The 72,089-nt window shown below is 45.9% G+C and overlaps 3 protein-coding genes across 5 annotated transcripts in view; 2 read left to right on the forward strand and 1 right to left on the reverse strand.

Moving 5' to 3' along the window:
* Positions 1 to 8,953: 8,953 nt before the first annotated feature.
* LOC133926595 (TORTIFOLIA1-like protein 3) lies at positions 8,954 to 13,289 on the forward strand. Its single transcript, XM_062372607.1, has 5 exons — positions 8,954 to 9,985; positions 10,088 to 10,211; positions 10,667 to 11,214; positions 12,112 to 12,500; positions 12,854 to 13,289. The coding sequence occupies exons 1-4, from the start codon at positions 9,206 to 9,208 to the stop codon at positions 12,496 to 12,498; spliced, it is 1,839 nt and encodes a 612-aa protein (XP_062228591.1). The 5' UTR covers positions 8,954 to 9,205; the 3' UTR covers positions 12,499 to 12,500; positions 12,854 to 13,289.
* Positions 13,290 to 17,149: 3,860 nt separating this feature from the next.
* Positions 17,150 to 24,110, reverse strand: LOC133926596 (alpha-mannosidase 2-like). The gene is made up of 4 exons (XM_062372609.1): positions 23,407 to 24,110; positions 23,171 to 23,320; positions 22,218 to 22,250; positions 17,150 to 20,504 (listed from the first exon to the last, which is right to left on the reverse strand). The coding sequence occupies exons 1-4, from the start codon at positions 24,013 to 24,015 to the stop codon at positions 17,751 to 17,753; spliced, it is 3,546 nt and encodes a 1,181-aa protein (XP_062228593.1). The 5' UTR covers positions 24,016 to 24,110; the 3' UTR covers positions 17,150 to 17,750.
* Positions 24,111 to 67,453: 43,343 nt separating this feature from the next.
* LOC133926597 (alanine--tRNA ligase, chloroplastic/mitochondrial-like) overlaps positions 67,454 to 72,089 on the forward strand; it is a 6,345-nt gene continuing 1,709 nt past the window's right edge. Inside the window, exons 1-10 of one of the 3 annotated variants that reach the window (XM_062372610.1) lie at positions 67,454 to 67,671; positions 67,790 to 67,888; positions 67,977 to 68,182; positions 68,838 to 69,016; positions 69,358 to 69,436; positions 69,866 to 70,000; positions 70,116 to 70,265; positions 70,360 to 70,470; positions 70,549 to 71,469; positions 71,803 to 72,075. In XM_062372610.1, coding sequence (XP_062228594.1) covers positions 67,548 to 67,671; positions 67,790 to 67,888; positions 67,977 to 68,182; positions 68,838 to 69,016; positions 69,358 to 69,436; positions 69,866 to 70,000; positions 70,116 to 70,265; positions 70,360 to 70,470; positions 70,549 to 71,469; positions 71,803 to 72,075 — 2,277 coding nt within the window. In that variant the 5' untranslated portion in view covers positions 67,454 to 67,547. The remainder of the gene's footprint in view (positions 67,672 to 67,789; positions 67,889 to 67,976; positions 68,183 to 68,837; positions 69,017 to 69,357; positions 69,437 to 69,865; positions 70,001 to 70,115; positions 70,266 to 70,359; positions 70,471 to 70,548; positions 71,470 to 71,802; positions 72,076 to 72,089) is intronic. The other 2 variants (XM_062372612.1, XM_062372611.1) reach the window with 2 other exon arrangements.

Here is a 72,089-nt window from a genome sequence, read left to right on the forward strand (position 1 = left end):
TTCGTCATCACCAAAAGTTGAAAGATCATCATCTACAAAGATGTCGCTCATCTCCTGATCACTTGCATACTCAAAGGCAGAACTAACACAGGGGGTTGATTCATCAAAAGTCACATCACAGGATTCCATGATGGTGTTAGTGTCAAGATTATAAACCCTGTAAGAATGACCATAAAGAGAATATCCCAAGAAAATACCATCGGAAGAATGCAACTCGAACTTGTCAAGATTGCCACGCTTTAGGATGAAGCAACGACAACCGAAAACTCTCAAATGTGAAGCCTTTGGCTTCCTCCCAAAGCGCAACACATAAGAAGTCGAATTTAAGATCGAGCGCAAGAAAATCCGATTAGAGATGTAGCATGTTGTGCCAATGGCCTCAGTCCAAAACTTTCTAGCAGTCCTATGCTCATCGAGCATCGTCCTAGCCATCTCCACCAAAGTCCTGTTCTTTCTCTCAACCACGCTATTCTGCTGAGGAACACGTAGGGCAGAAAATTGATGTTCAATGCCATATTCAAGGCAAAAAGCATCAAATACATAGTTCTTGAACTCGGTGCCATTATCACTGCGAATTGCTTTCAATGCACCAGGAAGTTCTGTGAACAATCTCAAAGCTAAGCTCTGAAAGTGTGAAAACACTTCATCCTTGCTCACAAGAAAGAAGACCTAAGAGTAGCGAGAGAAATCATCAACAATGACAAGAACATACCACTTCCCACCTGCCGAACAAACCCGAGAAGGACCAACAGTGTCCATATGGAGAAGTTCTCCCGATCGATCAGTCATCACAAGATTGACTGGTGGGTGAGGAGCGGTAACCATCTTGCCATGCCGACAAAGAGCACACATAAGGTTTTTCTCAAACTTGAGCTTGGGCAATCATCGGATCAAGCCTAGGGCACTCAAACAAGTAAGCAAATCAAAGCTCATATGCCCTAGTCTCCTATGCCACATCTAAAACTCAGAAGAAGGTTGAGCAAGTAAACACCGAGAAGAACTAGAAGACTCAGAAAAATTAGCTCCAAAAACTCTCCCAACTCGAGAAATCTTGCAAATCAAAGCGCCAGAAGAATAGTGTACCGCTGCTAACCTAACACGCCTTATGGAATAAAAATAGATCGAATTATAATAGATGCTCTCTACTAAGTGCACCTAGGATATTTGTCCTTTCACAGGGTATCAGTGCTTTCTACCTTAGTGCAACGGGTCCTCTCTCGCTTCCTTTCCCTCTCTACTTCGTGTGCTTCAGCCGCGGCATGCTCTTTCGCTGCCTTCCTCATACGCTCCTCCTCCTGACGCTTCAGCCGTAGTTACTCCTGATGTTTCTCGTACTCCCAGCATTCGTAAGCTTCCCTCCACTGTATCTCCATATCAACTCACTGCTTCTAGTGCTCATTTTTCTCCATATCCAACCATTTCATTAAGTCATAGATAGGTAGAGTAGACTGGACAAATAAAATAAGACAGGAGATTAGTAAGATACTGCATGAAATCATATGGAAAGTATCATATGAGTGATCTATGTCGCTGTACCTGTGGGTACTCATATGGTCCATGTCGAGACGGGTCGTACTGGTAGTTAGTACACATGAAGAAGTGTCTACCATCTATGATACCATTACTAAATCTATAATTAATTTCCCAACTCGTACCACAAATTAAATTGCACATCTATGATAACATTATTAAATCTATAATTATTTTCCTGACTCGTATATCATAAAGTAAATATTACATACGTATAATAATTACAACCTAATTTTTATTATTTCTACGGACATCTACAACTACCAAATACCTCAAATTAAATTGTACCCCTATGATAACATTACAAATCTATATTTTATTTCCTGACTCATTTATCCTATAGTAAATATTGCATTCGTCTAATAATTATAACATAATATTAATAATTTTACGAAAATCTACAACTACTATATACTTTAAATTAAATTCTACATCTACAAAAATATTATTAAATCTATAATTTATTTCCATACTCATTAATTATTTCTACCAATATCTACAACAACCAAATATCTAATTATAAAAAAAAACAATACTAACAAAAATATATAATTTTTTACCTTATTCCTCCTCTTCTTCCTCCTCCTCCTCCTTCCATTTCTTCCTCCTCTTGCTCTTCTCCTGCTTCCTCCTCCTCCCTCTCCCTCCCTCCTCCTCCCTCCTTATTTTTCCTCTCCTTTCTCCTTCCTCCTCTCCTTCTTCTTCCTTGCTTTTTTCTCTCACTCACACATGCATAGATTGTGGGGGGAGTTTACTATATACATATTGATTTTTACTAACATCAAAACATTTGTGGTGTTTAATGCGAGTAAAACTAGTTTTGTAACCTCAAATATCTTTGTATATATTCATCTTCGGATTAGATGTATACTTAGAACTTTAAATTTTTCAAATATGATCATCTAGTTAGATTGTCATTGATTACCCAAATGGGGGGATTGAAAGTGCATCTAGACTCTAAGTTTGGTTTTGGTAATTAATGATAATACCTATAGACTAACAATATTGTTGAGAATTGCTAGTAGGTTGTTCCATAGATAATGCATGAAGAAGCAATATGCATCAAGATGAATGAGCTCTAAGTGATGCTCGGGTGATGCATGGAGGAGAGACATGCATCAAGATAAATAAGCTCTAAGTGATGCTCATGAGAAAAAGAAGAAACTCAAGAAGATTGACAATAAGTGTGAAGGCCATGTCACTTGTGAAGATCAAGTAACTTAAGGTATAAGATTAATAATTACATTTTATGCACTAACCCATGTGTTTTGTGCTTGAGAGTGAGTTGGGGTTAGGTTCCTTAAGAAGACATGAGTTGAATTGAGATATTCAATATGCTAAGTTGGAATAGCAAAGATTGGAATTTATAAATGATAAAGTAAATTCATTGAAGATACTGAATACAAAGTGGCTTTCTATGATAAGACAGTGAAGGGCAAGAAATACTCAACTACGATGGACCATCCAGTGGTGAAGGATAAGCAAAGAGGCTGATGTCGAAGGACCAATGCGATGGTGAAGGGCAAGTGAAGGTTTTGCGCTAATGGATCGTGCGAGACCATGGGAAGCTATGCGTGATTCACATCAATCACATGAAGAATCAAGAAGAGATGGAGTGAAGATTATATGAAGGTAGGCAACCCTCAGGTTTGAAAGAAAGAAGTGATACTAGAAGGTATTCAAAGGCTAAAATTGGTTCAAACTAGTTTTATATTTAAATTTGAGTATAGATATGCTACACTATTAAGAGGGATACAACGTATAATATTTTGACATGTCTCAGTGCTCAAGAGTATCTAACCAACCCAAAAGTGAGGGACACAAAACACCCACGAACACCGAGAACATGTTTTCAACTTGAGTTTGTGTTGAGAGTTCACTTTAGGAGTCTGGTGCCAAAAGTGAAGTGTCTGAATCAGATTTCGGAGTGTTCCTAATTTTGATCCAATGTGTTTGATCTGGTGGGATAAGTAGCCCTCTGAATAAGATTTTCGTAATGTCCAAAATCATCAAATGGGATATCAGGATCAAAAGTTATTGTCGTGTTTCAGAGGGTCAGTTATGCTGATTTTGGAAGTTCCAGATTGGCCAAAAGTTCCGAATGACATCCGATTTGAGGTTCTCTGTCGTGGTTTGAAGTTTCAACCCGAAAGTTCCAGATTAAACCCGGAAGTTCCAGATTCTATGTTCATTTTGGAGGTTCCGAACTTGATCCGGACAGGAGTCCTCGGGTGGGTCTAATTCGTGTAATCCGGAAGTTTTGGATTGTACTATATGTTGGCTTTAAAGGCTAGTTTTTGAGGGTTGGGTATAAATATCCCCTCACACCCTCTTTGTTGTTCTACTGGTGCCTCCACAAAAATACTCAAAGCCAAAGCCATTAGAGCTCTCCCCTCTCCGATTTAGTGTAAAATTTGAGAAGAAAAGTGAGTTGGGTTAAGAGATTGAAAGATTGAGTGTAAGTGAGCTAAACTCCATTCTTGAGCACTCGAGTTCATTGTCAAGAAGTTTCTCGAAGTATTTGTTACTCTTGGGGATCTAATCCCCTAGGCGGCTAGGCATTGCCGGTGAGCACCTAAGGTTATGGTGTGCCACAGAAAGTTTGTAAAGGCTTTGATTTTGTCTCTGCAAGAAAAGAAATCAAGAGTGAAAGCCCAAACTTAAGTGTGACCGAGCTTGGTGAGAAAAATGGTTGAAAGAAACCCGGCTCAGGTGTGATCGAGGCTCTCAATGAAGACGTAGAAACCTCAAATGGAGGTGTCTAAACTTTGGGAAACAAATCGTATGTCTCGTTTCTTGGTTTGATTGTTCTTGAGTTCTTGCTTTCTATTTATGTATATTTGCTTGATCTATTTGCTCGTGTGAAATTGATTGTATGTGCTCCATGGATCTGCTTGAAATCATCATTTGGAACACACGACTTCTTTTCATTTGAGCTAAAACTCATTAGGCGTAGCTAGATCTTCTTTTTGCTTTGTATAGCCGAAAGTTCTATGCTGAATCAAGAAGTTCTAGATTGAAGTTCCAGAATGAACCCGGAAGTTCCAGATTCTGTATAATCTGCTGCAAAGCTCTGAACCCGAAAATTCCGGATTCTGTATAATCCGCTGCGTAGTTTTAATTTTTTAGGAACGCCTATTCACCCCCTTTAGACGATATCATTGTCCTTTTAGTGATGGAACTAAATGGGGCATCTCTAAGAGCTTCGATCACCATCCTTTACAAGCTGCGGCGTGCCAGGAATGATGCTAGGGATGCATCGTGACCAGATGACCCTAGTAAGGTGGCACACCGTGTGGTCTATCTATTGCAGGAATGGGTTGATCTGAGTGAGGTGAAACAAATAGCACCTAGTCCTACTGATCGATGGTGTGCACCATCAGCGGGCTGGGTGAAAATTAATGTTGATAGAGCTTTTATGGCTGTGGAGATGCATGGTGCTTGCGGGGTGATTTATAGAGGTTAAGATGAAGGCACGTGATTCTGACAAGTTTCGTGTACCGTGGGTACGGCGTTCGGCTAATGAGGTGGCACACTTATTAGCAAACACACGGCTGCTTAAATAAGTACTCTAATTCGTGGTTTAGTTATCCACCGTCATTCTTATTTTCGGTTCTGAACTCTGATTGTTTTGTTGTGGATGAGTAATATATGATGCAGCTGCTCTAAAGAAAAATACATAACGCACATGGAGCAAAGGAACACACGGTCGTTCAGATCGATTGCACATGACGACCACACGTCCAGTTCACGGCTCCACGCTCAGTGGCCACCCGCGCGCTGTCCCCGTCCGTCCGCACGCGCTGTCCCCGTCCTAATTTGAGCCGACCTATACGAGACACCCTGACTCATTTCAAAGAAGAACTTGTAGCGACCGCGGTGGAGTTGCCGGGCAAACGAGATCGAGACGTGCCCCGGCCTCCGCCAAACCGGCCGCGGATGCAGCAGGAGTGTTGTGGTTTTCACTTTTCACGCCTGGCATTGGGCACGTCTGGCCAGCAGGCTCGCGAGGCAGCAAATAGAGATACGAGTAAATACTTAAAGAGTATTTTTTAAGTTATCATTTAGTTTATTTTTCCTTAACTTAATTAAGTAGAATCGATCCAGTAACCAAAAAAAGTATAAAGCTTGCATCCTAGCGGCGAGAGAGAGAGGCTGCCCGGAGGGTACAAAAATGGTGGCCTTTTTTGTACGCTTCTGGCCGTCTGCATGCTCACGGCCAGCCGAGCGCGGCGTCGTGCGCACATGCCCTTGACGGCGGTTGGCCGGGGAGGCGGCGTGATGGTTGGTGAGCAACATTGCGCAAGCTCGTGATTGCGTAGCTATGATGTGTTTTTCCATGGATGCAGCTTTGGCCGAATCCTGCAAGCTCCTGATCCGGCAAAATTAGCTTACCTGGCTTGGCAACAGACTTCAGCCATGCAAGCGATTGCACACAGAAAACGGTCCTCTGTTGAAAATGGTGGTAGCTGTAGCTGCAAACCAAGCGTATCTTTTTTTCCCCACTTGCAGTGGAATGACAGGGGAATTGCTCTATGTCATCGAAGAAGATAGATTATAAAAATACACCTTTGCTAATTGTTATCTGATTTTTTTACATAATTATCAGCCATATAAATGTGAGTTGTTGGATGATGATGTAATGGTCAAAATAATATGGCTGAAAGGTGCTAAATCGTTCTCGATGAAGTCCCATCTTTCCGGTTTACTTCACGCATCTTCATTCACAGTCCGACAGCCCCTACCCAACAAATTGATAAGCCATCTAGAAAATAGAAATGTTTTCAGGACGATTTATGCTCGACCAGTCCCATTTTTCAAAACCGGCTGAAACTTGATAGCAGCATATATCCAGATATGGACGAACATGCCCTTTTATCTCTTGGTAGCAAGCTGACTATCATCACCTGCAATGTGTGATTGGTACTAATGAACCCTAGCATTAGCCAGTGATAATTACAGGACTCGATCACAGAATATTTCGATAAACGCGTCTTAACTACTCGTGTTGCGATGTCTAGATCAATCATTATCGGTAGGGATGCTCTAGCTACAGAGTGGTTGGCATTTTTTTTTCCGTAATATTCTTTTCATTTTAATTTGTTTTCTCCAACTGGATTTTGGTAATGGTGTATGCGTCATAAGTCTCCGGCTCGAGCTCACAAGAATATCATTAGTGTATGCCATAGCTTAATCATCAGTCGCTAGTCTGATCTGTCCTGTGCTCTGGACTGCTTATTGCTAGTTAGTCGTAGTAGTAATAATTAATATAGATTGAAGAATCATGTGGCCTACTGACTGGGCCATGCATCACAAAATTCGATGGATATAAGTTTAAAGCGGATTGGGATCCTCTGCATTAATGGATTAATGCATTAATGGATTAGTGCAGAGGAATATTGTTTGCACAGTAAAATGAGTATGATGATACAGGACTTTATGTTAATTAATCACTATTAACTGTAGAAACAGTTTTCTGCATTAGCTCCTTCCATAGGATACTTTCCGTTGAAAGCTGGTGCTCCACTGTTTTTAGTGGCAAGCACAAACTGCTTCCTTCTGTTCAAAAAGCTCTGTTTTGGATACTCTGAAAATAAATTTGACAGCGAGAGCTTATCATAATAGATTTGTATAACATAACAAAATTACAACATAAGTAAACTGTACTTTTGGACCAGATAAAATGTTTATTTTTTACACTTTACATCGGGGATTATGTCGTGTTTCAATTAACACCAGGGATCATGGTTAATGCTGCATCTTCAGCTATTTTACAAAGGGGAGAGCTATTGGGTATGTTTGGATCCCATGCCACTGCTTGTCTTGCCTGACCGGACAAGAAATTAAACGTTTGGTTGTCTCGTTGTCTCAATACTTACGCTTTCTAAGATTTACTTTGTGAGGCCTAGCAAGCCAAAACCGCTCTTTGATGCTGGCAACCAGCGAGGTGAGCGAGCTCGACGGGTAAGCCAACCAAACACACCGTTGCCTTCTTCCGGTTCTTCAATAATCAAGATTGCTGTGACACATGTACATTAACCGTATCAAATGAAATACACTGAAAGCTCGTACTGCACTGTGCCTGAGCACTGACAGCACACCACACAGCATCTCCAAACATATTAAAATTCTTCCATCTTTTTCTGTACAGAAATTCCGTTTTTTTAAACTTCCATCTACAGAACCGAGAGAGCTTGATGATGCAATGCAGTGTCAGCCACGTAGTTTTCCCGGGCTCCGTTGGAGCAGTTCGTTTTTTCTGGTGGAAACAACAATCAGCCGGTAATAAACAAACAAGTCACGACACTGGAGGAATCACGCAAAAACAAAGCTTGTCACATGGCATTCCATGTGCACTCAAAAACGCATGTAAAACCATGCATCTCCATCTCATGTTTCACCGGCTGGATTTGACACCTGGGAGAGCAATGGAAAAAAAGAGCGATGAGATTTGGAGGCATGTGTAGGTCCACGGAATTACAAGCTCTCCCATTGGTCATGTCAGATCACTGTGTGCATGCATAATTGTTTTTAAGAGAAATATGGTGTATGGGTAAAAATTAATAGTTGTTTGTCAGGATTATCTTAGAAAACAACTGATTTTCCAGGTTGGTTGATCAGAGTTGTGGATAAAGTTTCGAATTTCTAGCCACATGCTCTTCGATCTCGATGCACCATTACATCAGCAACGGGGTGCAGTGATCTTTTTATACGCTGGTGGACGGTGGTACTTTTTTATTATTATTTCCTCGTTTTTCTCAGTGATGTTTAATAGGTTTCTAATTTAAAAATGTTATGGTTTACAATTTGTTGAGAAGTCATTAGATGGAACGGCAGACACTGCTGAGTCATGAGTAGACAAATATCACGCTGAAAAGTATGCCATTTTCTTGTTAGGAAAGATTTATCAAATTTTTGTCATCGTACAAACTTTACTAGCTGGTTGTGCAGTTACCACAAATTCTGGCCTAATAGCTCTCCCCTTCTTCCTTTTACCATTATTTCTCTAGAAATATAACATGACCTACCGATGCAATTTGGCCTTTTTTGTTAGGAAAGTTTTATCTCATTGCTGTCATTACTTTATTTTTCTAGAATGTATCCTAAAAACTTAATTAGCTGGCTGTGTAATTGCAACAAATTCTAGCATAAAAAACTCTTCCTTTTTCTTGTTGTCATTACTTCCAAAAAAAAATGGCATGACCTACAATTACTTCGTGTTGTTGGTGCAAGGTTGAAAGCTATATTTTCATTATTAAAAAAACAGTTGAGGTAAACAAGAGATACAACTACTTATGACCTAACAGAAACTTTTCCAAAGGAAATCACCAACCTAGAATGCTCTCATACTCTCATTCACCAACCGATCTTGCTATGCTACTGCTCCAACTAAAACCAATAAATTCACAAACAAATCTCCAAAAATGAGCGCCAATGATGGGTACAAAGACACCAAAAAAAACATCACCATTTCGGAAATGCCAACGAAATATGCCTAAAAAGATAATAATTAATAAATGAGCAGCGCAGTCCATCTCCCTCTCCCACCCGCCACCTCCTCACTATTAGTACCCGCGACGCCACCGGCCACCACCCACCTGCACCGATCTCACTACGGCTCGGGCGCCGCTGCCGACGCTGCTTTTCGCCGAGCTGTGAAGCTACAGTGGAAGCCATGGGCCCTGCGCCCAGGGAGCCCATGAAGCAGCAGGTGAACCGCTGCCTGCTGCGGCTGTCGGACAGGGACACGGAGGCGATGGCGGCCGCGGAGCTCAACGCGATCGCGCGCGGGCTGGAGGCCGACGAGCTGCCGGGGTTCGTGGCCGCAGTCTCCGACGCGCGGCCCACCGACAGGACGCCGCTGCGGCGGCACACGCTCCGGCTTCTCGCGCTCGTGGCTGGTGAGCACCCGCGGGACGCCGTCGCGCCGCTCGTGCCCAGGCTCGTGGCCGCTGCGCTGCGGCGGGTGCGGGACCCGGACTCCTCCGTGCGCGCCGCGCTCGTCGACGCCGCGCGCGCCGCGGCGGGCGCGGCGGCGTCCCCGCCCGCGGCGCTGGGGCCGCTAGCGGACGCGCTGCTCCACGAGCAGGACCAATGCGCGCAGCTTGCAGCTGCACTCGCCGCCGCGGCGGCCGTCCAGGCCTCGGCCCCCACCGACGACCTCGCCTCCTACCTCCGGGCCCTCCTCCCGCGCCTCCTCAAGCTCCTCCGCAGCGCCGCGTTCAAGGCCAAGCCCGCACTCATCTCCCTCGTTGGCGCAGCCTCGGCCGCCTCCGGCGGCGGAGCCGCCTCCACCGCGGTGCCATGCCTCCGCGACGCGCTCACCGGCGACGATTGGGCCGCGAGGAAGGCTGCCGCCGAGGCGCTCGCCTTGTTGGCCAACGAGCACGGGGACGACCTCATCTCCCACAAATCCTCATGCATTGCCGTCTTCGAAGCCAAGAGATTTGATAAGGTCCGCCTCTTTAGCATACTTGGGATCTTGGATCTTGGCCATGGTATCCTCGTGGATCTGGAGCATGTTGTGATTTTTTTACATTTTCTTGGCACAATGCAGGTGAAAATTGTGCGGGAGTCCATGAACCGGATGATCGAAGCGTGGAGAGAGATCCCTGACGTGAACGAGGAAGTCTGCTCCTCGGATGCACCGCCAGCGTCGCAGGCGAGATCTTCCCTCACAGGTGATGCGACTGTTCTTGAGGTTCTATACTTCTAGTCATGGTTCTCTTTTTTCTAAAAAAAAGGGGGTAAATTTTAGAGCTATGCTTGGTTAGGAGTTTAGACCACACACTGTAATTACATGTAAGTACACATAAAAATGAACATATATTTTTTAAAGGACTGAAATAGTCTGTGTTTAGTAAAACATGCTACCATGAATTGTTTGCTGAAGAAAATATGACAGTTTTTTCGCTTTTTTAATTGCGCACTTCATTTTTCTATGGTCATATCAGCATTACATTTGTTGGATTTAGTGGTCTGAATTAGATCGACCGGGACCCCCTGACTTCGCCTGTCGTCGACGCGTCAGTGACTACGTCACGGTGACTTGATGTTACAAGATCTCGGTCCGGATTAGAGGTGGCAAGACCATCAATGTGTTTTTTTAACACTGGACTTTTTTTGTATTTAACAGAGACTGCAAGCGATCGTCGATACCCAGCTGATTCCCTGGGCTCCAACTCTGTCCCGTCAGTTACAAGGAGGAACTCATGGCCGGCTAGCCGGTCGCCCCCACGCGATGCATCACAGAATGCCAGCAACAGAAAGACCAGCCCTTCTTCCACCTCGAACAGGAAGAATTCGCTTCCTTCAAACCCCAACGCAGACCAAACCAGGAACGATGACTACAAGGTTGATGTTACTGTCGCTCCAGATGCGACCCCGATCAAAATGGTGACCGAGGAGAAGCTCCTGAAGGAGGGCAACGTTAGAGAAAGGCTTGAAGCTCGGAGGATGCTGTTCCAAAAGACTGGTGAGAAGGGGTACAAGAAGTTGGCTGGTCTCAAGTCAGGATCTAGAGTTGTTCCACACAATGGGGATGGTGACTTGGAAGAGACTGCCAAGACTGAGGATGGACCTGAAGAGTTTCAATCAGCTCACAGAGATGAAGACCTGTCGAAGATCAGGATGCAGCTGGTTCAGATCCAGAATCAGCAGACCAGCTTACTTAATCTTCTCCAGGTCATTATCCCTTGTTACATTGCATATCATACTTAATTCATTGATACTCCTAATACTTCAGATTAAATTGATTTTTTTTTTTTTTTTTTGTGCTTAAGAATCTCCCGTGTGCATGAGTACATGAGATGTCCTCACTCCCCAGCGACTAATATGATATAGCATATAGAAGCTAGAACTTGACATTAGTAATGTAACAAAGAAAAATAAAAATTTGCTGCTTCGAAAAAATTTACACGAAGGGAACTTTGGTGGAAGATGACGCATTCCCTCAGACTGTTAAAAAAACAGTCTGAGGTCTTATCCTGCCAGTACCTAATGGACGTTATTTGTACATTGGGGACTGATTTGTGCATTGAAGGGAGGTTCTTATCCTGTTCGTGCATCATGATATTTAATAGTAGGGTATTATTTGGTCTCAGTGTGCAGCATTGACCGTTTGGTATGAATCATACATTCATTCAGTGTCCTGATAGCACTAGTCAAATCAGTCTGCATTTAGACACTAGCAGTGACATGGTGTGGGGAAAACCTGGACCGCAATATGGCATTTACGAGCAATATGGAAGTGTCTTAATCAGCTACTTTGTTGAAACACATCGAATGGATCAGGAATATTGATATTTTCCCCTGCATTTGTAAAGCATCAGCCAATCTTCCAATCACATATCATATAGGAAAATATGTTTTGCATGTGTAGTGTATCTTGTGCTGCCGATTAACAACCATTTTTGGTAATTGTACATGTAAACAATAACTCATGTAAGGGGAAAGTAAAAACTGCCCTCAAGGGCCCATGCCCTCATGTTGTTCTGAAACATTGCTTGGCATCGATTTATTCCCTGTTGTTTATCATAAACTGAAAACACATCTGACACTTCAATTACTTTTGCTCACCAGAAATTTATGGGGAGTTCCCAGAATGGAATACGTTCCTTGGAGACTAGGGTGAATGGGCTGGAGATGGCATTGGATGAAATCTCCCGTGACTTGGCTGCCTCTTCAGGAAGAATTCCAAACAGCGAACCTGACACGAACGCATGCTGCATTCTGAGCCCGAAGTTCTGGAGAAGACATGACGGTGGTAGATACACTTCCAGATACTCCGTCTCCGATATTCCAAACTACTCTGAGGAGAGCAAAACTTCCTACAAGTGGGAGAGGCAGAAGTTTGGAGTTCAAGGCGGGTTTGTCACAAACCCCTTGGCGGAGCCAAACACTTCATCTGTAAGGAGCACAGCGGTTACCCAGGAAGGGAGGAGACGAGACTCGGCTCAATACAAGTGAAGGTAAGGCAGTAGATGCCAAATCAATGAACTCTGTCGTCCATGTGATTAGATTTGGTAGGTAGGCCAATGAAATGTGTTCAGGACATCTTAGAAACTGACAGTAACATAGCAACATAAAAGTAGTTCCTTCCTTGTATAGCACATCAGAATGAAATAATTATGGCGCCAACCCTACGTTATGCAATGCATCTTTGGCACTTCGATGGCACTACCTTCCTATTATGATGGAGCTTCCTTCTCAGTTCGTGCCAACCTGCATTTACAGTCGAATTTGCATGAGCTTGGTATAGCATTGTCTCCTTTTTATTCAGCCACTTGTCAATTAATCTATCGCCCCTTTGCATTTTCTTCAGGATGGGTTAGATGCGACGAAAGCAGTTCATGTGAAGTGAGAACTACCTGCTTTTTAGCAAGATGCGGAGCTTTTGAAGATCCTTCTCCTAGTGCATTTTCGGAGACTTTTCTTCTTTTTTCCAAGGCGAGAGCTGAGATGATACGAAGTACGAGGTTTTATTCATGAGTTGCTCAGGGTTAAGACCGCTGATATACAGCCTAAACTCTAAAGCAAGACCCTGGCTGCGATCTGGATACTCTATCATACAACGGGCCATGAGATTGCTGGTGATGATCTGCTGAGGGTATAATGCATATGTAGAGTTTAGCAAAGAGAAATTGAGAATCTACTCTTATGTTCAGTTTCCTTCGGAGCAGTTCCTTGCATGGATATGTAATCATCGATGTATCTTGCAGTGGTTGTAAATAGCTTGGATACAGTGATTCCTGTGCACGCGAGGTGTTGTCACACAAGTTTTTCTTCAGTATGTTGAGATCATGAAAGTAAAAGGTCCGGTAGTTGTGTTGGGGCCTTGTGGCTCCAAGGGCGTAGGGAAAACTGGAAATGGTTCACCGCCTGCCAAAATTGCTAGACATTTTAGGGTTGTAGGATTGCAAGACCTTTTTGCAGTTTTTACTGCCAATGTGCGGCAAAGGCTAGAAAACTTGTACATAACGTGGTTAACAGATAAGAAAGTATGCGATGCCATCTATCTATCTATACGTATACTAATAACAGACTAAGAAAATTCTCATATTAACAAGAGAGAAAAACAACTGTTGTCTATCCATTAGGATCGAGTTATAACGGTTCAGATTAAACGGTTGGCATTTTTTTTTCTTTTTGTGCGGAAGGTTGGCAATTTATCTTTGCATACAAAAGTGCTGTCTACGGCTTAGATCAAGTATGAATAGAAGTGTGTCAAATATGGTCAAAGGAAAAGTTTGCTAAGTACGCACTCAATCTAACATGGAAAAGGTAAAGATTATTGTTCTTCTATGGATATGGTTAACGGAAAGAAATAAGATACGTGATGGAGATAAGAAGAGATAAACAGCTGAGTTGGCTCAGAGTATTAAGATACTTACAGTGGAGATTAATGGAGTTTATGTTCGAGAAACCCATGCAGAAATCAAGAAGAAGAAGAGATGGGAGAAACCAACGCCAGATTTCCTCAAATTAATCTCTGATGCTTCTTTCAATAAAGAGACGGGCTCTGGTGGGTGGGGATTTGTTATCAGAGATAGTGTTGATCATTTGCTTGATCCCTTACAAGCGGAGGTAATTACATTATTGCATTGGCTTAAAAATGCAATCGAGATGAGCATTGGTAACATTGTTGTTGAGGTGGATGCATTAATGTAAAACATGCGGTGCTTTCTACAGCTATTGATTGATCATCGGATGGAGGCCTTATAGCTGAAGTCAGGAGTTTGTTGCATATGCATTTTATTAGTGCTTCTGTATAGTATAATTCTCGAGAATGTAAACCCAAACAAGTCCGGGACCAATACTGGACACATAATACGGACTACCATGACATGCATTCATTGATGAATTGATCCTTAAGCGAGCTCCTGCTTCATATAACTTGTGCGTATCTACAAATGTAAGGTAAGTCTCAAAGTTGATTATTGATTTTAAATTAATAATTCTTTAGCTCTAAAATTTAATCTTGAAGCAAATGTAAATTTAGAAAATATCAACTTTAAGAATTGAGATTAACAATAAATTTACGAAAGATCAGAAATAAATTAAAATTCGAGTGGTAGTCTAATTAGGAAGAAATCCTTATGTTTACGGAGTCTCCTAGGATTAAGACCTATGCCACTCATGGCCCCCAGGATGGTCGTCTACGAGTACTCGTGCCTCCAAGCATCGGGTTGCCATTGTGTCGCCCCTTCAGGCCTCAACATCATTGCCCATGGTCAACACCCATAGACTACCACAGCGCCTTCCCAGGCATGGTATCATCGCAGGTGGTCTCCTGCCACTACATCGACACAAGAGTTATAATTGCATCACCACTCTCGGACCACAACGTCGCCACTAGTCGCAATCACCATTGTCCCGTGCACTAACGACACTCAGGTTGGAGCTGCACCACCTACTTGGCGCGGCATCGCCACTGGTCGTACACATGCATGGTCATCGTCAAGCTGTTTGGGTCCTTCCTCCTGCGTCGCTGATCCTCTTTGATCACTACTCCACCGCCTAGTCTGTGTATCACCGCCACATTTTTTTTTAGGCTACCATGTGGCCATCTCTATGCCGTCTGGTTCGTCAATCTAGTTTCTATCTCGTACTCTTCACCTCGTCCACAGTAGTGTCGCCATCTATTTTTATTTGCATGCACTCATGCGCTATTTTCTCCTCACCTCAGCTTCAGTCCACTAGGTCATTTGATAATTTGCCAATCTATAAAAGTGGCAATTACCCCCTCTCACTAGCATGTGGGGTCATCTGAGTTAGGGTGGCAAAAGGTTTACCATTAAATCGTAGAAGTGGAAAATTGTTAAATAACCCCATCCACTCCGATGGTAGTCGCTATGTTGTGCGGCCCTCTCACACCACGCATCACTATCGTCGTGAGCCCCCCCCCCCCCCCAAACACTTTCGTGCACTCGGTTATGACAAACCTTTTGTGTACCTTCGTCTATGATGCACACCCGATTCTGAAAAAACTGATGTGGCACCTCTTCCTCGAGAACCTCGACTGCATCGACCTTGGTATTGACATCTCCCTCAACGGCTACCCTAATGCGTCACCATCACTTCACCACACACCTTTGCGCCCGTTACTTCTCCCGCGGCTGCCTCAACTACGATAACCCTGACTTCGGCTACATCGACCACGACTACCTCATGCATGGCTGCCCGCACCATGATTGCACCACACCCCTCGCTCTTAGCTACTTCGACATCGGCTTCCTCTACAGTCACAACGTCCGTGATGCAACAGTGCTCCCATTACGACTGTGGGGTGATGTCAACTCGTCAGTTTCCTACCTTCGGCTTCCTTTCCAGTTTAATCATCTGTTTCGCTCTTACTACGATTACTATGGGATGTTATAGTATATTGGCATATTTGTGTATTTGTTAGTTTACGACTTATAATTCTATGATATCTGCTTTATTTCTAGGAGATGTTTATTGCTCTCCAACCTTATACTCTATATAATTTACGCTCGAGGCTCACCCAATACATCCATCGCATTACGTCAACTTCTTCGGTTTACAAAATGCCGTGTCGAGTACTATCCTTCCTTTACAAATCGTGCATTGGGACTTAAACCTTGATTAATCAGAATTCTTTCACCTTGATTAATCAGAATTCTTTCGACGTTTAGCAAATGTTCTGCTTTGTTTATATGCACATGATGGTGCAAACAACTTATAATCTTGGTTATGAACCATATATTTTTGCATGTGTAGTAATTTTTTACTTCATATTTTTATGTTGGTTCAATAACCCAACCAGTACTCTGTATGTCAATTTGTGAGCTAAACATGCATGCAAGGAGACTAGATATTGTTTGGCAGAGCTCTAACTTCGAAATTTATATATGATGTAGAGTTTATAGGATAAAATAAATTAGTTTAAGTATCTATTTTCTATCTAAAATAAGAATAAAATATCTAAACTAAATACTCTCAATCTATCTGTCGCTCGAGCTCTAAAAGTTTTAGAGCTAGAGATAACAGCTAAAAATTCTTGAAACAGAAGGTCTGCCAAACAACCCGTAATCTATGTGCTCGATGCTTCTGCTTTTAGAGCTAGAGATAACAGCTAAAAATTCTTGAAACAGAAGGTCTGCCAAACAACCCGTAATCTATGTGCTCGATGCTTCTGGCCGGGTAATGGTGTCATGGCCTCGAAGTAGTTCACGTGATTAGGGCTCTTTGTACGAGCTTCGCACTAAAGTTTTTGTACGTATCGCAGGGTTCCTTTCTTATTACAATTTTAACAAGAGCTTTGACTCTTGGGCATGATTACCTTTGTTGCTTATTCGTTTTATTTTGACAACTTTATTTTAGTCACAACGTGATCAATCCAGGCGTCAATTATACTACGAACCTGCAACTATGGTTTGTATGCTACAGTGGCTCATTGGATTCAGATTTTTCTTTGTTTTAAAAAACTAAAAAGTATGAGCTGTAGAATGAAACTTCCGAAACATCTGTGAAAATGCGCGCCTTAGGTGTGAAAATGTTTCAGACAGTAGCAACACAATGTCAAAGTTGGATCATCAGGTTTGGCAAAATGTGGCGACAAACCATACAGGCATACAGCAGCATCAAACACTGGCGAGACATTTGTGAACTTTGTAGCAAGTCCTGATGAACAAGCCCCGGGCAAGAACCCAGGCCACGCCTTGCAGGAATCTTCACAAAATGTTTACAAGCAGAATGTTGTACATATGAAAGCTTCAAAGCAAGAATCATGTACCTAAACTATTTCAGATCTTTGCCAGCAGTCTGATAACACTACAAAAAGAACGATGTAAAATAGAAATATGCAAAACTTTCTCTGGTAGTTGGTTTCTGTTATGATAGCATTAGCCGGAGCACACACAAATGGACGCTACTTCAATTAACTAGCTTCAGTGTGCCCAAATCTTCCAGTCCGTTGAGCATAATAACCAAGAAAATGAAGTGTATGCGCCTTTGTGTACCAACAGGTTGCAACCAAATACCTCAGCTGCGACTGTCAAGACTCCAGAGGTACCATAAAAGCCCCAACATCTCTATATTTAGGAATATTTCCACGATTCACCAACAGAATGAACACATATACATGCAGCAGAGTATCTGTTCCAGCACAATCAGGCTGCCACTATCAACTACTTCAGAGATCCATCTTGGCTGACTGGGGCAGCAGCATCATTGCATCAAGTCCACATACTGTTCTGAAACTACTCTTCTTGCAATGATGGTGGCTGTAGGTCTAACTTGTATGCTTGAATCTCCATTGGTGCGATGAGAACGTTTCCCTCCTGAGCTACATCACCGATTTGCTCAAGATACCCTAGCATTTCAGGGTCATCATGTAAGAGGTTCAGCGAAGTTGCCTTCACATTCACAGCCAACAGATCTTTGAACATGTAGAACAGATTTACAGTTTCTTCCCCAACTGTTGTACACTGTAACCCACCCCTTTTGCAGTACGATGCATCCCAGCCTCTCCTCTGCAACAGAATGGCAAATCTTGGTTCGACTGCTTCAGCATGAGGAAATCTTAGAGGCTGAGGGACCTTCAGGTTCACAATATGTACATCGCAGGGCAAAGAAGCAGCTAATGGAGAGAATGACTGTTGAGGTAGCTTGAAGGATTTTTCGTGAGGTTTCTTGCTCACAAAAGCATGCATTGGGTAGTTCAGGTGTGCCCCCACACGGTGAGAGAGGAGAGATGGTTGAAGAGTTAGTAAACTGTGAGTTTTAGGCAAAGCAGAGACATTAGACTCCCTAAGGAGATGGAATATCACATTCATAGGCCGGTTGTCCAGCACTCCCTGCCCCAGACCGCGACCATCATCTTGAACCAGCCTACGATCCAACATAATCTCTAGCCATCCATTTTTCAAGCTTGCTGCCCCTAATGACTGTTTGGAGTGTACAGAAAAACGATTACCAAGTGAATCCTGCAAGAAGGCAAGTGATGGCATTGGGTAATAATTTCCCTGTAAAGGGATCTTATCATAAGTCTGCCTCCTACTCATCTGAAAGCCATTTAGATCAGAATAGAAGACCCTCTGGTTATCAATATCTGTCTTGTATCTGACAATCAACTCATTGTCGTTAAAAACATGGCCAACAAGTTCAACATGGTACTCCTTCTCAATCAGCATATCCTGTACGGAGTCCCCACAATTGTAAATGCGTGTACTATGTGAGAGAGGTGACTTATGCCACTCTGTCTTTGGAAGAGAATGGGCTTCTTGAACCAATGGCCCTTCACTAAGGATGAAATGTCCTCCTTCCTCAACAATTGAGCGAGCTTCCCCTATTGGTTTAAACAAGTATGCCCCACTTCCATGGCTTCTGTACATACCGATTTCTTCACCTATCTCAGTTTTCTCCCCATCCTTGTGACGAGTTAATGTCTGCAGCACGCCATGACTTACATCAAAAGAAAGAGTGTAATAAGAGTTCTTCATCTCCACTGTTTTGCCTTCCAGCTTTGAGCAATCATATGGTTTGGGGCAAGGAAATTGCTGTGAAGCTGTGAATGCTTTTACCACAGCAGGAGTAGCTTTTTCACAATCCTGCCCAGTAACCACGTAGTAGGTCTCCAAACCCAGTGCAGGAACAGAAGCTCTCCAATAAAGACGGTGCTGGCCAGTTGAAATCTTTTCACCGCTGACAAACTGCCACTTGGGGGAAATTTGACTTTTCAAACAGGTACCATTTGAATTGAGAACAGAAACATCAGGAGTACTTACAACAACCATAACAATCTCGTCCCTTGTCTGTTCTAATGGGTTAAAAAAGGCAACCGACTGTGCCTTCCCTTCATGAGGGTCAAGAACCCTATGCACAGGTTGAACATCATACTTTGACCGTTCCTGCACCGGCTCAAAATGTGATAACAATGTAGGATCTGATCTATCATTGACATCTCCTAAAAGCACTTCGACCGCCCTGGACATAAATAGCTGTAGGTCTTGCAAAGAAGTGTGCATTCGAGTCCCATAATCCACCACAACATGATCCTTAGCTGTGCCAGTTACCCCATCATGATGCTGAAAAAGTGCCAAGTTCCTCCTTGCTGCTGTCAGTTTGTGAGAGAAGCTGATAGGGAGTTTCGAACACTGAAACTTCTGACAGTATCCTAGAACAAATGAACCCAGAATCTCTGAGGCACGGAGCGTCTGTTCCAGTACACGGTCAACAGCTTTGAAGAATGGCCTTGATACATAGTAACCACTCCAGTAATCCTTATTTCTATCAGCGTATGTAAAGAAATCCCCTGAAAGTGTTGGAAAACCTTGCAGCTCAGCAGAACCCAATTCACCAGGCCGTGAATAGTTTATCTTTTCAGCTTCAGTTCTCAGTGTGGAGAAGTAATCCTCCAGGGTACCAAATTTGACTTCAGCTTTAAGATGGGGATTAGAGTTTATGTAATCAAAAAGCTTTTCATAATTGCGGAACTGTGCTTCTGCTTCCTCCATACTAACATATCGGAAATCATCACCCAAAGGAATGAGAAGTGTATTTGTTCTGTACAGGGTTGACTTTTTCCTGTACTGATCTAGAAGTTTTGTTGCTCTCTCTTGCACATTGTCAGGATTTGTTTCAACGGGATCAAATCTCCATGGGCATGATTCATAGCTGAAACCACGCATTCGAGCGAAGTCAAACTGGCAGCAGATAGCTGGTTCTGGTCCACACGTGTGTGGAATGTCATAAGAATAGAAGGGCATCATGTGAACAAATATGTCAGTTGTTTCCTCTATATCCCAGTTCTGCCTCCACAAATATTCAAGATTCTTTTTCATCGCAAGCTCCTTTTTGAGCTCATAGTGTGTTCGCTGAATTAACATGTTATGGAAACCCATTCTCCTCAGCAGATAAGCCATTGTAGATGAATAACCAAATGGGTCGATTGACCAAGAATTTTTAGGAACAACTCCAATAGTATCATTTAGCCACATGTTCCCCTCCATCATCTATGGAAAGAAAATTAGAAAGGTCAATACATTTCATTGTAACTATAAATTGTCCAGGCCATGTACTATAATCATATCCGACAAGTATCAGTTTTGTCTTTATATATTGAAGGTTAGTGCAGATTTGCTCAACTGTTATATGAATGAAAATAGAAGCCAAACTTTGCCCCCATGACCCCATACCAAATCTGGCACTATAGTGCAAAATTAAAACATCAAGTTTACATTAAGAAAAACATGTAGCCTGATTTCAACCAGAAGTAGATTGTATTTGCTCGCTTGGTTAAATTGGTCAAGTTCTGCTTCGACTCCAAAGTTCAAGCACCACTGTGGTACTTACAAGGAAAATTGACAGTAAGTTATTCTGTATTTATTAACTGTAAAGTTGGTCTTTCAAAGTGATTTTCCTTTGAAAAAAAAAACTCGTTTCAGCGGGGAAGACGTCCCCCCTGAAGGAGCTTAAAGATCGGGGCCCACCAAACCTGGCCAGGGCAGGAACCTCACCAGCGCCGCTTCGTGGCAGCCTGGGACCCATCCGTACCGTAACACAGGAGGTGGGTACCATGCGGTGCCAGGGTTCGAGCCTGGGCGGGCGCCGTCTCGACGGACGGACATGCCTTTGAAATAAAAAATATATAATGCATTTTACATTTATTTCTTTGTTAAATTTTTTTGAAGGATTGACTTATTTAGACCAAATGTAAATACAACTGATTGTCCAATACCACCAGTACCCGTTTTCAGTGGTAAAGAGGTGGGAGGCATAAGCCGCTGGCCCAGGTTCAATCTCCGGCTCCACCCCAGTTTGGAAGGAAAAAAGAATGTGTTCTCTTCCTTGGAAAAAAAACATAGACTGGTTCCCACACAAAAACTAGGGGAAAACCAAAGAAAAAAAATCGGCTGCTTAGACCCAACATAGAAGTGACATAAGGCCCCAGGGCATACATTTAATTCTCACATTGAATGGTGTTCTCCAATTGATATGGGGTAGGCATTTAAGGAATTTGTGTTTGTTTGTAACACATGATATTGACACATCTAGCAGGGGTTTCCAAACTGCTGTCCAAATTGAGGAGTTCGTGCATTGGGTTGTAAGTAAAGGTGCATATCGTCCAAGCAGTCTATGCTAAATTAGGTCGAGTATCTTCAAAGATAAGCAAACGTGTATTATTCATAAGTATTATTATACAGGGAGTTGCATAGTTAAAGACACTGGAAAAATCAATAGCATGTTCCATTCCATCTATAACATAGTTAGTCCATATAAGCTCTTTCTATTGTCACCTCAAACCTAGAGTATGATGTTATTGATCTAAACTACTACAACCTAATGTAAATGGACAGCAGAAGAAGGTGCATTGATCCATTTCTACACTAATGAACATTATCTTTTCTTCTAAACTAACTATCCTGCAGTGGGTGGTGTGCTCTTGCTCATTTTTGAGATATAATAAAGAAAACTTGAGGCCAGCTTAAAAACGTGAGCAAAAGTAGAATACTGGTAAATAGTATCAAACCACAGTCTATAGCACATCCTCTTAGCGCCCTTTTTTTATATGTACAGTCCTATGTATTTTTCAACATAGTGGATACAAAATAAGAAAGGGTTAAGAATGCACTTTGTTTATAAATCAGGTGCGGACGGTCATAACATAACACATTTAGCAAAGAGAATATCAAAAACATAAATACTCATTATTTATGTGTACTTGCCTGCTCTATGATGGCAAAATAGTGGGAGTTTGCCTGCATTGAGAAACAAATTGAATTAGATGTTATTTCCTTTTAAAAATAAATAAAATGTGAGGAAATACTTAGCCAGAAAAGATTAAACCAACAGACAGAATACAGCGTTATAAAACACGGTAATTAACATATCTCCAAAGGAGATGTTCATCTATATCCAATAAAAGCACAATATCTGCAACAGATTACTGAACAATGAATGAGCTGATACTAAGGCTAGGTCCAAGTAGCTCACAGCAGAAGCTAAAAATACTACAGGAAAGATACATTAAACATGCCAGTGCAGTTTGTGATCATTTAGCCACAGTCTTGACAGTTGAATCTCCATAGCCAGTGTACTAAGTACTAATTACCAACAATGTAGAATTTAACATTACGAACTTGCAAATTCTAGAGCAACAAAGTATGTCAGTTCATGTAGCATGAAATGCTCAGTTGCCGATAGAATCTGCAAGTTTCCAAAGTGTGAAGTGACCAGGCTGCGCAATATAGCCCCGTGTACACAACAACCTACAACCATACTAGATCCAAATTGATTCCAAGCATAGAAACTACAAGTCTACAAGCCAACGAGATACAAAACCAGAAGAAGTTAGTTCCACTTCATTCATGACTAAAAGTGAAACAGCATCGAACACAGACAGAATCCGTAAGACTCCAAATCACAATATGGGCGGGGAGAAACAGTCAAATACACTGATATAAACACTGCACTACAAGCACAGCACGCCCAAATTGATTCCTAATCACTTAACTTATAAGACAATCAGGTTAAACATTAAATGAAATTCCATGCCATTCATGGTCAGGACACAAAATGGAAACATAGCGTGGCAATAATAAACACAAGCAGGGAAACAGAAAACTATGGCCCACTTCTAAAACCCTATCTAAACCACGAAATTTTCCTTCCCTCTCACCTCATCGTTCATGACCCAGCCGCCGCTCACAATTTCGAGCTGCCCGTCACGGACGAGCTTGGCGAACGCCTCCTGCTTCTTCCGCGGCGCGTCACGCCACCACCTCTCCAGGTACGACATCTCCTCCCAAATGAACTTCCTGCGCGAATCCTACACCACACACGAACTCCTCGTCGTCAACAAGGGGAGGGCACCAAAACCCAACACCAAATCTCGAGTGGAGAGAGCGCGACGACCTTGGAGAGGGATTCGACGATGGTGTCGAGGATGTGGCGCGACTGGCGCTCGTAGTACTCCTCGACGGTGCGGATCCATCCGGGGTCGTTGTGCGAGTGGGGCGCGACGAAGACCTTGAGCTTTTCGGCGTTCCACTCGTCGCCCCTGTAGCCAACTTCCCACCCCTGCTTCCACGCACCGCCGTCGACGTCGAGGAACTGGATCCGGTCGTAGAGGTCCCTCGTGGTGATGTCGACGGGCGCCTCGCGGCCGATCCGCGCGGCCACGGCGGCAGCTGCGGCCTCGGCAGCGGCTGAATCGCGGCGGAAGGCCGGCCTGCGGGTGAGGCGCGCGCGGGGGCGGGCGGGGGAGGACGGCGCGGTGGGGCGGGAGGAGGGGAAGCCGAGGCGGAGGAAGGCGAGGACGAAGAGGGCGACGAAGGCGGCCGCGGCGAGGGAGAGAACGCGGCGGGAGTAGGGGGAGGACGCGGAGTGGGGGGCCCCGCGGCGGCGGGAGGAGGCCGGGGAGGAGAGGGACTTGGAGCGGAGGTGGTGGTGCGACTTCGGCTTGGAGGTGGTGGGGAGGAGCGCGCCAGAGCGGCCCCCGCCGCCGCCGGAGAAGAAGTGCATCACCGCCGGCGAGGCGGGTGGGCGTCGGGGTGGGGAGGGAGTGTCCTGACCTCGCGGTATCGTTCGGAGTGGTTGCGCCGTTTGGCCTGTCCCCGGCGGCCCCGGCGATATTTTGAGTGTAAAAATCCAAAAATAGATAATATATATTATCAAATTTATTAAAATAGATAACACGTTGATGTGTTTATAAATTTTGCATTTGTATTAATCTTAAATACTGAAAACTCGATTTTGGTATCTGAAGAATCAAAAAATGAAAGCCAACATTATTCTTTCACGTCTTGCTTTTGGCGTCTCACGTCTCTGTCACCTTGTCTTATCACCGCCTCACACCCATAAAAATCAATACTTGATTGTGAGATATGCAAAAGTAGAATGATCATTCACAGATAAATTATTTAGTTATTTGTTCGTTGTTAACGTGGGTGTGGTTGTTAAACTATCCTTTATTAGGATTGGATGATTCGAATTTGGATGCAAAGGAAGCGAGTACTTGTAAATTTGTAATCTATGTAATCTGTCACTGTTGTAAATTTGTTGTGTCGGCAGCGACTGCTGCCGCGTATTGTCACTGCGTCTCGTCATCTTGTTAGGTCATACAGCAGCACAAACCGATATCTGTTCTTGTGTCGGCAGAGGCGTGCTACTACTATAAATTTGTTTCGACGTAATTTTATCGATATTTGTTTAGTCACTTACTGTAAATTTGTGTAAGTAATTTTTTAGTGAAGTAATGTTACAAGGATACAAATTCTAATATATCGAACCATAGTAGTTGTGAAGCATAATTATTATATAATCCGATATAGAGGTTACATATGTTGATTAACATTACATGAGACATACGGTTTTTCGACGCTGCGCGAATGGACCCTAACAATAAAGAGATGACGATAATAAGAGCCTCTTTGTTTCGGATTATGGATTGTGTTCCACAATCCAGATTGTGTAAAGAAATGGCTAGATCGTAGAAGTAAATTCTCACAATCTAGATCTAGATTATGGCACAATCCATAATTCACCTTGGATGAGCTTCTATAATCCAGAAGCCAGATTCTCATAATCCAGCGGCAAACAAATAGGCCCTAAACATGGCATAAACGATACGCCTGAAGACTAACTTAGTTGTATGCCGCTGTTAAACCTAACATGTCTTAGGGAATAAAAATAGACCGGATTATAATAAATGCTCTCTATTAAGTGCACATAGGATATTTGCGCTTCCTCAAAGCATCTGGGCCGTTCGCCCTAGCACGACGGGCCCTCTCCCCTTCATTTCCCTCTCTTCTTCGCGAGCTTCAGCCATGGCGCGCTCCTACGCCGCCTTCCTCATGCGCTCCTCCTCCTAATGCTTCAGCCGTAATTTCTGTTGCTGTTGCTCGTACTCCCGGCGTTCGTACACTTTCCTCCTCCACCACATGGTCATATCGACCTACCGCTTCTGGTGCTCATGTTGCTCAATATCGAGCTATTCTATGAAGTCATAGATAGATGGACGAGACTGGACAAATATAACAAGATAGGATATTAGTAAGACAGTGCATGAAATCATATGAAAAGTGCCACATGAGTAATCTACGTCACTATACCGGTGGGTACTCGTATGGTCCATATCAATGCTTGTTATACTGGTAATTGGCACACATGAAGAAGCGTAGATCATAAGTGTAGGAGATGTCCTGGAACTTGCAAAGCCTACAAGGGTCACCATAGAAGCACATTGGCGGTTCGACCCCCTAGGGATAAAAATCTCCTAGTGTTTCTTGGGTGGGCTTGGTGGAGCTAAGGAAGACATTGCAGTTGAGAGAGCTGAGGAATGAGTGGTCTATCTATGGATGAAGGTGGAGTTATTTATGGCAGCTAAGGACAGATGCATGGACTAAGTGCATGGGCTTAACTGGGGGCTGAGCATAGAATTCTCTGTGAAAGCTGAAAAAGTTGTGGCATTGATGTTTGAAAGAGATTCCCTGTGAAAGTTGTTGCTTGGTGTGGTCATTTCATTGTTTATTGTGTTTGAGGGAGAGTTATTGCGATATCAGGATGGGTCTCAGAGAATCATGTCGCGTATGTGTCGAAAGCGTCCGCCAATAGGGAGACAAAGATGCACGCGTCTAGCATGAGGCAGGATAGAGATGTTGTCATTTAATTTATAATGAAAGCTCTGTCGCGTGGTTACTTCATGTCTAAAGCCTGAGTTAGAACAGAGGTGTTGTCATTTCATGGTTAAAGCTAAGTCGTGTGGTCACTTCTTATCTAAAGTCTGACTCACGACATAGGTGTTGTCATTTTATGGTTAAAGCTAAGTCGTGCCTTCACTTCATGTCTAAAGCATGTCTCACGACAGAGGTTTCACCTCTATCTTATGATCACTTCGTGTCTCATGACATAGATGATGTGCTGGTTTCCTCTTATGATTAAAGTTTGTCCCTTAAGGTTGAGAATTTATTGCAGTTGCCTATGACTGCATTTCAAAACCTATGCATGAGCCAATGTTGTAGTGCCTTATATTTACGAAGGGTATCGGATACTCTGGTAAGCTTGGATAGTACATTAATATAATAAACTTACTATCACATTGATTAGACATGAAGTTCATCAATAGTTCGTAACATAGTATGTTAATATAAGATACTAACCATATACACATCGAACTGAACTAATGAAATGGAAAGGTAAACAAAATAAATAGGTATGCATAGCATATGCATAGTTCATAGTGCATAGATGATGAATACCTAGATGCATACGTTTGACGTTGCCCGTGCAAGAGGACCCTAAGGTCCTTGGTAGTTACATGTTGGAGCGGAGCAGTTAACGCATAACAGAATGGTCATGCATGCAATTTGGTCACGACTTGGATTACGTTGTTCTCCTTAAAGAGATCATCATTCCCTTCACACACAACCTGCAATGAGATATTAAGTGCTATATGGATCGTTGTAGGTGTCCATAGAAAGCCTATACTCGAAGATCCCGTCATAAATTATTGATCCTTGACTGCAATGTTATAGCTCTGCACCAAAGCACAAATCCCTGATTATTTAAGAAACATTAAACAAGTATTGAATATCATAATTAATATGTAACAAAGCTTAATAAATAAGTAATAAATAAAGTTATGTGCTGGAATAATTTTACAAACATTAAATAAATTAATAAAAATCAATGAACAATACAATGAATAATACATAATAAGGATGACTATGACAACAAAGTGGATAATACATGTGTCTTGAACAACTACAAGTGCACCGAACAACTGCAATGTCGATTCAGTGATGATGATGATGCACGCAATTCCCAAAAGTGTACGCATCTAGTGGGTGTGTGGCCCTCATCCTAGCGGCCTACGCTGGCCCCTGCCATGTGTTCCCTTGCTTATTATCATCATCGTCCTATGCTGTGGGACCCCACCAAACATATACCCTGCCCCGCTAACTCTGCCTTGCATGTATCATGATGAAGGATCCGAATGAGAAAGTGTGGACGCCCCAAGAACATGCTCCGATGGAGTTTAGTGTGCCAAAGGCTCACCCTGCTATACCAATGTGAACCCCTAGGTGCATCAGGATATTGGGGGTACTATGCGCTGAGGAGATTGATGAAGCTGGAGGTCTGCATTGTAGAAGCCTAGTCAAAATCATGTGTGTTGCTCCAGTCAGGCATCTACTGCGTGCAGTCAACGATGTCCTCGTGATGAATCGATGTTGTAGGCGGAGGTGTTATCGTAGTCTGATGAGGCTGTGTCCACTACTAGGCCTGCGTGCACTTGTGGGGAACCGTCCAAACAATATTCTAATTAATGACCAGGAGGATCATTACCCATAATCACAACCTCGATGATTAACCAGAATATCATCTCGGTAGTCCCAGCACGTGTTTTGTGCCCAAAATCGAAACACATACCTTTCCAACATGTATATCACAACAAAGCTTAAGAAAGAGCGAGTAATTAACATTATATTACAAGTTCTTAAGTATACAACAAGTTATCATAATTTACAACAAAAGAGAGCTAGGAGGAGATTAAAACCTGCTCAACTCCTAACCAGCAAAAGAACTAAGCAACGGAATACTAAAAGCTATACAACAAAAGGATATGGAGCTACATGCCCCTAGGCTCCATACCAGAACACTGAGTTCGGAGTAGAGTGTGCTACTCCTGCCCGCCACCCTGATCGGCAGGCACAAAGTAGCCAAATACCGCCCCTTCCTCGCCGACCTGTGAACCTGCATCAATTTAAGGGCAGCACCCTGAGTACGAAAGTACTCGCAAGTCTTACACAATATGGGTATATAATATCCCGACTCCAAGGATTATGCATTGAGCTGTTAGCAAGAGTAGGTCACAAGGTTAAGTAAAACATATGCAGTAAGCAACCTGGACATATGTGTGAGCAACTAACTTAACCAACATATATGAAATTATCCTACAACTATCAACTGATCATATGAAACTAAAACCACATTAGTATCAATGTATTACAAGTGCCATCTCGACCACCTCCCACAAATCCGACCCAGAAACCACATATCTGAACCATACAACCGAACCAACCACGAGAACTCTACGACCGAGTGCAAATGAAACAATAGCATGCTCATGACCGAGAGCACGACAGTTCAAACTGTTTATATATCCTGTAGGGGGATACTCCTGGACCCACACGACTCAGGGACCATATGACTTGAGCCACCCGCTAAAGTGCACACAAGGGGGTACCCGTGTCAACATTTCCCAACCAGTCCCAACCGTGTGCGGCATGCATCGCTCGGCGCGGTGATACTAGAACTACTCCCGGAGCAAACTAGTACCACTTACAAGCCCGCCCGCTCACACCGTTGATGTTCAGGCCCCACAAAGCCACAGCTGGGAAGGTATTCGACTCGCCTTACCATTAGATTGGTATGTGATGAGTAAGGTAAGTGCTAAAGCCAACTACCCCGATGATTGGCCTTAAACAATGCAAGCGGCCTACGGTGTCCGGGTTCCCTTCCCGAACTACCCCCGGACTTTCCTTGAGGGTAGATGACACCCCTAACACCGTCCACATCTCGTCTCATACTCACCACTTGACCAACCAACACCAACAACCCAACACGGTAACCATTGTGAAAGTAATTTAACCTACAGCTCGCGAACGATGGGACGATCCATCGCTCGACTTCTACCGAGAACCTATGCATTGCTAAGCATCTCACATCACTTTTAAGCTAGATCTTATCATGAATAAACTCAGGCTACAAGGATATAGATCAACAATAATTCAAGGTAGAGACAATGCGATCAACATAGGTTCTACCCATAAAAGTCCGACATCGACTTCCTATACATGCAAACCTATATATAAGCATAATTTATCAATATTTAGACTATCCGGACTATCCGGACTTTTCTCCGGATACATAAGCAATTCAGGCAAATTTCGGACTATCTGCACTTTGGTGCGGAACCTCTGCACTTGTGCGGACTATCCGCACTTTTATGCGGATACTCTGCACTACCTAGAACTTCTCTGATTTGGGGAAAATTTTGCCAAATCGAAATACGATCTTTTCCAACTAAAGAGGAACATGTTTGAGATAGTTTATGGAGTCTAGAATTCACTCATCAACCTAGCAACTCGATTCTTAGCTCAAATCTCATCTAAATCCTATTCAAAGGAAAGAAAAGAAGCTCTCACTTATCTTATGCTTTCCTAGCTATCGTCCAAAACCTCAAAAACTCATGAACTTTGCTAAAACTCGAAATCGATCAACCAAACTATGAATTCTTGCCATGGAAAGCCTAAGAGACTTACTCAAGATGCTTGTGGAGCTGGGTGACCGTCGGAAAGTGGAGGAAATGGAGAAAAATCGAAGAACTTCGGTATTCCTTGTGCTTCAACCAAGAACACCAAAAGACATCAAATCCGGCTCGAATCTTTCGAGAAAAAAAAATGAATTGGATAGATGAGTAGCTTATGAGATATAGAATACAATGGTACCACATGCATACCTTCAATCCTTCTCTAGAGCTCGGATTTCGGAAGAAATGGAGAGAGGGAGTGAGAGCTTGAGTGGGAGGGGGAGCTGCAGCTGCTGCTGCACGTGTGGGAGTGAGGGAGGAGAGAGAGGGAGCAGGTGAGCTGCTCCTTTTGGAGTGGACAAGGTGTGGGGCCGGGTGGGTCCCACATGTTAGAGAGAAAGAGGTCTGTTTTAACTGCGACTTTAATTCTTCTCTCCCAAATTTCTTTCTCTCATCCGAATGACTTTAAGCGAATCACTCTAGAGTCACAAAACGAATTACACAAAATTAAACATAATGCTTAAGAAGCATAGTTATGCGTAATTATGTGATTATGGAATTTGGGACGTGACAAACCTCTCCCCCTTAAAAAGAATCTCGCCCCGAGATTTGGTACGAGTCGGGGAAGAGCACGATGAGTCTAGGAACCTCACTGTGAGAGATAGAGTCCAATGCACATTTCCATTTAACAAGGCGATGAACACATACATGCGAAATGTTCCAACTGTGCAAAATTTACAACGACTTCCAAGCCTTCAAAGAGCTCGGGATACTCGGAGTGGATCTTATCCTCACGCTCCCAAGTTGCCTCGTCTTCCGAGTGGTTGCTCCATTGGACTTTGATGAATTTGATGGAACTTCACCGCGTCTTGCGCTCGGCTTCACCCAAAATCCTTATCGGCCGCTCGCAATACGACAAATCCGACTGCAACTCCTGAGGTGCAACATCAATGACCTCGGTTGGAACTCGGAGGCTTTTCTTCAGTTGCGACACATGAAAGACGTTATGCACGACGGAGAGGGATGGAGGCAAGTCCAGTTCATATGCCACCTCTCCACGTCGAGCAACAATCTGGAATGGTCCCACGTATCGAGGCGCTAACTTGCCTCGGACTTGAAACCTTCGCACGCCTTTGAGAGGCGATACTTTAAGGTACACATGATCTCCAACCTCAAATGTGAGCTCTCGGCGGCGGCGATCCACATAGCTCTTCTGCCGGGATTGAGCCGTGAGAAGACTCTTGCGGATATTCAGAACATGATCTTTCACCTCCTTAACCAAATTCGGACCTAGAAAAGCCCGTTCACCGGATTCGGACAAATTCAACGGCGTTCGGCATCTTCGGCCATAAAGAGCTTCAAACGGCGAGATCTTGATGCTCGCTTGAAAGCTATTGTTGTAGGAGAATTCGGCGAATGGCAAGCATAGGTCCCACCTCTTTCCATAAGTGAGAACACATGCACATAGCATATCTTCAAGAATCTGATTCACCCATTCAGTTTGACCGTCTGTCTGAGGATGATATGTCGTGCTGTGAAAAAGCTCGGTTTCCATAGCCTCTTGGAAGCTCCTCTAGAAATAAGAAGTGAACTGCGTGCCTCGATCAGAGACAATCTTCTTCGAAATTCCATGAAGGCAAACTATCCTGGTGAGGTACAACTTTGCATATTGCTTGGCTGAAAATGTGGTCTTGACCGGCAAGAAGAAGAAGAATGAAGTCACCGGATAGTCCGATGATCACAGAGATAGTTGCACCGGAGCATTTCCAGGGAAAAGAGGAGAAAGTTTAACTCACCGGATGGTCCGATGCGAATGGAATGAAAACTGGATGGTCCGGTGTGAATGGAATGAACACTAGATGAATGCACCGAAGCATTTTACATAGAGAGGCTACAAAGACGCTGTTTCGCTCGGGATAACTTACCGGTTGGTTTGGTGACGAAGAGATGCACACCAGAGGCTTCACCGGAGCAATTTACATGGAGAAGATGCAAAGGCTCGGATGACTCAAGATAACTAGCTGGAAGGTCCGATGATGGATTTGGGTATATACCGGAGAATCCGGTATTCAAAAGAAGTTTGAGTGGAGTTCCAACGGCTAGTATCCACTGATGTACACATCGGATGGTCCGATGCTTGTACTATTATTGTCATCGGATTATCCGGTGTTCATATTAAAGTTGAGCCGATGGAGCAATGGCTAGTTTGTTAGTTTAAGACTATAAATACCCCTCCACTCTATCATTTGAAGGTGTGGCATGCTGCTAGAGTTCAGGAAACCCCATATACATTTGAGAAGGCATCCAAGCCACTGAAGGGCTTAAAGTGATCATTTAAAGCGATTAAGTACAATATTAGTAAGTGATTAGTGCTTATAGGCTTAGAGAGAGTGTTGCTAGGTGATTGCTTCCTAGAGAGTGGATCAATGAGTGATCTAACCGTGTACCGAGAGGTAGGCCGACACCTTGGAGTCTTGGTGACTTGTCGGCAACTTGTTGACCCTCCGACTTGATATGGAGCGACTGCAAGACACATGTACGAGGATGCAAAGACCCTTGCCTTTGTGGCTCAAGCTCCGAAATGATCACGGCGACAAGTGACCGGAAGAGAGGCTAATGGTGAGGCCTTGCCTTGGTGGCTTATCGTGCTTGAGACCTTGTCTTGGTGACTTGGTAGCTCAAGAGCCGTGACCGGAAGAGTCGTGCCGACCAGGAGCATCTCCTTTGTGGAGCTCCAACATGGACTAAGGGTGGCATTTGTGCCATCGATATCACGGGATAAAAATCCCTTGTGCCGAGTTTTTCTCTCTACATTATTTATATTTTCACATTTGCATACTTGCAATTTACCTTACTAGAGTAGGTTGCAATCCTCTTGAGCGGTAGAGTAGATATACTAGATAAACCTAGAGCATATTTAGATAGAAATTGAGATATGTTTATCTTGTGAAGTTTTTGAAGCCAAATAGATTCTAAGTGTCCTAATTCACCCACCTCTTAGGACATCACCAATCCTCACATCTATCTAGCGTCTCGTAAGGGAGGTACTGGCACCACCTATCGATACCCAAATTGCCTCTGTACACACTTAGGAGAATATACTTTCACGCTGTTCATATATAACAAGAAGCATCTGCTCATCCATAAGTCCGGGTCACGCCAACAAGAGGATGCTATGAGCCATCTAGTCGTAATTTCAGCCACTCGTGTCATACGCCATGGATCCCACTCCATGAGTTCGGCACTGAGGATATTCAAATCACTGATCACCCGGGAGTAGCTTCTATGATCTTGTTGTTGACTCCATCTCACCCTGACATGAATCCATTAATACCCCATCGTAGGTCTCATGTCATCTGCAATATCATCGGAGATGACAACTGGATAGTAGCTCTTGAGCATGCAAGGTCGACAAACCGGGAGGTCCTCCCAACTCTATAGTTGTAAGAGGTGTAGGTAGCCTATAATAGATCCTTTCTTCTTTGATCGCTGGGTTGTAGCACACAATCCTCTATAGGTTGCAGTCAGCACAACATATTCCCAAATGTAAGACGTTGGGTCATAAGAACGTGATGCGAGATGACTCGCTAACCATACAATATGGGGGACAACATAATCATCTACCGTGTTGCAGAACATGATGCCTCTCAGCAGGACGTACAAGTACACCTCATAGCGCTGCATAACTGTAGCCTCGTTCGCATCCAGTGGGCATGGATCGAACGATGGCAGCCCATAAATCCAGGACATGGATATGCCAACATCCTTCATATCATATTGGACACCAAACCTACAAGATGTGGAGGGTCAATGAAGCTTGAATAACACTATAGTATTTGAAGTGCATTATATAACAAATAATGACCTGAAACCCTTCACTGCTCCTTTGTTAGTCGCAAAACTACTAACGGGGCATCCCTGATTGGCAACCTGATCAACATAGCCACGTCACTTAATGTTACAGTATCTTGCCAAAAGAAAAGTGAAACATGTGCGTCTCAAGACACCACCGATCGACGAGACCTGTGAGTAGTGGCTCCTCAATCGACGAGAGAGGTGTCCTGCCACCACCCGCTGTGGGAGCTCCAGCCATCATGAGGCTCATGAAATCGAGGGTCTAACTCCTTAATCGTGTGGATACTCCGGGCTCGCAACGGAAGAAACTGCAAAAGGTATCCAATACATGTATAGAGTTAGTAGTAAATTATTATGGCAATTAAAAAAACACATATAATCATGGTGCCCTGTGAAAATCATCATTCCCCTATGGTTCTCGTCGTACCGCTGCTGAAGAAGCTTAGGAAGACCACCATGAGCCATGACAATGATTTCAAGTTTCATAGTTCAATAAGTAGATGAATAATGAATTAGAATATATTACAAGCTTCATAGTTCAACAAGTAGGTGGTTCAATAAATAGGTGAATTACAAGCTTATGGTTCAATAAATAGGTGAATAACAAGCTTAATGGTTCAATAAGAAAACATTGTTTGTGATGCCAGTACCATACGATATATTACAAAATAAATAGTACAACTAATAGGTGAATAACAATTTAAAATACAAACCATGACTGCAAATAACTTCAAAGAACAAACTAAAATGCAACAAAAATACAATACAGTTCAATTGTAGCCTGATAGTTTACTTCTGGGTCGGGCATGTCCACCTGTCATGGCTAGGTTGTTTGCAAAGTTTACACTTGTGTAGGCCGTCAACAACATCTGCTTCATCCATGTCACCTTGCAGTCTCATGGCTCTAGGCCTTACAGGATCCGTGCGTTGTGCTTGGGGATAAGATACCCACTTAGGCCCGTTGATCGCTTTTTAGCTGCTTCCGATATTAAAGGACCACATCTTTGGAAGCAATGTGCTCCTCAATGCATCGATTGTTAAGTACGGTGATACATACTTGTAGCAAACATGTCATTGTGGAGATTGCAGCGGAACATCTTAGGGCATGTATGTATTTTGGTGATTAATGACAACATAATCAATGGGACTAACATGTTTATCAAGTATATGTTTTAGTAGGTCTCATGGATGCAATGTATGAAGAAGCCACCGTAGCCGGGACAAAGTTTGATTGAATTGGAGAAGTTCTAGGAGATTTTCTCTTACCAGATGGTCTAGTATTTAGGGTGTTGAACTCATTGGAGTATTTTATCTAGAGACAAAGTGAAGGTTGATCGCTTCACTAGATAGTTTGGTGCCTTGCTGTTGAACGCACCGGAGCATTTGTGCAACAGAGGTATTTTGGGGCAAAAGGAGATTCAACCCATAGAATTGTCCAGTGTAGGTGCAAGAGAATCACTAGAGCATTTTTTGTAGAGGCATTTCCAAATGCTGAATAATAAGAACAACAGACCAGATAATCCAGTGATCATATTGTGTACACCAGAGCCTTATCACCGAAGCAATTCTTGCAGAGAAGATGTCAGCTGTTGAGGTTTGTAACTCAACCCACTGGATGTTCCGGTGTTAAGAAGAAGAGCACCGGAGGCTTTCATCGGAGTGTTCTGCATAGAGAAGTGGCGCGGTCGGGTTCAAGACAATTCATCGGATAGTTCGGTGATGTAGTTGAAGAATACACCATAGGATCTGGTGTTCAAGATGACTTTGAGTGGAATCCAACAGCTAGTTTCTGATGGTGCACTCATCAGATTGTTCGGTGATTATACTACTGTTTTCACCAGACAATCTGGTGTTAAGAGCTTTTTTTGAGTCATTGGGTTAACAGCTATTGTGTGAGTTTGAAGCTATAAATACCCCTCAACTCAATCATTTGAAGAGGTGGCTGTCCAGAGAAACCCATATACACTTGAGAAGACATCCAAGCCACCAAAGTGCTTAAAGTAATCATCCAAGACAATTAAGCACAAGATTAGAGAGTGTTTAGTGCTTATAGGACTAGAGTGAGTTGTAGCTAAGTGCTACAGCTTAAAGAATACATCAAGGAGTGATCCTGCCTTGTACCAAGTGGTACGTCGGCGCCTTGAAGTCTTGGTGACTCGTCGGTAACTTAAGCTATAGTTGCTCAAGTTTGTTGACCCTCCAACTTGGTTTGGAGTGTAACACCCTGATTTTTAGATTTCTCAAATTTCTAAAATTTTCCAAGATTATTGAATAGCTTCAACAGTAGTATAGGTTTAAAACTTATTTTCTTAATCAATCAATCAATTAGGTTATTATTTTATGTGCATTGCATGCTGAGTTTTGTTAGGAGGCAGGTAAATGCATTAGAGTTCTTTTTCTTTTCTTTCTCTTTGGTGTTTTGAGTGAAAAATATTTTAAAAAGGTTTTTACAATACTCAGTAGTGAATAAGTTAAGGATTTTAATGGTTGGAAATCAAAATCTTTAAATTCATCATTTATTCAATCCTTGATCATACCTGATTCTTCTCTACTTCAATTCAAATCTTATCCAAATCCTTGTTTAAAGTCAATCTCTCCTCTTTCTCAAGTTCTACCCAAATCCAAATTAAAATTCCTCATCTACTCCTATTCTTGTTCAACCTTATCTTTTGGTTTATCTCAAATTCACTCCAAGCTCAATTCAAATTCAAATCCTATTCAAATTGCTCTGCAAAAAGTTTCTTTTCTAAACCCTAGATATACCTAGAGTGTCTTTGGGCTCAATCTTGCTCAAATCCAAACCCTTAGCCAAGTCTTCTAGATGGCCCAACAAAAGATCCACAAAATCTGTAAATTTTCGCGAGGTCCTGGACAGCCTCATCTTTCCATGACGTTTTGGAGTTTAAAACGGCCTCAAATGCAAATTTTAATAATACCAAAGTTGTAGGTCTCATCGAGAGCTTCGATTTGAACATATGGAAGTCCTCTTTTGGATAATGGAGCTAGGAGTTATGGCCCCTGAAATCAGTGCTGCTCAGATAAGTCCGAGTTCAAATAGTTTATATTGTAGCGCATTTTTGGAAATCAAGATGACGTTTTCAGATGTTCCAATGACTACCAAAGTTGTAGATCTTTTCGAGTACTACAATTTATAATCAAGAAACGTCCAATTTAGAGTCTGGACAAGGGAGATATCATCATCAGAATACAGAGCTACGAAAAAGGAAATCGTAACCGACTCGAACTCGAATCCGATTCGTGTTCGGTTTGGACTCCACCTCAACCAACCACCCCTACCCCTATATATATGAGTTTCACGCCCCCTTCTACCTCTATTCCATGCCCCTAAGCCCTAGAAGTCGTTGTTTCCCTGTCCGTGCGTCGCCGGAGCGCCACCGTTCGCCGGAGCCGCCACCGCCGCCGCCCGTGATGCGCTACGTCGTCTTCTCCGCGAATCCTTCTTCCTCGACCACTAAAGCAATGTGAGGACCTCTTCTTCTCCTCTCTTACTACTGTTTTAGCATCATACTAAGTCCCTAGCCAAACTCTAGCCCCGGCCAAAGCCCAATCTATGCTGCCACGGTCGTCACCATCGCGGACAGCCGCGAGACAGCGGCGCTGTAGCTGATTGGCATCGATGTTCCCGACCGATCAGATGTCAAATCACCAAGACCTTTCACCGGTGCATGTCCCATGATGTTCCCCACGCCCTCACCAACCAGGTCGGCCAGTAGAGCAACCAAACTATCAAAATCAAGGTCGACATACCCGCTGTCCGGTTTCTGGACGTGTTCTGCACGCGCACCAGATTTGCATTTGCGTTCCCCGTCAATCCGAAAGCCGTATGGATGCACCAACCGCGTCATGACGTGTCCCATGGAGTCTTCTACGTTACCTTAGGAGCCCATCCCCGTTTGTGCAGCGACACAACCAGGACGCCATTGCCAACCACAGCATGTCGTAGCCATCACCCGTCTCATCTATGCTGATCATTCTTCCTCTCAGTGGATGATCTACCAAAACCCATGCCATATCATTGTGTTCCCGGGATATATGAACATCCTTGTTCAAACAGTTTCTCAAATTTGATAGCCAATCTCCTAGAACGCGAGTGTCTTCGTTCCTAAATCTGTTCACGGTCACCACCAAACCTAGAAGCAGTCATCGTTGTTTTGCCGCTACCTCGAATGATCCCTTCCAAAACCAACCATACCACTGAGTTAGTATTTCTGCGTTCTACGCTATGCTCCCCTCGTTTCACTGAAACACCACTGAAGCCGATATCGATGTCTGTGGCCACATGCCCGATCGCCATCTTCGACGAAACCCGAACCACCACCGCTACATAGAGTGACCAGTAGTATCTTTAACCTAGAAGCGCAACCTTCCGCCTTTTTGATCCATCATAGGTGGTCGATACTAGATCTCTGCGTATCCCTTCTTTAATCCAAGACGGTACTTGCATAGCATGCCAAGTCAGCGCCACATCATTCTCCTTAGCCTAGCCAGTGAAGTCTAGTCTGCCCTACACTTCTTGAATCTTACGCAATGACGTTGTCAAGCCTAGCGCAATGATTGCACAATAAACTCTTTTCCCATAGGAAGATAACTCTAGTAAATTAGTCTTTCTTTTCAGTCTAATCCATCTCTCAAAAGCTCATTCCCTTTTCATCTTAACTCCGATTTAGACGATTATTGCGTCTAAATGTTTCTAAAATCATCCCTATCCAGCCATAGTGTTTTTAAAGTGTTTTAATGATGTTTGGTATGTTGTTCTTAGTGTTTCCTTTGTGTTGTTTGTCGGTAGTTCTCGCGATTAGTCGATAACGTTTCGGAGCAGTTCGAGGGACTTCAAGACCAAGATTTCAACAACACTGAGCAGCATTGGGAATAAGGCAAGTGTCCTTGATCATCTTGAACCTATGTTTTTAAATGTTTTGTTTTACAAAATTGCATGCAATGTCTGTCAATATGATGAGTAGTCACCTATGTTATGGTTTTCCCTAGGTTTTCCCTATATTTTCCCTTATCATCCCTTGGAACCTAGATGGTTTATGGTTAGGTGTCTTTTGTGGGTAGATTGCTTAGACATGCTTTTGGGATGTTGAGAAGTGTCATAATGTTGACTAATTAACATATGTAACAATGGTCGTTAATGTGTTAATGGTCTAGTAACATGGAACCTTAGGCCTTGAGCAAAGTGGTTTTGATGGTTGTTATGGTTATGATGTTGGTTTAGTATTTGCTCAAGTAATCTAAGTAAGGACCGGTTCGTGGAGCGACAACCCAAGAAGTAACGTACCAACCACGAGGCTGATATGGGTAAGGCGTGACATACTGATTAGAGTCTATCCAATGTGTTGGGTCAGCACAAAAGGGGGCTTCTGGGTAGGAGCTTTGCTTGCGTAAAGCCTGGCGGTGAAACCTAGTGGGCAGACACATACTGGATTAGTCTCTGGTTAGTGAAAAGTGTCATACAGTGATTCTTGGCGGCACACCACTGGCGTGTGTTAAGTGTTTTGCGAACACGGCAACATGAAATTCATTGACTCGTGGGGAAAGATGGACAACCTCTGCAAAGTGTAAAACTGTTATAACAGCCGTGCTCACGGTTATGAGAGACTTGGATCCTCACATGATTAGTGAGTTGTGGTTATGAGTTTGGTTATGGTTATGGTTATAGTTTTGGTTCTGGTACAGGGAGTACTAGATGGTTATAGTTTTGGTTATAGTACAGGGAATACTAGACAGTTATGGTATGCAAGGTGGGGAGCCTTGTATGCTGCGTATTAGATTGTATGGGTTACATTCACTTAATAATTGCTTAATACTTTTGAGTCCAAATATCTTTTCATTACTCGTATTTACACAAATATACCATGTGTTAGCCTATTCTTGATATAAGCCTGCATATCATTATCTTTCCCCCACTTGCTGAGTACTCTATGTGCTCACACTTGCTATTTTCCCTACACCATGCGACATGTATGCTGCTGCTCAGTGAGTGAAGGTGTTGAAGACTATCAAGATGAGGTTGTGACGTTCTAGGCGCGTGTCTCCCGGTCGGTTGCCTGCGGTGTTGTTGAGCACCAGTACTTCTGTTCCGCTGCAGATATCTTCATAGAAGACAATATATGTCGATTGCTGTAAGAGTTTAACTTTTATTTAATAAAAGTATTGCTTTTGTTAATTCACCTGTGACGTCCTTATGTGTGTTGAACATCCTGGGCACACATAAGCCGCATCTGGTTTTGGCCGTTAAAACCGGGTGTGACATGGAGTGACGGCAAGACACATGTACGGGGATGCAGAGACTCTTGCCATGGTGACTTGGTGGCTCATCCAGTTTGAGGCCTTGCCTTTGTAGCTTGGTGGCTCAAGAGTCACGATCGGGTGCCAACTAGAAGCATATACTTGGTGGAGCTCAAACACAGACTAGGGGTGACATTCATGCCATCGATACCATGGGATAAAAATCTCTTGTACTGAGTTTGCTCTCTCTACCTTATTTACACTTCCATATTTACATTCTTGCAGTTTACCTTTCTAGATAGGTTGCAATCTCTTTTAAACAGTAAAGTAGACACATTAGATAAACTTAGAGCACATTTAGATAGAAATTGAGATATGTTTATCTTGTGAAGTTTTTGGAGCCAATTTGATTTAGGTTTCTAAGTGTCCTAATTCACTCCCCATCTTAGGACGTCACCGATCCGTTCAATACTATGATCTGTTATTGCCACCCATGTCCCTGCAATTGGCTAAGACATGCGAGCGTGGGATATGGTGCAGTTTTCGCTTATTGCATGTGCACTTGACCTCGTGAGGCCTAAGTTGATATTGCTGCATGGTGTCCCCTGCGATATACCTTGAAGTATACCTACAGTGGCACATGACCTTGAATTCACTGTTGGCCAGGTCATAGATCCTCGTCTGATGAAAGTGTGCCTTGTTCCTCCTTCTGGATATGATTTCCTCCAGCTTAGGTGCGAACAGCATACTGTAATTCATTGCAGCATTATCACAGTCTTGAAAGTAGTCCGTCGTTCTATAGAATATGAGCTCAATGATGACAAACAATGGGAGACCCTGTACTCTCTTTAAGACATTATTGAACATCTCCACTATGTTCGTTGTCATGATGGTGTACCTAACATGGGATACAATAATTTTAGAAGGCCTATCTGCATAAGAAAAAGTTAAAATATGATCATTAAAATTTAATGTGCTAACCTGACACTGTGAGTATCATGGATTAGGGCCCAATGCTTCACCGGCTTCCCCACTATCCACTGTCTAAATGTAACACATGAATGGCTAACGATAGTTTATCCCCTAACCATTTGCGTTCACAGATAGTCCTCCCATGCTTGTTGTTCTGCCATCATCCTGCGAGTGGTCTCATTTAACTCTCTACATATCTCGTTGAACTTCGGCTGCTAGTTCTGCAGACACAACCCTTTGAATTTCTTTACAAGAGACTTATTGCGGTACTTTGTGTATAGCTTTGCTCCTACGTGTCGCATGCACCATATTGTCTCCACATCAGGCCATGCAATAGAGTAGTTTGTGCTATCATACAGCACGTCCAACATATGCAGAAGACCCTTGTTGCGGTCTGAGATGATGCAAACTAATTCCCTAGTGCCCACAACATGTGTCCTCACCAAGATGAGGAACCACAACCATCTATCATTGTTCTCACTCTCAACCATTGGAAAGGCAAGAGGAATGATCTGATTATTTACATCCATGTCATCACTGTTATAATGGTACTATGGTACTTGCTGTTCAGAAATGTGGTATCCAAGCATACAGCCGTCCTGCAATGTATGAAAGCTTCTGTGCATTGTCCAAAGGACCAGAATAACCTAATTTGGTATCGGTCAGTGGGGTTCTATGACCCATCCTCTAGCTTGATCGGCTCATCCTCCATGACCCAATAAGTCACTTGATTCATCATGGCAATCTTCTGCAGTCTCAGAGCATAGTTGTAAGACTCTCTGAATCTTCCAAATAGCATCTTCAACACCTTCTGCTTCGCTCATCATGTGGTATGGTAATTGGTCAGCATACCCATCTTAGTCCGCACCTCCCCCATAATCGATTTTGGCGACAAACAAATGTCTGTGCCAACAAGGGTGATGAGGAGTTGGGTTGTGAACCTCGCATCAACAGCGTGGCTCACATTCCTAATAACCTCTTCGCTATATGTATGTGAGGTGTGTCTACTGATCACAAAACAGTTCTCATATTTTGGCTTATGTGCTCGTACGAAGTAAGGGCAATTTGGGTGCTTGATACATCTGACCTCATACTCTATAGGGTTAGACCAGACACACTTGTGGTCGCTTCTTACCATTATAGCATAGTTTCTAATAAAGTGGATGACCTCCCCTATTACAAAACTGTTACCCAACCTGGATGTCGGTCTTCTGGTATCCCCAATTAGATAAGGTGTTATACTCAACGACGGTACAATCCAGTAGCCCAGCACCACGAAACTACTGGATCGCGGGCACCGGGTCATCATTGTCAGCAGCTTCTTCATCCTCGCTACCACCGGCTTCATCATCCATGCGTCCTGCATCTACCTCAGAAGGGTCCACTCTAGCCCCCTCTCTACCTGAACCGCCCTCCTTGACATGCCCTCCATCCTTTTCATGCATCATCTGCTGGTCTAATCTTTCCATAGTAGTCACTGCATCACCTTGCACCACTCGTGGCACAATGTTTATGTATATCCCCATATCAAAGTTCTCCTTTAATACCTTGCGTGAGTACAAAGCCCATGCATTGTTCATTCTCATCTCGAACAACGTATGAACAACGACCGAGCTATTTGAAATAAGCCATGGCCACACACCCTCCGTGAAAACAGTATGGGACTACTGGTTCACACGCAAAAGGCTCATAACATGTGATTTCATGCCATCTAGGTCATTAGGTACCTCAACCGAACTCTCTATATGCTGGCAGTTCTGAATCGTTAAGGGCCTCCTATGCAAAACTGCGAGACGTTCTCCATAATAAATATAGAAAGTAATACCATATCTACTAAACAAAGGTATAAGTAATAAAATAACTACTTAGATGTATATATGATACACAACTAATTAAGCCCCTCGATAAATAATAAATAAATTAACAATGCAAATTAAATAATACAATACTTAACAATGCTAAATATTTAAGTAATTAATAAATGCTAATTATATCATTAATATTGAATTCAAATGAAATAGTTAATATTTAAGATTGAACTAAAATATTAATTAAACAGGCTTACACCACTATCCATCCATCATTCACATCACATCATATCCCTATCCACCTCTTTGGCCATGCAGCTATTCAGTGTGCACCACTATCTTGATGGATTGAATTAAAAATATTAATTAAACAGATGCACACCAGTACTAATTAAAAATTTTAATTTGATAAATTTTTAGTGTATTGTGAATTTAATCAAATCTTTCTGTCCTACCCAAGTTTTTTAATCTATCTGATATTTATTTTTTTATTTTTCTCTCTCTTTTTTCTCATTGCATCGACACCCTACTTACACCTATAGAAAGCATGCATGCACTAAGCATCACCCTACGCCACCACTAGCACAAAGTGCCACCAAGAGGGGAGATACCTATGAGCATCTGGGGCCATCACTATGCATGCATCTTTGCTACTGCTACACACTATCTTCCACGGTTCCACTAAATCTAAGTGATTAAATTACATACTCTAAATATATTGGTTAATGATGTTTATATAAATATACTAAGAAAATAATCTAATTACAATGATGAATGGAATTCATGTTATTAAATTAATTAAATAATCTAATTACACTGACTAATCAAATTTGTATAATCAAACTAAGTACTCTAATTTATTAAATTAATATAATTAAACAAATATAATTGAACGGATTAAACAATCTAGTTACTCTAATTACTATTATTGTTGCAAGTATTATTAAATATACAATTTAAGTACTTACTGGAATATGACACTACTGTTCCTCCTTGCCCCAGGCTGATTCTCCTCTCCTCACGCTGCTGCTACTCCTCACCTCACGTTGTTTCTTCTCTCCTCGCGTTGCTGCTCCTCCTCACATCGCGCTGCTTCTCCTTTACTCGTGCTGCTGCTCGTCTCCTCTCTTCTCGTGCTGCTACTGCAGCCTCTCATTTTATAGCAGAACATGATAGAGCAGGAGCTAAAAGCTACAGGGACAACAGCACATGGGCTAAAAAAATCGACAAAAGCAGCACGAGATGAAAGCAGCAGGGACATGCACCAAAAGCATTGACAAGACGCGACGTGAAGCGACGTGAGCACCACGCGGCAAGGTCGGCCTGTATTTCACACCTGAGGTGCCGAATACGGGACCGTTCACTGTATTCGGCACCTCAGGTGCCGAAAACAGTAGGGGCCACCATTTTTTGATTCCTCATGTACCAAAATTGAGTTTTTGGTATTTGAGATGCTAAATACAGATGCTAGATTAATAAATACACTGGTATATTATCTATTTTGATAAATACGGTAGTGTATGTTATCTATTTTTTGATTTTGCCTATTTTGAGCTCAATGGGGTGGGGACCGGGAGAGCTCGTTACGAGTGACATGTGTCACTGACATGTGGGGATAGTTTTAGGTGGGCCAATGATGTAAGTGGGTTGGGATGGTGGCACGGTGAAGCTTCGGTTGGTGGGTTTGGTGTTTTATTGTGGCTGAATTTGCCAGCCATTATGAGTCCAAGGTGAACTGTGAAATGATTCGTTCGTGGGAGGACTATTGCGATGGGGAAATGGCAAAAGGAGCTCTTGACAGGTGTGATTGGTTGCTCATATAGATGAATTCTGGTTCGGTGAATACATATAGTCTTAGGAAGAAGTGTGTTTGTGGTGTGCTTGATTGCCTATATTAGGGACATTCTGACTCTGCCCGTGCATATATTTTCTAGAAAAGATCGTTTGGTTGCTTGCTTGCATTGTTCATTCCTGTATTCGATGATGCAATTATACGATTAGAACCTGGCCCGTGGATACGCCCAATCGAGCTTCTCTTTGGATCCTGGCCTGGTGGATGCATTACATATGCTGCAGTGCTGTAACAGGTCCACTTGTTAGTATCAGGTGCAGGGCCATTGTATTCATATGTGCAGATAACAAAACACCTTCACATGGTCATTGCATCCGCACATGCAAACAACCAAACACTCTTCTTTTCAAAGTTACTGCATCCACTCAGTCTACTTCTACTCATCCAGGATATATGCTGCAGCTCTACGAAAATCCATACGAGTAACCAAACATGCACTGTTCTAGCCTGGTCCGGTGTTTGCAAATATATATCCGCAGCTTGACCCAGCGGATACAGGCTCCTGCATCCGCTTATGCAGATGGACCCACTTATCAGTGTCACAAAATCACTTTCATACGAGCAACCAATCACAATCTCAACTATTGCATCCGCTTATGCGACCTCAAATTCAGTCAGCCAAACAGAAATTTAACTCAGCCTGTCCAAATATATACAAGCAACCAAACACTCTTTTTTCAACAAATATAACTCTGCTCAGACTGCTTCCCTTCAGGCTGCATACACAGTCCATATAGGTAACCGATCACACCCTAAGAGGCGGACATATGCTCTCTAACTAGGACGGCGACAGAGACCTAGCAGTGATGGAAAAGGTATCGGGTGCAAATTAATTAACCTGTCGATCCTTCTTTTGAGAAAATTAGTGTTTATTAGTTGAAAGAGAACCGATAAATACCTTTAGGTTAATTAATTTACCCCTTTAAATGTCATAGGTGGACTACCAATGACTTACATGTCAACTCAAGATGCGAATTGATGGCCAAACTCAACTCAAGATGGCCAAACTAACGCTGCCAGCTAAAAAAATACTTTTGTGAAATGGATATTAAAAATATATTTCTATGATTATTGCCACATTGATTATCCAAGTAAGGAAGCTACATATTTAGCTAAAGAACATGGCTCCAACCAAATTCTGGCTTGTTAATCTGACTGTCACACCCGGCTTTTCAAAAGAATAACCAAGTGCATTCCACATGTATGCCAGGATCAGTTTCATCATACATGCGGTGACATTATCAGTGATATACAGTTCTATATTGAAAAAAACAATTTTATTGAAACAATTACCAGAGTTTTCAAGACAGCAGTGAAAGAACACAAGAGGACTCCTATGGATCTTCTAGGTACACCACAGGCAATCGACTGGAGGCAACGTGACCTAGGACGCTCTGTCTTCATTGTAGTCTTCAACTTCATTGATCTCTATGTAGTCTTCTCCAACTGAGCAGCATTTCTTATTAGAAACAACAAGTGTGAGTATATATCTGTCGGTGAAATGGGAACCAGGGGTCCCCGAGTCCCGAGACTAGGACAACAGATGCCACGTGGCGCCTTCCCTCGGGGACCGTCTCCCCGAGGACCGAGAAGACCTAGTTCCGGGAGGGGTGCTCGGAGCCATGAACAATGGTCCCCGAGTACCCGTAGTTCCCCGAGGACCCGACAAGATACAGTTCCGGGGGGTGTGCTCAGGGCCATGAACAGTGGTCCCCGAGTACCCGGAGTTCCCCGAGGATCCGAGAAGAGCCAGTTCCGGGAGGGGTGCTCGAGGCTATGAATAGTGGTCCCCGAGTACCCAGAGTTCCCCGAGGACCGAGAAGAGACATATCTAGGAGAGGGCGCTCGGGGCTATGAACAGTATTCCCCGAGCACCCAGAGTTCCCCGAGGACCTGAGAAGCCCCTTGCTGGTGGGTCCCGCAAGGGCTCAGAGGTGAGGTGTCAATTGGTGAGAGGCCCGATGCTGTATTTAGAGAGGGAGCATGGCCTGTCACTTCCAACCACTCCCCCCACGCTTGCCGTACTGAGTACGTCAGTCCCTGCCACCGCCTAGTAGAAAGCGTGGGGACATTTAATGCGACGGGTCCAATCGCACGTCACCCTGCGCGGCTTGGAGATATCGTCGCTGGGCTCGAGGCATATCACCTGCCGCCCTGCTGTGTCAAACCTGCTCTGACCGAGCGGGCACGCGGGATTGCTCGGTGGTTGCCCGGTGAGCCCCCCTGCTGCACCCGGTAAAAGGTGGGGTAATGGGCGATAGGACCGGCCAAGGGCGTATTTTCAACCTCCCGTAACATCAAACTGCAGCCCCATGATGGTTGCTTTCTATTTATGGCTCATGGGGACTCGTACCCTCCTTTTTGGGCACACCAGCCTCCCCTGACGGGATAAAAAGGGGGGTACACTCCAGAGAAGGACACGTTTTAGAAGTTGGAGGGGCCTGAAAAAGTTCGGACAAGCCGGAGTACAAGCTTTGACGAATCGAAGAAGAAGAAGCTCTAGCACACAGTTAGAGGTCGGCACTTGAAGACCGAAGCTCTAGACTTAGACAAAAAACCTTGTAACACAAGAGATCCAGAGAAAGGCATTCCCAAAGCATTAATAGCATACACACAAGAGTAGGGTATTACGCTCCGTGCAGCCTGAACCTGTCTAAAATCCCTCGAGCATTTACTCCCACAAGCAGCCGATCATCCGTCCCACCTACATCTCACATACTCGCATTAAATCCACGTACGAGGTAGATTCAGAATCATCCCCCCAGACGAATCTCAAAGGGGGTCCCTCAGGATCCCCACTTGAGGAGTTCATCCTCCGACAGCTGGCGCGCCAGGTAGGGGGGTTTCATCCCTGAATCCACCTTATTTTCTGCAGGAAAAATGGCGGACGGACATCGTCTTCAACGCACCGGCTCAAACTCCAGTGAAGAAGTGGAGCACGTGGCCCAGGAGGCCCCATCTCCTGCTGCTCCTCAGCAGCAGCAGCAATCGGCCCGTACGGCGCCTCCCTGCTTCGGGGACAACGGCGCTGGGCCCAGCCGGGTCGCCACCGCCGCAGGCGTCCCACCCAACCCTCAGCAGGCGGCACATGTCCCTGCCGCAAGATCTACCTCTGGACAGCGCCGGGCACCGTTACGGCGTAGGCTAACCTTCGGTGACGCCAGCCCTGGGAGCGCTTTGCTTGCGATGCTAGCACTCCTCAGGCACCCGCCTGTCCAGGCAGCGGGGGGAAACCCCAGATGGCCGTTGGCTGCAGGAGGTGGCCGCCTTGGTGGGCATGGCCCATCGACAGGTGCTGGCCGAAAGTTCCCGCACCACCTCCCACCGCGGTGGAACAAAATTTGAACCATCTTCAGGTGGCAGCAGAACTGGTTGGGGGGGGGGGCTCCAGGCGGAGTGCCATCCCCCTGGCCACAACGGGAGCTTAGGACCTTCGCTTACACCTCAATTAGCGGAGGGCTATCGAGGATGCGTGCATCACCCTCGAGCACCATCGGGAGTCCCGGCGCGAGGCCGGGGCAGAGGACCAGGCTTCCTCTGCCTCAACCACGCCCTGCTAGGCTGGCTCCAGCGGGAAGGCGGGGTCTCAGCTACGATACCAGGCGAGAACGTGCTCAGCCACTCCTTGGGCCAGTGCACACCCCACCCGAGTCGCCAGCTCCTGGACAGCGGCAGGAAGGGCCTCGAGGCGCCGGGAGATCTCTGCGAACCCGAGGGCGATGTGGCCTATCGACTCCTTATCCAGCGACTGGTCACCCACGAACACACGCCAAGGCCCGGCTGCCTCAACGGAGTATCGTGCCTGCTGAAGGATGTCCTGCATCATCAGCTTCACATTCGTCCACTCTGAGAGGACGATCTCGAGCTCGTCCTTGACGTTCTTCAGTCGGGCCTCGAGGCTGGTGCCGTCAGCGGCGCTGATAGGGATGCCCCTCGTAGTTGGGACCTCCCAGCGTTGGGCGACCACCTCGGTCTGGGCTCGCTCTAGCTGCTCAGCCTGGGCCTTAACGGCCTGCACCTGGGCAGCTAGATCAGCCTCCCGCTTGGCGACAAGCTCCTCCCAGGTGGTGAGTGCTGACGATGCCAAGTCGACATCTGCCTCCCGCCGCACGATCTGCTGCTCCCGGGCGTCCAGCGCCAGCGACGTTATGTCGAAGTCGATCTCACGTAGCGCAACCTGCTCCTCTTAGCGAAGGACGTTGGCACGGCCGCGCTCGAGCTCGGTGTTATGGCGAGACAGGTCCGACTGGGCAGACCGCACGATCTCCTCCCTTTTGTTGGCCGCCTCCTCCCGAGAAACCACCTGCCGCTCGCGAACGAGTAGCTCTGCGGCGTGCCTCCTCAACGCCTGGTCGCGCTCCACCGCGAGCCGCTCCATGCGGCTGGCCTTCTCTTGCGTAGCGACGGCCTCGTCGCGGGCCTCCTCTAGCACCTCCCGCTCCTCGGCCACCTCGTGCATGGATTTCTCGTAGGATGCACGGGCCGAGGCAATGCGGGTCTCAAACAGCTTTTGGGCCTCCTCCAGCCGGCCCCTCTCATCAACTAGGGTGGCGCGCTCTTGTTCGAGCTCAGACCGCTCTGCCACAACGGCCGCCCGATGACCTCCTGGGCGCTTCCCAGCACCTCGGGGAGGGGTTCTGGGGCCTGGCCAGAAGATGGCCAGGGGCTGGGTCCCCTGCGACCCCTCTCTATAGAGGCGCTCAGGGACCCTGACGGCAGCTGCGTCGGCACCACCCTTATCACGACCACCTCCCCGGCGGCTGTTCGCTTCTTCCTCGGAGGGCTCGAGGCAGGTTCGGCCGGGGCTCTCTGCTCGAGAGCGGCCGGTGCACTTGGCTCAGAGCTGGCCGGAGCCCTCGGCTCGAGGTCCGTCGGTGCGCTCGGCCCAGCGACAGGGGCTGGCCTCGGCTGCTCCGGGGGCTTCTGGCCTCCTGCGGAGTCCTTGGGCGGCCTGAAACGAGAACAGATTAGTAACTAGCCAAAATCCAGGCAAAATATGCTCGAGACAGAAAGGGAGCTTACGTGGTTTTGGGCCCGTGGTACAGCCATCGGGACTCTGGGATCCGCAAATCTGGGCTCTGCGGCTTCGGCTCAGGCCTGGGCTCTGCCCTCCTCCTTTTCGGGGGAGGGCAATTGCCCTCAGGCCATTGTGGGCCGACCCTAGCAGCCGCCCCGGAGCCTGCCTCAGAAGGTTGGTCGGTCTAGCCGCCAGCCATTGCACCGCCAGCCGGGCTCTGGCCTCCGGGTTGCCGCGCCCTAGATCTAGCCTCCATCCCGAAGTCCGCTCCCGAAGACTGGCCGCCTCGGCCGCCCTCCGTCACGCCACCTGCCATCGACCGTTGTCGCGGAGGACGGCTGAGGGACGTACGCCCGGTGACGCTTCCCCTTGTCGCCTCGGGTCACCAGCCTGCTGCCTTCGGCGGCGGCACCCCGCCCTCCGTTGTCATCCACCCCGGGAATGTGTATGGTCCCGGGGCCCCGGGCGGTCCACCAGCCCCTGGGCGTCAAAGGCCGGCATTGACGCCTGCAGGGCCTCCCGGCCTGGGTCTACGCAAAGTGCCAGCTCCTCGCATGGCAGGACCGCCCGGGCGAGGTCGTCTACGCCGGTCACCACCTTCAGCAGGGTCACCAAGGCCCCCTCGTCGAGGTCCCCCTCTTTGCCGATGCATGACCTCGTCAAGTCGCTCGGATCGATGTACATCCAGGCGAAGCGGACGCGCTCCCATAGAGGGGCCAGACGGCGACGCAGGTAATCAGCGACCACCATGAGCGAGGTAAGCCCCGCCCGGCGCAGGTCGTCGATACGGTTCAACACCGGACGTATGCGCTCATCCTCCGTAGGGGCCGCCTCCCAGATCGGCCTGTGGGGCTCCGCCGGCGTTTGGGGCAGCGAGAGGCGGTCATGAGGACTGACGTCGACGTAGACCCAGTCCCGGCGCCAATCCTCCCATTTTTCGTGCAACACCTGCGGGATGTAGACGTCGCCGAGTCCCTCCCGTAGGCAGAAGTTGCAGCAGTCGACAACCTCCACCTTATCAAATCCCTTCCTCTTCTCGACCGCTCGAAGGACAAAAAAGTGCTGGAAGAGCGCGACTGACGGTGGCACTTCCACGAACATCTCGCAGAAGTGGGCAAAGATCGCTAGGATCACCACCAAGTTCAGACTCAGGTGGGCCAGCTGGACGCCGAACGTGTCTAGCACTTGCAGGAGGAACGTCGAGAACGGCAGCACAAGCCCGGTGGTGACGAAAGACACGGAGATTACGATCCACCCCAGCCTGCACGTGGAGGGCGGAAAGTTGGCCGGCGTCACCACTGACGCCTCCCGCTGACCAGCGGGGACCATCAACTTACGGACCTTCTCTGCTCCCTCCTCATTCATGAGGCGGGACTTCGGCAGGACGCTGTTGGAGCTTGACGCATCCCAGCGGCTACTTCCTGCCCTCGGCATTTTTTGGGGGTGGGGAGTGTGCTGGAAGAGGCTAGAAGCAAGGTGCGGCGTGGGCTGAAGAGAGAGCTCTTGGTGCGCAAGGAAGAAGAAGGCAGAAGATGGAAACTGCAAGAATGGCGTGGGGGTTAACAGTTCGTTGCCCCTCTCCTTTTTATAACGTGGGGATTTCAAACGGCACATTCCTCAGTGCAATTTGCGAGGCGCATCTCCCTCGATCCGCGCGGTTGCCAGGCGCACCACCCTCGATCCGTGCGGTTGCCACGCGCACCTCCTGCCTCGTTATCACTCCCCTCGGAAGTCGGAAGGGCACGCGTCCTTTCGGTTTCCACCTAGGCCGTACCAAGAGCTTGGGCCAAAAAGACCGCAAGAATTTGGCTCCTGATGACAAGCCACGTGGCACTGATGCTGTGATTGGCCTCGAAGAAATAGGGCCCCATCCACAGTCTTTGGGCCATCGCCTGCCGTTGGGCCTGAGGGCTGCTGTCGGTGATATGGGAACCAGGGGTCCCCGAGTCCCAAGGCCAAGACAGCAGATGCCACGTGGCGCCTTACCTCGGGGACCATCTCCCCTAGGCCCGAGAAAACCCAGTTCCGGGAGGGGTGCTCGGGTCCATGAACAGTGGTCCCTGAGTACCCGTAGTTCCCCGAGGACCCGAGAAGACACAGTTCCGGAGGGTGTGCTCGGGGCTATGAACAGTGGTCATCGAGTACCCGGAGTTCCTTGAGGACCCGAGAAGAGCCAGTTCTGGGAGGGGTGCTCGGGGCCATGAACAGTGGTCCCCGAGTACCCGGAGTTCCCCGAGGACCGAGAAGAGACATATCCGGGAGAGGGCGCTCGGGGCTATGAACAGTAGTCCCCGAGCACCCAGAGTTCCCCAAGGACCTGAGAAGCCCCTTGCCGGTGGGTCCCACAAGGGCTCAGCGGTGAGGTGTCAATTGGTGAGAGGCCCGATGCTGCATTTACTAAGTGTGAAGACACAACTTAAACAAGAAGAACAGCTCATCGAATTCTATCCGACTACCAAACTCACCAGATATTCCATATCCAGCTACCATAACTCACCAGGTAATCCCATTACCTGGCTACTCGACCATCCATACCAGAACCCTGAACCCAACTAATCAAGAAGAAGTCCAAGCCACTCTTGACCGTGAGCACAACTGATCGATCAGTTTTACACTCTGCAGAGTTTGCACGCTTTACCCACAAGTCGTGATTCCCGTTTTGCTTTACACTTCCGGGGTGTAGAGCCGGGGTCTCGATACAAGGCCGTTACAAAGCGCCTCCAAATCTATATACACCCACTAAGGTTTCACCGCTAACAGGGATTCCATCCACTGTAGAGGCCCCCTTTTGTGCCACTTAACCGTCCACTGGTGCGTACAAAACATGAAGGACAACTAATTAATTGGCAAGGTCGTACCCATATAAACCTCATGGTTACGCTATTCAGCCGGGTTACAGGCTTCAAGAACTGGTCCTTAGGACCCCACACAGGAACAGACACATTTCCATCGTGCAACACAACACATGCGCCTTCATGCACCATCCACATACCAACCATCCTGTTAGGATCCCTATACCATGTTACTATAAGATATCATACCCAATTCATGTTGCATAAATATTAGTGAAGATTAATATTTACCCCAACCATGATATCAACTAGCATGTCTACCCTTCATTTCCCATGACTCATCAACGGCGACAAGGATAATCATACAAAATCTAGTAAACTCTAATCATAGGACTCCAAATTAGACAAGCATGCAAGAAGGATAAACAACTAATATAAAAGTCCTAAAATAGGTGTAAGATGTTCAAAGACACTTGCTTGGCTGCTGCTCAGTGATATTCGTAAACTCGGTTCTGGCATATCTCAAAGTCTTGACTTTGCAGATCATCAATTTCCGAACTGTTGCTCTTGGAGATCCTCGTATTGCTTCGAAACGTAGTCGTCTACTCGCAGGAACAACCGACAAAAGAGAAAACACAAATAACTAAGAACAGTACATCAAACAGAGGCATCAAATCATACAAAAAAAACTCTATGGTTGGATAGGATACCAGATTTGGGCGAATTCATACAGTGTTGCTTGGATTTAAATGAAATTCTCTAAACAAGATTTAAATAGATGATTCTATTTGAATAATAATGGCTAGAACAGAATTAACTATAGAAGGCATGGGCTAAAACATCCTAAACAGGAAAGTAAAGATAGAAATAAAGGATCTCCGGAGGGGTTATTTGGGATTCTCACTAAGAGAGCGAGATCAGAGAGCAGAGTAGGGGAGTTTGGCACGGAGAAGTTGGCCGACGGTGGGCTCTCGGCGTCGTTGGTGAGGGAAAAGGCTCGGGGTTGACGAAGATGGTTCAGACGGGGTCACATCGCAGCCATGAACTCATGAAGGGCTCAGTTTCACTTGAGGTACAAAAGGACACGCACACCGGCGAGCTGAAGGCAGTGAAGTGCACGATTAGATGGCGATAGCAACGACGATCACTGATGTTGACATTGGGCAACAATGGTGTTTCAACAAATCAATGAGAGCACGGGCGTAGAATGCGAGAAGACAAGCTCGGTTTTATGGTTGGTCTTGTCAGAGAAGTTCTGAGGTAGCGGCAAAAGAGAGACGAACGATCCCAGGTTCGGAGGTGACCGCGCACAGACACAGAGAAGAAGATGTGCACGTTCTCGGAGATTGGTTGTAGTATTCAAGAAACGGTTTGAATAGAAATATTCATATTTTCTGGAACATAATTCTGCAGTGATGTTTTGGATATGGCTTCACCTGAGAAGGAGATCGATTGGTTAGAACTTTGGCGAGATTGCGCAACGACGTTGGAAGTTAGGATCGCGTTCCTAGTGGCGTCGCTGTAGATGCGAGGGAACCTTCATGTGGCCGCACAGAAGATGTGATGGGACACACCGTGACGCAGTCAGTGCATCCAAATGGCTCCTATATTGACGGGGAATACGGATGCATTCTGGGTGCACGCGCAGAACACGCACACATGGGGGCAGCGGCATAGCGACCACAAAATCGTTGGCATCGGTGCTCTTCTGGCCGAACTACTTTTAGGGATTGTTGAGGATAACCAAGGACATGTCTCTGTCAAAGGGATCGATGATTGGAGCTTCGGTTCACTGGGGAGCACGGCTGACATTCTAGGTACGCAGAACGTGTACGGGATTGGGCAGCAGGGATTGCGATGTCGAGAATGGGGGCTCTGTTGTAGCTTTGGATAAACTGATTTTGGGAGGATGTGGAGGACTATCAGAGGCATGTCTCGGCCAAAGGACTCGTGGATTGGAGTGCTAGTTCATCAGGGAACGTGATTTGAACCCGCGCTGCACGCGCATAATTCCAGACTGGGCAGCGGGCACAATGATCGTGATCCCGGTGGCGTCGGTGCTCTAATGGACAAACGGTTTGGTGAGGGCATGTGGGACATCCAGGGGTACATGCTGGTTCAAGGGAGCAGCGATCCGACCTCTGATCGGCTATGGAACGCAGATGCCATTCGGCGGTCGTGCGGCTGTCTGCGACGGCGACGGCCGTGGCCGCGCAGTGAGGGATTTAGCCGGGCTAGGGGTTCCATTAAGGCTCACAAATGGCATCCATATATGGGAAAAGAGGAGGGGAAGGGGCTGGTTCGGTCCTCACCTTGTTGCAACGATCGGTGACAAAGAATTCGCGGAGACGACGATGGCACAGGTGGCGGCAACACCGGTGGCACAACAGCGAACGGTGGCAGTGGCGACGGAGATCCCGGCGGCTTCTTTGTTCCTCTGGCCGAACTGTTTTGGGACATGGTGAAGAACGACTTGGGTCACATCTCGACAAAAGATGAAGTCATTTGGATGGATGGATCATCGGGAACGCGGATGCCAACCAGCGACGACATGGCTGTCCGCGACGGCAAACGGTGCCTGGCAGGTTGGGGGCAGCGGCTAGGGTTTGGTGGACGTGGAAAAAGGGCAGGGGAGGGTGTTGTGGTCCCTTTTTATGGGGCTAGGGATGTCGGGCTGAGCCAAGGTGGGATCCAAGCCGGTAGTGGCCCAGGCCCAAGTTGTGATCTAATTGTGCGATGCTAATTCGCAGGCCTGTGTTTCAAGGATGATATCTCCATTGTCCGGACTCCAAATTGAATGTTTCTAGACTCTAAATTGTGGTACTCGAAAAGATCTACAACTTTAGTATTCATTGGAACTTCTGAAAACATCGAAAAGATCTACAACTTTAGTATTCATTAGAACTTCTGAAAACACCAACTTGATTTTCAAACATGCATCACAAGATAAACTGTTTGAACTCAGACTTATCTGCGCAACACTGATTTCGGGGCCATAACTCCTAGGTCCATTATCCAAAAGGGGACTTTCATAGGTTCAAATCGAAGCTCTCGACGAGACCTACAACTTTGATATCATCAGGATTTGCATTTGAGGCCGTATTGAACTCTGAAACTGCATAAGAAGATGAGACTAACGACGAGAAGTAACTGGTAGCCGGCTTCAATTGCCATTATGGTCATTTAAGTGGCGGTTTTCACTATAAATTGTTAGGAATTGAAAGAGGATAAATGGATGTCAATACATCTTGATTGAGCACTAACTCGAGCTTTGTTTGCCGGCCTTAGCTGCCAGGCGAAAGGACGACATCGTTTGGAAGTGGATAAAACGATTAGGTACATGCACATGCAAGAGAGCTGGTTTGGGTTGGCTTTAGCGCACATGTGTGCCGTCATGCTAGCAATCCAACGTGATGCAAGGTTGATGGCTTGGTGTTGGTTTGGAACCATAGATTAGAGAGAAAAATATTGAGGAAAAGTAGTGCACGCTGGGTTGGATCAAAATGATACGAGATGAGATTATCCACGGAGGATTTTTGGATAATGTGAAAAAAAAAATAGAACAAGAATTTATCCAACCTTAAAATTCCTTAACCTATTCTAATATTTTATAAATATATTTTTCAGCACACAAAACAAATTCTTTTTAAACTCTAAACAAAATTTTGAAAAAACTTTCAAATTTCAGAAAAAATATTATTTTATTGTTTTAAAATACTCACAACTCAAAATAGGAATTTTGAGGTGTGACACCGACCAATTAGTTTAACAAATGGTATTGCTACAACTAAAACAAGGGCACTTCTTTCTCGTGTTTCTTGAAATTGGCCTGCTAGTCTTTTCTCTGTCTTCTGACGATGCTACGTGGATGCCAACCCATCTTTGATGGTCCATTTCTCAATCTCCTCTGCTGCTGGCACCGCCCATCTATCACCAGCGGCTTGATCACACCATTATCATCTCACTGTACCACTACACCGTCACCAACTACATGTCCGGCCGCCGCCCCTGTTCATCCTCTAAACCGGCACGATAAATCTCCCGAAGCTAAGGTTCTCCCCCTCCGAACCCTACACTTGCCGGCACAGCATGTGAAACAGGCATCGGCTAAGATTTCAGCTATTTTCAAACGATTGAGAGTGAGACTTCATTTGAACAATTGGATGTCGTCAGAATTTACTAAATTTGGTAGGGTCAATAGACCGGAAGAAAAGAGGCTACTTTCGAAGTAGGCAGGTCCCTCGTTTTGGAGAGCAAAAGCTTCGGTGACTTCGAAGTAAGTAGTCAGAACCAAGGTTTAACTTACCGACCGATCGTCGGTTATCGAGCTCGGGCGGTTATAAAAAATTCGCAATTATCGCGATAACCGTTCGAAATTTGGCTGAAATTTGGACAAAATTTATTTGCTAAAATTTGAAATTTGGTCAAAAATTTGTCAGAATCGTCTCTCGGTAACTGGTCGAATCGGACTGGTTACTGAGCGATTTTCTCGATTTATCGAGCGATTTTCTCGAATTTTCCGCATTATCGGTAACCACTCGGTTTTCTCGATTTATTGAGCGGTTTTCTCGATTTTTAATGAAGTTCAACAAAAAACTAAAAAATTAGCTCAATCTTGTAAAATCAATAACTAATTCATCTGAACTGCAAATCAAGTGAAACAAATTTTGTTGGTTTACTTGTAACATGATCTACATGATAAAAGTATTTATACTCATAAAAAAGATGAAAATGTTTTGTGAGAAAATGTATTTGTTAAACCAAGTTAAATGTATAGTTTACTCTTTTCTAAACCAAAAATCATAAAACTAATTTGGTTAGTCTTCTTACATAATCCTATGTCTTTTAAAAATACATAAACTCATGAATTAGTTATTATAACATGCAGGATTGTGTAAATGCGTTGCTACTAGATTAATTCATAACTGACCCATCACACCTCTAAAATTAGTGAAATCACTTTTATTAGTTTATTTATACTATGCTTTATGTAGGAAAAATAATAGTAGACATTAAAAAGTTAATTACAATGTTGTTTCTTAACATATTCACTTTATGCTTGTGAATTTGTAAAAATTATAGAGAAATTAATAAAACTCTAAATGAAGTGAAATCAATTTTAAAGATCCGCTTAAGATACGTACTACGCAAGAAAAATATCTGTTTGCATGTTAAGCTCTTCATTAACGTGAGATAATAACTGAGCCACTTGCTTCAACTTTTTTTATTTTTTTCAAACTTCCTCCCTCTAGAATATGATGCAAACGACTTTTTTGACATTTTTTTCATAGAAGGTCTTAGAATTATGTCTAATTTTTTTAGGATTTTTTGTTTGATTTTTTGATTTTTTTAATTTTTTGAATTCAAATTCGGTTACCGTTCGGTTTCTAAAATCGGACCGGAACGTGTTGAGAGGAAAATAAACCAGCCTGAGGATAATGATTGAAGATCACCATGCAGGTCCCTCCGAAGCCTTGATCTACGGACTCTCTGTTAGAAGCTCGATCCCGGTGTCACCAAGTACGCCATCCTGGTCACCGCCTTCACCTACTACGGGTCCCGACAGGGGCCACGCATGCGACGATGTATGCGCCTCATATGTGGCCTACCGCTGCGGAAGCCGATACAGTAGCCGGCTCCCGAGCTGCCGGAGGACGCTGAGTAGTCCGAGGAGGTCACCGGTGGGGCCTTCTCCCTCACCTTCCCGGCCTCCTCCTGCTTCGCCGCCGAGAATGAGGGGGTACTGTTGGGGGAAATAAACCAACCTGAGGATAATGATTGAAGATCACCATTCAGGTTCCTCTGGAACCTTGATCTTCAGACCCTCTGTTAAAAGCTCGATCTTTGATGTCATCAGATCCCTTCATGGTACCCCTTCGTACCTCCCGAAGCCTCCCAAAATACGGTCTCCCGAAGCCTCGGTCCTACGAAGCCTCGGCCTCCCGAAGCTCCGGCCCTCCAGGTTCCCGCTTCCCAAAGCCTTCACCTCTCGGTTCTTTGCCTCCCAAGGCCCCCGCCTCTGGCTGATCGGGCCGTCTTCCTGAAGGCAGCGGGGTGAGTAAGCGGGCCTTAGGAAAGATCTGCCGGAAGGGGAGCACCGGTCGTGCTTTGCCTGCAAGGAAGTGACCGGCATTAAAGGCCTAGGCTAATGGACACCACTCTGACACCCCGGCGTGATGAAGGCTATCCTGACACCCCTGACAGTGCAGCGCCGAGACGCAATCGATGACCAGCTCACCCCCTTTAGAGGTTAGGCACCACGATAATTACCACGGTGGATATTTATCTCCCCGATAGGGTAGAAGGTAGTTATCCAGGATAAGACCCAGTAATTTGGTCAGGTCCTGGATATTTGTACATTGTGATAACTTGTACGCCAAGCTACACATGACCCTATAAATAGGAGGCCATGGTCCTCTAGGCAAAGGGGGACACAGCGGGGGAGAACGGGCAAAAATAGCAAAAAAGATACAAAGGTTAAAGCACACCAAGTCACGCTGTGATACTCCTTCTAGAGTGATACATTTTTCTACCATCAATATATTCGTGGTGTTCCTTCCTCTCAAACTTCGTCTTCAAGTTTGAGTCTCCTCCTTAGAAGAAACTCTCACCGTACTTGCTGGGGCAAGACGAACTCTTGCTCCAACCGCGCGGCGTCCGTGGGGACACGAACATAGAAGTGCTAAGAGAGGTAGGAATCTACCAAAAAAAACCATCAAAGGGTTAGCTAAAACTGTCATACCCACCGTTGCAAGCATGCAACCATATGCATGGTTGCCTCAGCCATACACACAGTATGCATGCTCCAGCCCCGTTGCCATGTGGGACGGCATTCCTCCGACCTTGGCTAACTCAAAACCCTGGGTCGGTATAGGAACTCCAGACGGCATGGAGGCCTTCCAGCCTCTGCACGACGAAAACCTCACTGCCTCAGGAGAGGATGCAGCCGAAGCCACGGTCAAGCAGGTCGCCTTCCAATGGTTTTGGGCGGTCCAACCCAGGAGTGCTCCCACCTGAACTTGGTCCCCAGATATCCCCTTCGACCACACCTGGGATGCCCCGAGCGAGCCAACATCTTCGGAAAGTCTATCCACCCGGCACCCTCCTTGGGACCCTCAGGCGAAAGAGGGTTCCAAGGAGACTGAGGGCTCCGGGGTGCGCGGACCTTGCCAGCACCTCTAGCGCCGCCCTCGCAGTGCCAAACGCGCATAGGGAACCCCTAGCCCACCTTGTCTAGGGAGGCATAGTCAGAACCACTTTGACCCCAAAGGCCGGTGCACCGGGCAGCCTCGATGGTCTCCCAAGGGGGAAGTAGACCCGGGGGAAACCACAGGCTCCAGGACACACCGCCTTTGGCAACGACCCCAACGACAACTCCAAGCTCCGGCGCCCCTGGAGACACACGGGTGCGTCCTACACAGGCCAGGGTGCGACCACAACACCAACGACTGCCGCACCCTCATGACCTTCCGGGAGGATTACCTCGGAAGGCAAGCAGAATACATGACCGTAGAAAGAGTGGGCAAAGGATGACACAGGGTCCGAAGGCCTGGCGCCAACTCCCAAGCAAATCCCCAACCCCTCAACCCTACACCGCCGCTACCAACCCTACCAACGGGTACCACAACTAGTAACAAGAACCAAGTCGTGGACACATCGTCGCCAGGCTCCGGACGGAGTACCTCTGGAGCTAGGCATCGGCTTAGGGCCGAGGGGGTCACGGACCACCTCTCCCGACTAACCTTCGACTACGCCTCCAACATGCCATCGCCAGGCCCTGGATGGATTACCTTCGAGGCTGGGCAACGGCTAACGGCTAAGGGGGTCAAGCACCGCCCCTCTCAGCCTAGTCACAGGCTTCGAGGCCACCAACCTTACAATAGAGGCCTTATTCCTACAAAGGTATGCCCGCTATTAACCACCAAGTAGTTTACCTAGTAATCCATCCTTCATACGGCCAGGTTAGAGTTTGTTGGAGGCATCCAACCTTACTGCTAGAAGTCTTTTTTTTCAATAGATAGCCACTAGGTAGAAGCAGTAGAACTTAAGTTACATTATCACTTAGCACGAATAGTTATATAACCTAGCTATATTTTATGCTACAACTAGCCTCTTATTGCCAATAGTAGACTGCAAAACTTAGCTAGTATAACCATACAAAATCCCTACATTCTCGCAGACGCATCATGCCTAGGTTGCCTGGGGGGCAGGTTTGCCCAAGTTTCCTGGAAGGCATTGTGCGGTCTCGGAAGTGTAGTTGCCATGTATCAAGTGATTTCCTTGATAGACCGTGTTGCGGTGCCACCCGTAAGACATCTTCGGGTGGCGTGACAAGCCCACGCACCGCGGACATAGCATGCCTAGGTCAACTGGAAGGCAAGACTGCCTAGATGTCCTAGAAGGTATTGCGTAGTCTCGATGGATAGTGAGGCCCACACACCGCGGGCACCGCTTATGCCTAGGTCAACTGCAAGGCAGATTATGCCCAGGGTACCTTGGAAGGCATTTGCATAGCCTCGGGTGCCGAAGCCACTCCCAGGGGGATGTCCCCGGTGGCGGAGTTGCGGTGCTCCGAGGAATGCTGTCGCAAGGAATCCTCGTTGCACGACATACCTACACACCGAGGGCGTAGCATGCCTAGGTCACCTGGAAGGCAAGACTGCCTAGGTTTTCTGTAAGGTATTGTGTAGCCTCGATAGTGTGTAGATGCCGGTTATCAAGGGACTTACTTGGTAATGTAGTTGTGGCGCCCCCGGGGATTTCTCCGGAGGCGTGACAAGCTCACGCACCAGTAAGCATCGCTTGCCTAAACCCAAGGTCACCTAAAAAGGTTTCCCAGAGGGTAGGATTTGCCCTGGTAGGAAGTGCAGCCCATATACCACGGGCGTAGCATGCCTAAGTCACCTGGAAGGTAAGACTGCCTAGGTTTCCTGGAAGGTATTGTGTAGCCTCGATAGTGTGTGGACGCCGCATATCAGGGGACTGCCCTGATGTGAGGATGCGGTGCTCTGAGGAATGCTGTTATAAGGAATCCTCTCTACACAACATGCTTATATACCGTGGGCACCGCTTATGCCTAGGTCACCTGCAAGGCAGATTATACCCAGGGTGCCCTGGAAGGCATTGCACAACTTCGGTCATATAAATGCCACGCGCCAGGGCACATCCTTCGTGGACAGTGCTGCGGTGCACCCTGGGCGTTTCCTTGGGAGCACGGCAAGCCTACACACCGCGGGCATAGCATGCCTAGGTCACCTGGAAGGCAAGATTGTCTAGGTTTCCTGGAAGGTATTGCGTAGCTTCGATAGTGTGTAGGACCTTCGGCATTAATACATACCAAGGAGTCTCACAAAAACCTCCGGTAAAAATGGAGAGCCTTACAAAAACCTCTGAAAAAAACGGAGAGCCTTACAAAACCTTCGGCAAAAACGGAGAGTCTTACAAAAACCTCCAACAAAAACGGAGTCTTACAAAAACCTCCGACAAAAACGGAGAGCCTTACAAAAGCCTCCGACAAAAACAGAGAGCCTTACCAAAACCTCCGGCAAAAACGAAGAACTTTACCAAACCTCCGGTAAAAACAGAGAATCTTACCAAACCTCCGGCAAAAACGGAGAGCTTTACTAAACCTCCGGCAAAAACAAAGAGTCTTACCAAACCTCGGGTAACAACGGAGAGCTTTACCAAACCTCTGGTAAAAACAGATAGCTTTACCAAACCTCCGGTAAAAACGAAGAGCTCTACCAAACCTCCGATAAAAACGGAGAGCTTTACCAAATCGCTGGCAATAACGGAGAGCTTTACTAAACCTCCGCACAATGGAGAGCCTTACAAAACCTCCAGCAAAACGAAGAAACTTCCAAAAACCCCCGCGATGGAGATGTTTTTTTTGGAAACTCCGCCTGGCGAAAAGGTTCTAAAAGGACCTAACGGGAAAAGTACCCCGACATCTTGAAGGCTAATGCCTCCGTGCTGAAGGGATACGAAACCCGCTGGCCTCCAAAGAGCACCACACACAGATCAAAAAGGTATAAAGATCCCCCTCACTACAGGGGAAGGTATACCCACGTGACTCGAACACGTATGGTAAAAGATAAAATCATTACCCTACCATCTCCTTTAAAAACACATTTCATATGTCATGTTATGAGTATTTTACTAACATTTAATAAAAGTCCACACCTCGTGGCACAGGAAACATAGTGGACCCCTCAACTGTCCACTACAGAGACCGCAATTCATGGCAGCGGCTAAGGGCCGAGGGGGTCGTGAACCACCTCTCCCGTCTAGCCTTCGGCTTCACCTCTGACGCACCGTCGCTAGGCTCCGGACGGAATACCTCTGGAGCCGGGCAGCAGCTAAGGGCCGAGGAGGTTGTGGATCACCTCTCCCGCCTAGCCTTCGGCTTTGCCTCTGATGCATCGTCGTCAGGCTCCAGACGGAATCCCTCAGGAGCCGGGCAACGGCTAAGGGCAGAGGGGGTCGTGGACCACCTCTCCTGCCTAGCCTTCGGCTTTGCCTCCAACGCGCCGTCGCCAGGCTTCGGACAGAATCCCTCCAAAGCCGAGGGGGTTGTGGAACACCTCTCCCACCTAGCCTTCGACTTTGCCTCCGACGCATGATCGCCAGGCTTCGGAGGGAATACCTCCGAGGCTGGGCAGCGGCTAAGGGCCGAGGGGGTCATGGACCACCTTTCCCGCTTAGCCTTCGGCTTTGCCTCCGACGCACCGTCGCCAAGCTCTGGACGAAATACCTCCGGGGTCGGGCAGTGGCTAAGGGCCAAGGGGGTTGTGGACCACCTCTCCCGCCTAGCCTTCGGCTTCGCCTCCGACGCGTCGTCGCTAGGCTCCATACGGAATACCTCCGGAGCCAGGCAGTGACTAAGGGCCAAGGGGGTCGTGGACCACCTCTTTTACCTAGCCTTCGGCGCCTCCAGCACATCATCGCCTTCAACCCGGACAGTTGCTAGGGAACCCAAAGGGTCAAAGACCACCTCCGGAGATTGTCTCCAAAGGTTCCAGCGGGACTTCACTGAATCGAAAATCTGGAACAAATTAGGAAGGAGGCCCTACCAGTCCCAGGCCTGAGGAGTACGCAGTAACCGGGGACGACGAGGTCGCCACTGCTCCACCTGATTCTCCTTAGTTACCCTACGCATCCATCACCACTAGATTCTCAAGGCCACCTCTCCCCCAGAAGAAATGAAATCAGCGATGATCTATATGAAGGCTCGGTGCCCCGGTCGTCAGAAAAACTAGCCATCGCCTTCGAAAGGGACGAAGAAGCACGATTTGGAGGCACGGATGTACGCGTGCATGCGGTCACCCGTTCGAAGGATCCCCTCGCATTCCGATACGGAAGGAGATCCGACCGTTCTCGAAGGTCCACGTTATATTATTAAACAACTAGTACATACAATGGATACAAACTAAAGCAACAGTACAGAAATTTCCACAAATAAGATAGATCCCAATAGAGCAAAACAAGGCGGGAAAGAGTACAAGGTGACTAAGTCCAGCCGTGACATGGATATTTCACGGCTTCACCAAGTACGCCATCCCGGTGACCGCCTTCACCTCCTATGGGTCCCGGCAGGAGCCACGCATGGGACGGCGTATGCGCTTCATCTGCGGCCTGCCGCTGCGAAAGCGGATACAGTAGCCGGCTCCCGAGCTGTCAGAGTACGCTTAGGAGTCCGAGGAGGTCATCGGCGGGGCCTTCTCCCTCGCTTTCCCGGCCTCCTCCTGCTTTGTCGTTGGGCCCACAAACGTCGGCTCACTCTCCCTTCGCAGGAGATCCCAGTCGATCTCCTCATCGTCATCAGAGATATCGATGATCTCGACAGGCATGCCCTCCCCGGCTAAAGGTCAGGCCAGAGCGGCGGGCAACCACCTCCCCTGCAGAGATGGAAGCGGCATCACCACCAGCGCCTCTGCCGATGACCGAAATGGTCCGACTCCTGAAGAAGCCGTCGAGATCATCGATATCTCCGAAGAGGATAAGGAGGAAGACGATGTCATACTCAAGTCAAGGTTAACTGCTCGCTTGTGGGGCTGTGGAGACTCCAACCGGGTAACCCCGGTTTTATACCCGGGCCACGTGACCACGTTGGTCCGGAGGATGAAGCGAGACGAACACCACCATGTCCCCCCATTGAACAACTAGGGGGGGGGAGGCCGTGGCCATATCCGGGTTCCCTCCAATACGTGACAGCGCTCCACGACGAATGCCTCATTTTCTCGCGTGGACGTCTCGTCACATTAATAACCCAAACCACTTTCGGCGTGTGACAGGGTCGTGGGCACAAGACCCTAAATGACCCTTGCATTATCCAGTCAGAACGCGGCAGTGGCACATCTTGTCCTGCCAGGTGAACGTGTGGGATTCTCCAAACCCACACGTAACCACTACTCTAGCGACTTCAAAGGACAGAAAATTGCCATCAGGCATCCTTAATACTATGCCAAGCTGGCGTTGATTTTTCCTCTGCATCCTCTCCCCCCTCCGAAACATCGGGGCCCGAGAATGAGGGGTACTGTTGGGAGGAAAATAAACCAGCCAGAGGATAATTGTCAGTGTATCAGGAACCGGGGGTCCCCGAATCCCGAGGCCAGGCCAGCCATCCGCCACATGGCGCCATCCCGCGGAGTCTCTCCCGCAAGGTGAGAAAAGATCAAGTCTCGGGAGAGGGCGCTCGGGGCCGCAGTCGGTGGCCCCCGAGTACCCCAGTTCCCCGATGATCCACGAAATCTAAGTACCGGGAAGAAAGTGCTCGGGAAGGTGTACGGTGGCCCCCGAGCACCCTAGTCCCCCGACGACCAGGAGAGCTAAGTACCGGGAGAAACATACCCGGGGCCGCCGGCGGTGGCCCCTAGGCACCCAAGTATCCCGAGGACTCACCGAAGGAAGTTCCGGGAGAGAGTGCTCGGGGCTGCGTGCAGCGGCCCCTGAGCACTCGGTTCCCCGAGGATCCGTACAAGTGTGCCCGGGAGAGAGTGCTCGGGGAGGTGAACAGTACCCCCGAGCACTCGGTCCCTCGAGGACAAGAAAGGGCGTTCTCAGGAGAGAGTGCTCGGGGAGGTGAACAGTACCCCCGAGCACTCGGTCCCCCGAGGACAAGAAAGGGCGTTCTCGGGAGAGAGTGCTCGGGGAGGTGAACAGTACCCCGAGCACTCGGTACCCCGATGACCCAGAAAGCCCCCTGGTCGAGGCCCCCGAGGGGCCCACCAATGAGATGTCAATCAGTCAAAGGCCCGAGGCCTCATTTAAAGAGCGTGCATGGCCTGTCACCTCCAACTGCTCCCGCCGCGCTCAGCGTCAGTTCCTGCCATGTTCTGGCAGAGAGGCGTGGGGTTATTAATTGCACGGGTCCCGTCCCGTGCCATCCGGCCCGTCTCAGGATAATGTCGTAAGGACCAAGGCGTTCCGTCTGCCACGCTGCTGTGGCAGGGGAACAAGACAGGGCGGGCACGCTGGGTCGCTCTGCGGCTGCCCGGTGGGCCCTCTCCACGGCGCCCGTTGCCAGGGCATTTATTGTGACGGATGACCGGGCGTGCGACGTATTTTCCACCTCCGGTCACTTCGCCCAGAGGAAATGATGACGCCCTTTCCATTTATGGTGTCTCGGAACTCGTGCCCCCTCCCGTTCGGGGCACGTTGCGGCTGGCGGGTACTTAAAGCAGCCGGCGGCACAAAAGAAAGGGAGAAGAGAGCGGAACACATAGCTGAATGCATCTGGAATAGATCCTTAAGCTCAGAAGAACACAGCGCAAGAGAAACACGGCTGAGAAGTGAGCAGCACGAGACAGGCTGAAGAACAAAGAGCCTCAGGCTCTAAGATAGACAAACATTCTTGTAACCAGCAACATCCTTGAGGGACTTCATCAGGGCATTTATAGTATCCATACAGGAGTAGGGTGTTACGCCCCCGTGCGGTCCGAACCTGTCTAAATTCTGGTGCATTTACTTCATCTTGCACTAGGCCACATCACCACCACCGACCGTTGCATTCATTCTCATTTATTTCTCCGACGAACATATTCAGGATCATCCCCCCGGCCGAATCTTTAAAAAAGGGTCTCTCGGGATCCCTGCGACTGGAGTTAATCCTCCAACAATAATGATTGAAGATCACCATCTAGGTCCCATCGGAGTCTTGATCTCCGGACCCTCTGTTAAAAGCTCGATCTCCGATGTCATCAGATCCCTTCACAGTACCCCTTCGTACCTACGAAGCCTTCCTTTGGCTTCGCCGGCTCGACCTCCCGAAGCATCCCAAAACACGACCTCCTGAAGCCTCGGTCCTTCGAAGCCTCGGCCTCCCGAAGCCCCAGCCCTCCGGGGTCTCGCTTCTCAAAGCCTTCACCTCTCGGTTCTATGCTTCCTGAGGCCCCCGCCTCGAGCTAATCAGGCCGTCTTCCCAAAGGCAGCGAGATGAGTAAGCGGGCCTTAGGAAAGATCTGTCGAAAGGGGAGTACCGGTCGTGCTTTGCCTGCAAGGAAGTGACCGGTATTAAAAGCCTAGGCTAATGGACGTCACTCTAACACCGCGGCGTGATGGAGACTATCCTGACACGACTGACAGTGCGGCGCCGAGCCGCAATTGGCGACCGGCTCACTCTATTTAGGGGGTAGGCACCACGATAATTACCATGATTGATATTTATCTCCCCGATAGGGTAGAAGGTAGTTATTCGGGATAAGTCCTAATAATTTGATCAGATCCCGGATATTTATATATTATGATAACTTTTATACCAAGCTACACATGACCCTATAAATAGGAAGCCATGCTCCTCTAGGCAAAGGAGACACAGCGGGTGAGAATAGGCAAAAACAGCAAAAAGATACAAAAGTGAAAGCACACTAAGTCACGCTATGATACTTTTTTCAGAATAATACATTTTTCTACCATCAATATATTCGTGGTGTTTCTTCCTCTTAAATTTAAATCTCTTTTTTTTAATAAAAAACTCTTATCGTACTTACTCAAACAAGAAGAACTCTTCATTCTCTAACAGAACAGTAAGATTAGTAACAATTAACAGTTTACCCTCGATAAATTGAACCCACGCAGAGTCGGGCGGGCGAAACAGCCACCACCCCACTCGCCTCCGCGATAACCCCCGAGCGCGAGCAAGCCAAGACCACAAACACAGGAAGCGCGCAGAAGAGGCTGAGGCGCAGAGCTCTCGGCCATGGAGGTGGCCGCTCGCCCCCTTCCCCTCCTCTCCACTGCACCCGCCCACCGCCTCCGCCTCCTCCTCCTCCCTCCTCGCCCCGTCTCCGGCCGCCGCCTCCGCCCCTCCCCTGGACCCCGAGGTACCTTCCCCTCCTCACCCGTCTCACGAGACGCCTACCTGTTCGAATCTATCCATTCGCAGTATCGATTTCTGAGGTGGTGCGGGTCACATACGTGGGGCGTATGGTGCGGTTGCAGGTTTCGGCTGCGTGGGTGATGGCTGGGGAGGAAGGCATTCTGCTCGTAAGAAAGGATTCATCATAATAAGCAGCTCGTCAGGTTCAAGCATTCAGTACTGTAATACTTCTGTTGTTTCGATTCGGTAGTTGGTATGAAATTTGTGTTAGAGTTCGACATTGTAATGTAATTTTTCTGTGTTCTGCAGCATCAGTAGAACCCGCAACTCAGGAAGTGGGCGCAGAGGGTTCTTCAGGGGAATGGAGCGGGGATGCCATTCGCCGGAGGTTCCTTGATTTCTATGCTGCCCGTGGCCATAAGATCCTCCCCAGCTCGTCGCTTGTGCCTGACGATCCGACTGTGTTCCTCACCATCGCGGGGATGCTTCAGTTCAAGCCTATATTTCTTGGCAATGTGCGTCTTATGGATTGCATATCGTGTTCAGAAAACGCTTGTATGTTTGTGAAACGTGGCACTGCATTAGAACAAACAAGAATGATTTATGAATACCTGCTTACATCATTTTAACGTTTTGAATGTGGTCGACAAAATGGGAAATGTTTCACAAAATGGATAAGTATCAATGTATCGTTACCCATATGGACATCTTATTTACGGGGTTTTGGATGTGGGGGCTTGTTTGGGAATTTCTGAGATGAGCTACATCCTTAGAATTCAGAAAACGTCCCTCACTCCCTCTTAGTTCAAAGTTGTTCCTTGTCTTTTTTGCTGGAAAATTGTTAGCTGGTAAACAATCTGTTATTGTCTTTGCTCAAATGCCTACAAGTTTTATGCAAATGATAGTTCTATGTGAACAACCAAGAGGTGGAACATTACGATTGCGAGGACATTTTCTAAGTATTTACTCATAATCGGTTACTAGAATCAATAGAATAAGCTATTGTCTTATGCTAATTGTGAGTATGATCCTACATTTCTTTTTCTAGAACTGCAACGACAATTAGATTTTATCTAGGATCATAGAATCTTGACTTTAAGACTCAGATTAAGATTCTGACAACCTTGGCTACAACATGCAATTCTGAAGTCCTTATATTGCTATTTACAGGAACCTAGGCGTGTGCCATGTGCCACTACCTCCCAGAAATGCATACGAACAAATGATATTGAAAATGTGGGACGCACTGCTCGACATCAGACTTTCTTTGAGATGCTTGGGAACTTCAGTTTTGGCGATTACTTCAAGAAAGAAGCAACCGCATGGGCATGGGAGCTGGCAACCAAGGAGTATGAACAATTCCTTTATTCTCCATGGAGCATGATCTCCGTATTGTTGAATTTAAGCTGTTGATCTGAAAGGTTTACCATGTGTCTGCATATTGCCATAGAGATGCCATTCACACTCATATGCCTCTAGAATCTCAGTGTTGTCCTAATGCATTATTATTCAGGCATCAGTTAGTCTTAAACCGCTCTTTAGAACCACACCATCAATGCTATTACAAGTTTAGAACATGACAGGGTGATCAGTATTACTGCAGTTCTGTTTGATCAGTACTACACATACATTTTTAGTATATTTGATTTTGCAAGTTTTTGAGCCTGTAGTTTTCATTCTCTTTATTTAGATATGGATTACCCACAGAAAGGCTGTGGATTAGTGTTTTCGAAGATGATGATGAAGCATTCTTCATTTGGCACAATGAGGTTGGCTGTCTAAAACTTTCATATTTCTGTAGTCTTATATTGCATTTTTTTTGCTTAGCTGTTATCACTATAAAATTTATAATAGGTTTCAACCACATCTCACTTCCAATCCTAAGAGTACTAGAGTGGTGTGCACGATTTGGCATTAATTAAAACATTTCAGGGTCTAGACTCTTTGAAAGCTTTACATGTTCGTTTTGTCTCACAACTGTAAACCGTAGTAAAAGGAAGAGTAGAAACCCATGGTTACGATTCATTAGTCATGTTTCGTTGTCAAAACATGCATATTCTGTTCAAGAGGTGCAAAGGATTATATTTGGTAACATGGCGGATGGCGTGTGACCTCCAAAAGATATTCTGTTCCTTGTTAATTAGTCAGTAAGTCTTGCAGTGTGAGTGATGGATTCTATTTCTGTTCATTCTATGAAGGTTGGTGTACCAAAGGAGCGGATAAAGAGGATGGGTGCAGATGATAACTTTTGGACTAGTGGCGCAACTGGACCCTGTGGACCATGCTCTGAAATTTATTATGATTTCTATCCCGAGCGAGGATCATCAGATGCGGTGTGTAAAGATTATGTGGAATTAGTGGTTAATAAATTTACAGCATTATTTTTGTTTTTTCAACAAAAGATTCTCCAATAACTGAAATTAGTGATATCCATATAGTTGTATGCAGGATTTAGGCGATGATAGTCGATTCATTGAATTCTATAATCTTGTCTTTATGCAATACAACAAAAAGGATGATGGATCCCTAGAACCACTGAAACAAAAGAACATCGATACAGGAATGGGACTTGAGCGTATGGCACGCATTCTTCAAAAGGTATTACCTGCCATTTGTCTATCAGAAAATGATTCATATCATCCTTTTTCTCTTAAGCTGTAATCTAACTCAAAATTGTTGTCCTATATCATAGGTTCCAAACAACTATGAGACAGACTTGATTTTCCCAATTATAGAAAAGGCAGGTAGCATGGCGATGGTGTCCTACGCTAAAGCTGATGATGCCACAAAGACAAATCTTAAAGTGTGTTGATGTAGTACTTGCTTCATGACACATAAGGGGGATACGTATAACCTTTGATATTTTTCTTTTTTTCTTCAGATAATTGGAGATCATATGAGAGCAGTTGTTTATCTCATATCAGATGGGGTCATTCCCTCGAATATTGGGAGAGGATATGTTGTTCGAAGGCTTATAAGAAGAGTAGTTCGGATGGGTAGATTGATAGGTATAAAAGGTGATGGGCATGGAAATTCTGAAGGTGCATTTTTACCTTCACTAGCCGAGGTAGTGATCAGCCTTAGCACTGAGATAGATCCAGATGTTGAATCACGACGGAAATCTATTCTTGGAGAACTTCAAAGGGAAGAGCTGCGATTTGTCCAGACTTTGGAAAGAGGTGAAAAGTTATTGGATGAACTTCTAGATGAGGCGCTATTAAGTGCTGGTAATAATGGAAAAAAGCCTTCCCTATCTGGAAAAGATGTTTTCCTTTTGTACGATACATATGGTTTTCCAGTAGAGATTACAGCTGAAATAGCCGGTGAACGAGGTGTTACTGTTGATATGAAGGGATTTGATATTGAAATGGAAAACCAAAGGAAACAATCTCAGGCTGCTCATAATGTAGTGAAGCTTTCTGTAGGAAATGGGACCGATATAGTCAAGAGCATCCCCGATACTGAATTTTTGGGATATGACTCTCTCTTTGCCACTGCTGTTGTTAAAGGTCTCTTGGTTAATGGAGACCCAGTGAATGAAGTTTTAGAAGGTTCTGAAGTAGAAATATTATTAGATCGGACGCCATTCTATGCTGAATCAGGTGGTCAAGTTGGAGATAATGGTTTCTTATATGTGAATGGAGGGGAAGATGGAAAACAAAAGGCAGTCATAGAAATCAAAGACGTCCAAAAATCTCTGGGAAATATATTTGTGCACAAAGGCACAATTAAGCTAGGGTCAGTAGAGGTTGGCAAGGAAATCGATGCTTCTGTTGATACAAAATTGAGGCAGGGTGCTAAGGTATGAAATTGGTGGCAGTGTATTTGCTTCTTATGGTTGACCTTTTTTATTTCAGTACTCATTTGTTTTATTTGAAATAGCATTAACTAGAGTTCTGTTTTGATTACATAACTTTCAGTGGTCTTTAAACAATAAAAACAGGAGTACTTTATGTAGATAGTTAATTTCATCGGTTTCATGCCTTCTGACAGCATTGCTTGTATCGCATGTAACATGTCTGGTTATAAGCAAATATGTCGTTAGAACTCAGACATGAACTCTTAATGGCCTCCATTATCAGGTCTCAGTGCTATACTTCTTATTTAACTTCTTTCTGTTTCCCATACTGTGTAGGCCCATCATACTGCAACACATCTACTACAGTCCGCTCTTAAAAGTGTTGTTGGTTCAGAAACTTCACAGGCTGGTTCCCTTGTGGCTTTTGATCGTCTCCGGTTTGACTTCAATTTCCATCGCCCCCTTTCTGAAGAGGAATTACTGACAATTGAATCACTTGTAAACCAATGGATTGGCGCTGCAACACAACTTGAGACAAAAGTCATGGCTTTGCAAGATGCAAAAATTGCTGGTGCCATTGCTATGTTTGGAGAAAAGTATGGTGAACAGGTTGGTTTCTTTTA

Source organism: Phragmites australis, chromosome 8, assembly GCF_958298935.1.
Source record: "Phragmites australis chromosome 8, lpPhrAust1.1, whole genome shotgun sequence".
In the NCBI taxonomy this organism is placed as follows: Eukaryota; Viridiplantae; Streptophyta; class Magnoliopsida; order Poales; family Poaceae; genus Phragmites; species Phragmites australis.

Coding starts and splice junctions, on each gene's coding strand:
- LOC133926595 (XM_062372607.1), top strand. CDS start 9,206: ATGGGCCCTGCGCCCAGGGAGCCCATGAAGCAGCAGGTGAACCGCTGC. Junction 9,986..10,087: donor AAGCCAAGAGATTTGATAAG/GTCCGCCTCTTT, acceptor GGCACAATGCAG/GTGAAAATTGTGCGGGAGTC. Junction 10,212..10,666: donor GGCGAGATCTTCCCTCACAG/GTGATGCGACTG, acceptor TGTATTTAACAG/AGACTGCAAGCGATCGTCGA.
- LOC133926596 (XM_062372609.1), bottom strand. CDS start 24,015: ATGCACTTCTTCTCCGGCGGCGGCGGGGGCCGCTCTGGCGCGCTCCTC. Junction 22,251..23,170: donor GCTGGGTCATGAACGATGAG/GTGAGAGGGAAG, acceptor TTCTCAATGCAG/GCAAACTCCCACTATTTTGC. Junction 20,505..22,217: donor ATTTTGCCATCATAGAGCAG/GCAAGTACACAT, acceptor TTCTTTCCATAG/ATGATGGAGGGGAACATGTG.